Raw genomic sequence first — 60,948 nt, forward strand, 5'->3', positions numbered from 1 at the left:
GTTCCTGAACATCTCTGTCTCCTGGGGAAACCAGCGGGAAGAACATCTCAGAGCTTTTGCTGACTTAAGGGCTGCAGGGAATTTGACCAACATGGCCCTTGCTAAAACCCTAGGCCTACCCATTATCTCTTTGGACAATCCTATGCCTGTCGGCTATTGATAGGCGGTCCTTGGAACCAGCAGCAGTCTCCCAGCAGACACAGACCATCCCGCTGTGGATCAGGCAGCATTCAAAACAAGTTTCTTTGTTCCTTATAAATGCTCCCGAACTGCAGCTTGAGCTGGGTTTCCTCTGGTTGCAGCGTCGCAACCCCTGTATCAACTGGTTATCTCAGTCTGTGGCAGCCTGAGGACCCCAGTGCCAAGGAGGTGTGTCTTTAGCCCTCCAACCAAGCTCATCGAACATTTGATTGCGCCAGTGATCTCCTCTCTGGAACTAGTTCTCCCCAAGGCAATCTGTTCCCTTGGTCAGGCCCAGAGAAGAAGGCCATGGAGGAGTATAGTCAGGAGGTTTCATACAGCCCTACACATCATTACTAGACTAATGGGGACTACCCCCTACCCCCATGAAAACCACCTCTGGGGTGCTGCAGCAGTTGTCTATTTGTATTAAGCTGGACCAGCACAGCGCATGCAACCTTATCTGGTTTAGACAGGGTGATGAATGGAACATGCATTTCATCGCTCCATCAAGCCAGTATGAGTACCTTGTAATGCCTTTAATCTTGATGAATGACCCAGCATTACAACAATGAGATCCTCAGGGAAGCCCTTGAGTGCTGTGTGTTTGTGTACTTGGATGATATCCTTATCTTCAGTTGCACAGGTCGGAAGGATTCTCCAGCTGCTCTTGGAAAAACAACTTCATATTCAATTGCAGAATCTCTTTTCTATGCACGATCGGTAGCTTTCTTGGGTTTCATTGTTTCAGAGGGCCAGGCCAAGACCGAGGTGGTTCAGTTAGGACCCAGGTCCTTCAGTGGGGGTATGCCTCGCCATTCGCATAACCATTGAATGGTTACACGCACCAGAGTTCCTGGTGGTTTTGGTGGCTTCGCTTGGAACAGCAAGTGTCTGCCAACTCTGTGCCCGCAACAAGAAGCCTTGGGTGAGAACGATAGGTTTGCTGCCTCTTTCTTCACATCTGTGTTCCCATCTCTCAATGAACTTTGCTACAGGGTTGCCTGCATTCCAAGGCAGCTCTATGTTAATGGTGGTAGTTGACCGGTTCACCCAGGCCTGCAAATTTATTGCACTCCCCTCTCCTCAGCTAAGGAAAGTGCAAGACTACTCCTCCACCATGTAGTTTAGATCCATGGGTTACCATTGGACACAGTGTCTGACCGGCTTCCCCTGACAGTCAGGACCCCAAAGAAACCCTGCACTATCTGGCCTCATCCAACTACTCCTCCTGGTCTTAGCACCTTATCTGGGCAGAGTATGCCCACAATACTCTATGGCACTCCTCCTTAGGTATGTCTCCCCTTGAGTGTCACTTTGGCTATGCTCCTCCTATGTTCCCTGACCAGGAGGCAGGTGTGGGAGTCCCTTTACTGGTACATTTTGTACAACACTGCCGCAGAGTGTGCCGCAGAGAGCCCAGAAAGCTCTATAGGCTGGCCCTGTGGTCCAGAAACATGGAGTGACTTGAGGAGGCAGACCCACATTTAGGCCAGGAAAGAGGTTCTGGCTCTCCACCAAAGACCTCCCACTATAAGTGGAGGCCCGGAAGCTTGGCCCATTTGAGATGCTTCCTACTGGCTGCTTCTTCTGTGTTCCATGCGCATTAACCTCACATTTCATGTATGAAGCCTGTGCTCTGCAGCACCCTTGCCCCAGCTCCTCCAGTCCTCCCATCCCATCATTGGATCACCTGCCTACACAGTTTGACAGCCCCTCCCTGTAAATGGAGTCATTTGGGACTGCATTAATGTCACCTTTCTATCCACAAAACCTCAGGTAGCCCTGACAGTACAACAAATTGCTCTCCTACACCGCCACCATCATAAAACGTATTGCACGTTTTAAAAACACCATGAGTAGAACATCAAAACCATTACTGTAGAAGAGCAACACGGAGTATAAAACAGAAAATCATACTTGAATGTGTCTAATGTCCATGTACAACTGTTAGCATAACACTGTGAATCCCACAAGGGTGCTAATAGAAACTAGCATTACTGCAGAGGTGAAAGAATCAGATAAAAAGGCTTCTCATGAAGCATTTTAAACATTTCTGCATTAAACACTGCGATGAAATGACATACTACAGTGTCTCTACAGTGTCTTCAAACATGTCTCAGCCAATCAGATTTTTGAACTGAACTACCTGCCCCAACAAGCGCTGACTGCAGACTATGAAAGTTGAATGTCACAGGCTGAATAAATTAGCCACAATGGAACACAACTCTAGGGGGCGTTTCACTCTATGTAGTGCACCATAAAGCTATTGACATGGAATAAAAGATTGTCTGAGTGAATTTTTTTTTGGTGATATTGTTCAGTAATTCGTTAACAGCCAGGAAAACAAGGTGAATGCTCAAAATGAAACAATACATCCCTTACAACTTGCAGCACAACAAATTATTATTATTATTATTATCATTATTATTATTATTATTATTACTTCATGAATTGTGTAATTCCTACCTGAACAGGTGAGTCCAACAGCTTTGCCATGTGTGCAGTTCTGCTCCTCTCTGTCTGAGGTGCTACAGGTAAGGAGACGGTTCTCTGTGCCTTTACACTGGAACTCTTTGTTCCCAAACGGGTGTTTACCTTCTCCATAGAGTGCCCCCTGTAGAGTTAGTGGAGGTCCACAGTCCAGCTCTCTACAGACTACCTCTGCATCCTGCAAGTCAAAGCTAGCCTCACATACTGTGGTCCAGGACTGATGGGCCTTCACCTCAAGTCTCCCAGAGCAGCGTCCAGCTCCATCCACAAGCCTCACAGAGTCTGAGAACATACAGATTAGTACTGAGTAAACCTGCCGTGCCTTATGCAAGTTCTGTTTCATTTAATCCTTATTGATGCCGCCCACTCCAAGAGTAGAAAGACATTTAATTAGACAAAAGCCAAACTGGACTCACTTTAAATGACTGACATTTCAATGAAAATAATTCACCAATATTGTTGGCAAAGCTGATTCAAAAAATATAAACATTTAAATTACAAGCAATTTTTTCGGGTCTGTTTGCAAACAGTGATTTCTGTCTGTCTCCTCGAGTTAATTACACCTTTGAGTTAATAACACAACAGATTCCTGCTGGAAACGTTACTTCTTTTTTTCCATTTGCTGAATTACCTGAACACACAGATACTGCATAACGGAAGGATCCAGAAACTCCCATAAAGCTGCATTCCCTCAGCGCAGACTCAGATCCTTTACAGTCAACAAAAAAAACATGTTCCTCTCTCTCAGACTCTCTCTGTGTAGCTGTAACAGCAGAGCCACAGTCCAGCTGATGGAGTGGGGAGGAGGGATGTGTGACTTTCGATCTCTCAAACACAAAAAAAAAGCCACCCAGAACTCCTGCCAAAGCTTCTCAGAGTTCCCCCTCCTCTGTCTCCAGCTCAGTTTGGGGTGTGGTTCAAACTAGTAAATCTACATGTGCTATAATAAAAGGTTTATGAGTACAGTCTTTAGATTACAACTAGCAATCTTAATTAACATCTTTACAACGTTGTAAAGAATGTAATATGTCATGTGCTCGAGAGCACAAGAGAGTTATAGCTTGCTGTTTCTAGCATATGCACTTATAGTCTGTTTCTAAGCTATCCAGAAAGTAACGTGGATCTAAACAATGATATGCTATCATTAAATTATCTACTACACTGTATAGAGTGTTATCTAGAAAAGACAGACTGAGCCTCAATGTTTTTAGTCGATCTCTGCACTACACCTGCCCCAATATCTAATCTTCAGTGTTGTGTGTGGGAGTGGGTTGAAGCACACATGAAAAGAAATCTTGCAAATAAATGAACAGCCTAAATAAAGTAGAACAATCACTAAATCATATAAACAATATAAAAGGATAACAGTAAAGCAATTAAAATGAAGTCATTCTAAAGAGTTGCGAAGCAACTTATCACGTGAACAACACGCAAATTCTCATAACTTGGGTCTGATTCATACATACTGCACCTGCATGGCTCGAGTGATGCGGAAATTTTTCATTTCAGCACCCAAGATAAGTGGTCGGCGCTTTCAGCAGGACTGCTCGTGTGAAGCAGCAGAGCGTCCCAGACGCCGCACTGAAGCAGCGCTGTGTTTAGAGAATAGACCAGGAGCTGATTTTTTCTGTGCGCCATGCGTGGCCCGCAGCAAAATACACTGAAGTAAGCCATGAAAATCAATGGAAAGTTAAACAGAAAACTGTATAAAACAACAAAAAAACTATTTAATTTAATTTAATTCAATTCAAGACAAAATGCGAGTTAAACATTCTGTGCAGCAAACAGATTTCCCAGTTGGTCTACCAGGCTTGAAATACTTGCCTAATCACAAGTCAGAATGCTGTCGAGAATAAACCAGTGCAATACCATGCAATTTTATGAATTATTGTAATGAAGACTCTCCAGATGGGTTTGAATCCATGATTCCCGTTTACTCAGAACACAGTATCAAAAGTCACAAAAACCAGAATCGGAGTTAGAGACAGTCCAAAAAGTAAATTTAAAACAGAATAGATCACAACACAGCAAAGGTACCAAAGGGAGTTCAAAAAACAGAGTCAAAGAGTTCAGAAAAGGGTCCAGACAATCCAAAAACTCCAACAGATGAGAACAAGCAAGGCTTGGTACACCGATGAACTGGCAATACTTCACAGAGATCCAGTGTGAGTGAAGGTCCTTATAAAGGGAGGTTAATGAGCTGCAGGTGAGATAGGTCAAGGTGTCACTAGGAAGCAAGTCAATACTCAGGTGAGGCTGACCTCTGGTGACTAAGGCGGGTATTGCACCTGACAATTATATTTTTGTTTTGGAGAAAAGAAGCGTTTTTCCCGCTCCCCATGGCCAACAATGATGGGGTATTTAAACTTTTTTTTTTCCATTTCATTTTCTCGCAGTCGTCTTCAGGCCTGTTTTCCCTTTTTTTCCTCATTGAGTTAAATTCCTGTTCGAGGAGTGGACTTGGCAGATTCGAAACGCTGTTGCTGAAAAGGAGTGACATCAGTGCTGAGAGACTGCATATCTGAAATTGGGTGTGTTCACAAAGCTGCACTTGGAACTTGTGTGCTGATCAACAGCAGCTGTACAGTATCCTTCAGTGACTCCCATAAGAAATAATCATTTAAGAGTATTTCTTTTTACAACCGTTGTTATCACTGTTTGAATTTTCATGGGTGTATGAAAAGTGAGATTTTAAAATTTTCATCTCAAAGGATTTTTCCTTTTAATGCCTTCTAAAGCCGTGTTCCTGATCCTATTCGTGTATTTGATACTGTTTACAATATACTACATAAGTGGCTGACAGTGACAATGACATTATACCTGAACCACATGCTAGTAGTTTAGAGAAGCAAGTGCACTTATCGAGGCAAGAAGTGAGATTGTTAAGGTACTGTTCAAGTATGTCCTTACACATGTAAACAGAAATTCTTAAGCAGTGGATTCATGACCCTAAGCCCCATTCTCAGTGCAGTTTTGTTACGTGGACTGTCCCATTGAGCACATCCACACCCAGGTTGACTACACACAATTGGACCAACCCTAGTATGGGTCCACTTATATAAAGGGCAGCCATTTGCTCAGACAAGCACTTGTAAACCTGAAGTCCACGGCAGTGCCCGTCATTCCAAAGCCCAGACTAGCCATGTATCTGGTGGCGCTAGTCACAGACTTGAGCTCAGCTTGCATAACGTGCCCTATATTGGAGCGAAGTCAAATGTTACTTGCTGCACAGACAACTACTGAGAACAGATGAATCAGACAGTATGCAGCCTCCTGTTCAGGGTCACCTACTGTCTGATTCAGCTGTTCTCAGTAATACATCATGAGTTCTGACTTCACTGTTACAGAAGTCTAAACTTGAACTTCCGATGTTTATTACTGACCACTGGGTAGCAGTTCTCCAGTGGTCAGTGGTCAGATGCACAAGTCACACACATGCTATGTGAATTTGCCAAACTCAGAAATCCCCCACCTGAACCAGAGCAGGTTAAGATTATTTGTAAACAAGCTTTGGAGAATTGTACTGTTGCTCTTATGCCATACCTATTTTGTTTGTTGCAGACCTTCTGCTTCATGCTCACCAGCTGCATGCAGAAAATCATGGCTCTAATAGGCCCCAAGTTTCTTTCCCAGAAGCCAGCTAAAACTGTGTCCTGTTATGGGTTCTCTTTTCCTGGTTTCACAGCCCGTACTTGCCCACAGTGCACTTCAGTAGCCTCTCAGGGGGGACAAGGGCAACGCTGATGGTGGAACAATCCATATCGAAATAAACTCAAAACACTAAAATGTCTTACAGTATATATATATGACCATATTGACAAAATGTATTTTAAAATGCATTTATTTTAAAATATATGAGGATATGTTACACATAGATATGTACTATAGAAAAACAAATGTATGTAAATGTATTTATAAAACACACTTGAAAGTGTGAAAATGGCCAAAATACACTTCACTGTTTGGAATATGTTTTGAAATGAATTTGTATTCCAATGTCTTAATTTTAATTATTAGCAAATTAACCTTTAATATGGCAGAATCAAGTGTTGTAGGTACTGATACACTCTGAAAATGCAGTTTGATGATTTGATAGCTTTCTATTTACATTTTTTTTATCTATTACAGTTTGACTCAGCACTGTCTTACCACATAGGGACACAGTTAATGCAAAGTACAGTGCAAACACAGAAGTCAATACCATTCCTTCAATTCATGTATATTTAAGTATATCTTTAACCTTTATTAAAATTACGTACAATTGAAAAATAGAATAACAAATACAAATGAATGCATTTTAAACATATATTTAAGAAGTACATTTTTTGGCCATTTTCATATATTGCAAAAATATATATGATAAATATATTTGGAATATATTTTTTCCGTATGTGTTCATTGAGTATTTTATTTTGATTGGTAGAACAGAAATGTGCTGTGTTTCCCCAAAGATATTTGAATAAGTCATGTACTGATCTGGAAGTGAATTATTTTATTCTTGTTTGTGTAAAATTCTACAGTTTTACTAGTTATGAATCTAATTTTTGCGAACATTCATCTGAATGATTTTAATGCTGAAGTGAACTAACATTAATTAACAGTTCTGAAACATGAAAAAATGGCAAACTCTCATGAGTGGTAAAGTTTAATATTCGTAATTTAGTACTTTTTAAATGATGGGTGCAAAATGTTAATATGTGTAAATCATTATCTGTAACTAAGAAAATCTGCTCCAACTCAGTTTTCATGTAAGATCATCTCTTTTTAAACTCTTAGAACATGTTGATTTCTGTGAACTGCTGAAACAGCTGAGAGCTGATTAGTGGTGACTATAAATCACCATCGTCAAAGTCCAAGCATGACACACCAATGTGAAACCATAGGAACAACTACAGGCAAATTAGCAGATAAAACACAAATGATGGGCAGGCAGAGTTTTAGAATGGCTTCTATTTGTATTCATTGATGAAGATCACTGCCAGACTGATCTTCTGACTTTTATAAGATAAGAAACAGATTTTTAACAATTAAGGCAAAATCCCAGGAGAGCAGTACAGAGATTAACTATATTTCATTTGTTGAACTCAATGAATTGGATCATTCAGGGATTCTTTATTTCCCTGTGAGCTTTGAATCTCAAAAATGTTCTTTTTCCTGTGAAAACCACTCGTTTTCCCTAGGAAGCAATGCCTTGATTTCTGAACTCAGATGTAGAGTTTCAGTTTGTAAGTTTATATTTTGGTCAAGAGATGGACTTTTAAAAGACACCCATACAATGACAGATGGCAGGACATTGTTTTCTCCAAAGCCACAAATAAACTTTAACAATGTCAGCTTTGGATTGGTCTGTGTGGTAAACCTGTGTGGTTTCCTCTGTTTAGGTGTCATTTCATGTTAATTATGGACAAGACTGGCAATACAGAGAACATCTACATAATATACACAAATATACCAGACATAAATTCAGAATATTACACACAGAAAACAAAAACAGTCCCACTTGAGCAGTAAGTGGGTATATGAATGTAGTATGAAAGTGAGAGCTTCTATTGTAAGTTAAAGCACTGCTGCCTGAGTCCTACCTGGACTGGAGTCCTACCTGCAGTGGATGAGTAGATGAGTGTCAGTATCACAGCAGTTAGTGCAGCTGCTGAAGGTTGGAGCTCCATCATCTACAGTCCAGTGTCTCTGCACATCTGTATGAGACCACTGTGTCCACTTGACTGAGTCAGAGTGTTTGAGCACTTTGTTTTTTTGTGGTTTTTTGGGTTTGCTTTCTCTGCTGTCTGCCGTAGCCCCTCCCAGCTGAGGCGTTAGCTCTACTTGATTGGCCTAAGAAGGAAAAGGGTCAGTGGAAGTTGCAGCTCTGACTCTAATGATGCACTCGAGTGTCGGAAACTGGAAAATACCAAGGCCCAAGCCCATTTCTTATTTTTACCCCTACCCATGGTTCTCGAGTGTCATATTGGAACTGAGTTATAAGGGAGTAGTAGTGCAAATCTTCCTCTACAAAATAAGACAACCGTCAAATAAGAACATTACTTCATGAACAGGCTACTGGTGGTGCTCTGTAGCAAGACTGCAACAAACTACTTTTTTGATAGTCAAATAATTTTTGGATAATTGAAATGAATAATCAACTGTTTAGATTATGAATCACTCAGTTACCAAATAGCACAAATGTAGCTTGTAAATTTAGCTTGAGATTGTCTTATGCATTTGCTAACTAACCATGAAGACAATAAAGATGAATGTTTTATTTAAAAATTCATTTTTTAATTAACTTTCCTGCTAATACATAAGACAAATAAAACAACATCTTTTTCCTGCCAAATATAAAACCAAGGATGTGCAAAGTAGCAGTAATAAAATGTAACAAAATTAAATCAGTTTTCCATTAATCACACCAACAGGTCGTTTGTGCCTCACCAACCACACCGCCTCTACACACAAACATCACAGAAATGATAAACATCACACAAACATGAGTGTGGATCACTGCATTCCCTCTGTTATATAATCCTATCCCACTTTCTGAGTGCAATATTCTTGAAATAGTATAATTTTGGACAGCACCTTTCTTAAACCACCGCTCTGTTGATGGCACTAAACACACTCCAGCAGCCATGTTGATGGCCCAAACTGGCGGCGCCATTGACACCTATGTATGTATATCTATGAGCAACACTATCTCCAGCCATAAACATGATTTGCGTTAAAATTTGGCCAGCAGTGGTGAACATTTGTGGCAAAATTGTTCTTTCTGATCAGTTAAATTTGAACGATTTTGTTTAAACGTTCCATTTCAATGGTAACCCTTCGTCATGCTCCCCTGTGTGTTCCCGGAGAACTACCCCCTGAAACTGTTTGTGAGTGGAGGCAAACGTTAGTGGAGAACTCAAGGTAAACAGAAAACTGTTTGCAAACGTTCTCCTATGTCCGTCGAATTTGGATGCACCTGTAGCCTCGACGTTAAAATGCAATAAACAATACTTTAAATCTGTAATAAACAATACTTTAAAACTGAAAATGTCATTCGGAGTGTCAACAGGGTCGTTGTGAATAATAGTTACTTGCATTTCAAAACAGAGGACGTTACAGCTCAGCTCATAGCAGGAAGTTGAACGGCTTTTAACGTCAACATTAGCTAAACAACTTGCTAGCACAACTATCTTACCGAGATTACACCAATTTACAAGCCTTTTGTTGCCATTAACCCCACTTTTTTGGAACGTGTTGTTGGCATCAAATTCAAAATGAGCATATTTTTTTCAAAAAAACAAAATTTCTCAGTTTCAACATTTGATATGTTGGGTTTGAAGTATTTTCAATTAAATACAGGGGTTGATTGATTTGCATATCATTTGCATTTTGTTTTTACCTTCATTTTTCATAGCGTCCCAACTTTTTTTGGAAATGGGGTTGTAAGTTCAGAATGTCTGACCAGAATTTCTCTGTGTGCCTGCAGAACCAAAATATATGAAGGGTGTCTTGAATTCTTTGCATAAAGCTTTTAGTGAATAGATTCTATGAATTAGCCTGTAAGACACTTCTCTCACTTTATTGGTAAAGAAATACTGTACAGGCCAAAGGCCACACTCCAGGATATATTTCCTCCAGGATATATTTTCAACAAACCTGTTCTGATACGAGACAACGTCTGGGATTGTAACAGTGTTCCTCTGAAACAAGTTCCTGATTGCCTTGTTGCTCTTACAAAGGCTGTGAGAAGCATATTCATCCTATGCGCTCGTGTGTTCTTGTGTTCTTGTGTTCTTGCTTGATGTCATCGTCCACTGTCCAACTTGCATTACAATATTCAAGGGGTGTCTCTCATTACCAAGAATATGAAGAATGTTCTTGACAAGTTACCTGGCATGGAATATAAAACGCTTTTGTACATTACCAGTGACAACACAGAACATGATATGAGGGCCTTTTTTTTTGTTTTTTTTTTTTTGCTAGAATAAAGCCAAACTACAGTCAGCTTTGACTTTGATGACAGCAGTGTGCTGTTTAAATGTTCAGGAACCAACAGCAAGATACACTGTGATTAAAAGCCTGGATTTCAACTGTGATAAATGAGTCATTGCTGAGCTGACCGCTGATCCAGAGAAAAGCCAGGCTAAGGAGAAAGACGAAGGAGAGATATCCACTATGGTGCCACTTATCTTCAGCTGTGGTGTTGTGAAAACCACAGCCACTTAATTATTTTCCTTTTGACTCTTAATTTTAAGGTGTTTAAAATATTAGTAAGGGGCTAACAGACTGAAATTACAGGAGTGAACACAAAAGGAACAACCCAAAAAAACATAAATCAACAAACTTACTATGAGCAGAAAATAATTTACTAAATAAATTGGTGTACACATTATATTTTCATAAAATGAAGTCCTCTCAACGTTTCTCCAAAGTCAATCTCCAAGTGCCCATCCTCAGATGCCAACATAACTCTATCAAGTTCATCATCAAACTTGATCATAAAATGATTTACTTCCTATCGATGGTGTGAACTATAATGCTAAAAATACACCTTTCAGCTTGGCCATTGCTGACTTAGCTAAAACTACCAAAGCTGGGTATTAAGGTTACTGATAGTCTAAACGGAGCCTGGTCCTAACCAAATGTCAGAACAAACTTTCATACATACATACATCATCTAAACCGCTTATCCTTCTGGGTCGCGGTGGGGTGCTGGAGCCTATCCCAGCCGTCATTGGGCGGAAGGCAGGATACACCCTGGACAGGCCGCCAGTCCATCGCAGGGCAGACAGACAGACATACACATTCACACACACACACATTCACACCTAGGGGCAATTTAGCATGTCCAATCAGCCTGACTGCATGTCTTTGGACTGTGGGAGGAAACCCACGCAGACACGGGGAGAACATGCAAACTCCACACAGAAATGACCCTGGTCGCCCGGCCGGGAATCGAACCCAGGCCGTTTTTGCTGTGAGGCGACAGCGCTACCCACTACGCCACCGTGCCACTCCACAAACTTTCATATTAGGTATTATTTGTATTAAATGAGCAGATTAGATTTTTCTCATCTCGTCTAAAGCAGAGTTTAGTCCACCATCTCCTTTAAAAGGAGAACTTATAAGTGCTCAGCTGTGGGTCAGTATTGCTGGCATTCGTGATGGTGCCGCAGTGAATGATGGGACTTTCAGATTGTTCTCGTTGGTGAGTCTTGAAGTAAATCTTGGCGTATCAAGGTGCACCAACCAGGTGCAGAGATGGACTCCAGTGCAGAGCAGTTGGCCGGGATGGTCAGATGAAACCCAGTAAAACCCAGTGCCAGCGCCTCCCTCGGAAACTGAGAGAGTCCTTGAATCTCATGTCAGCCATGTCTGTTTTGTCCTAAGATGTGGAGAACAGTCAAGGGTGAAAAGTGTGAATTTCATTTACAGCCTGTGGACTTTCTTGGTTATGCCGTGAGTTTTAATGGGGTTTTGATGAATGACAATAAGATTGACGCAGTGTTGAATTGACCCAAACCCACACTCCTCAAGGAGTTACAATGCTTTTTAGATTTGCTAACTTTTATCGGCATCTCGTTCACAGTTTTAGTAATGTAGCAGCCCACCCTTTTGAAGGGCAGTCCTTGAATAGAGGGGGCTAATCATCCATTCACCATTCTAACTAAGCACAAGAACCTCAAATATCTTTGTTCTGCTAAGCAACACTAGAACTAAGCTGACCACCATCAAGGAGAGACTACCTCTTTCTTACCAACCCAGAGACCGGGTATGGCTCTCCGCCAGGGACTGAGGTGAGCAAGAAATTGAATCCCAAGTATATTGGCTCATTTAGAATTCTTGGGAAAATTAATGATGTCACATAAAAACTTGATTTACCCCCTCATTATCGTGTGTCCCACTTTTTCATGTCTCCCGTCTCAAACCTGTTGTTTCAGACAAGGCTTCGCCTGATGACACCCCTTCCCCACCAAAGGTGGTGGATGGAGCCCCAGCCTATGCTGTTCAGCAGTTGCTGGACTCCCGGAGACGTGGAGGTCAACTTCAATACCTGGTGGACCGGGAGGGGTACGGGCCAGAGGAACCAGTGTTGGGTGTCAGCGTGTGATGTCCTGGACCCAGGATTGATCGCGGACTTCCATACCCAACATCCAGACAAGCCTGCTCCACACCCCAGAGGTCGTCCTAGGAGGACCAGTTCCTATTTTGTTCGTTGTCGTGGGAGGATCCCTTCAGTCCAGCACCTGTTCCTGTCCAGTCAATGTTCCCCTTCACCTGAATACTAATCTGTCCCACTTGTTCTGCTTGTTACATGATTTAGAGTACTTAGTATATAAGCTCAGGCTTTTAGGTTAGAACTAAAAAAGAGCAAGGTAGTACTTCTTTCCCAGGAGCTACCGTGCGTTCTCTTTTGTTTTTGCCTTTTGTGTATTATGTTAGACTGTGGTCAACTGTATAACTCCTATATACTTATTCTGTGTATCAGAATAGTCATTCTGTCTCTAAGCCCTGATCCTGTCTAGTTTGTTCTCTATAATGACTCCACAAGTGAACAGTTGGGACTGTATTTTTGGACCTTTGACTTTGACTTGCCTTCGCCCCTTGGATCTTTTTTGCAAGTTTCTGTGATATTTGTCTTTTTGCCTTTTTGGATTGTTTTGGGTTTGACCTGTGCCTGTCTTTCTTAGCTTGGATCACATTTCAAATGGTAAAGCCTATATTTCTAACTACATCCACAAGCATCCTATCAGTTGTGTCACGTTACACTTAACAACCAAACATTTTTTTTTTTATTGTTTATTAAAAGTAGATATACCTTGAATATCTGGACAATTCAACATATTTAAGAAAGCAATTCCACTATAATAAGAAACAAAAATGGAGAAATAAACCATCCTTGATGTATCCCCTGTTGATCAGAAATCTTTTGGAAGTGCTGGGGTACAGAATAACAATACTATTAATGTGTTTATGAAACATTTGATTGATAGAAAAGCAAGTATTCTCAAAGCATTGAAAATAAACTGATGCTCAGTCATTTCAAAGGCTTTATAGAAATCCCAAAATAATAATTAGTGCCTCAGATTGAATATGTTCAGAATAATCTAAAAGGTCCAAAATCAGTCTAATATTGCAGCTTACACTGACGCTGCCCACAGGACACTGTTGGCTGGATATTTTTGGTTGGTGGACTATTCTCAGTCCAGCAGTGACACTGAGGTGTTTAAAAACTCCAGCAGCACTGCTGTGTCTGATCCACTCAGACCAGCGCAACACACACTGACACACCACCACCACGTCAGTGTTACTGCAATGCTGAGAATGATCCACCACTCAAATAGTACCCGCTCTGTGAGGGTCCATGGGGGTCCCGACCACTGAAGAACAGGGTAAAAGGGGGCTAACAAAGTATGCAGAGAAACAGATGGACTACAGTCTGTAACTGTAGAACTACAAAGTGCACCTATATAGTAAGTGGAGCTGATAAAATGGACAATGAGCGTAGAAACAAGGAGGTGGTCATAATGTTATGCCTGTTCAGCGTATACTGGCCACTAATCCTGTCTGAAATTCATTTATAATCTCATTCAGGCCTTTTTTTTAACAATTGGCATATATAAGAGATAAAATCTTAGAATTCACATTAAATTAAGTTATGGGACACCAATTGTTTAATAATGGATGATGTTTCTTAGGTTTAGGTAGTAATGTTATAATTTCTTGTTTCATAGAAGGAGCTGTTTGGTAACACTTTCTATGAATGTCACCTTTGTAAGCATCTATAAACACATTTATAACATGTTATAATGTATTCATAAGGCATTATAAACATGGTTATAAATATTTATAAAAAAATACACAGAATTACACTTTATAGCCATGTTTATAATGCCTTATGAATACATTATAACATGTTATAAATGTGTTTATAGATGCTTACAAAGGCACTTACTATGTAGGTGCACTTTGTAGTTCACTATTACAGACTGTAGTCCATCTGTTTCTCTGCATACTTTGTTAGCCCCCTTTTATGAATTGTTAATATAATGCATTATAAATAGTGTTAATAACATGTTATACTGTCAGTGTCAAAGAAGTTAGTCCCAGCTTGGAGAGTCTAAAGTAAAGACAAATACCAAGCTAACGGTGGTGAACATTACCTTTCCCACATTGGGTAAAACACTGATGGCAGCACTAGTTTAAACTCTGACATTTGAAGCCTGTAATGTGCTTTATTATGTATGTTTTAGTGTTTCAGTAAATCCTTCAGTAAATACTTCAACTTGAAGCCTCACTCTTAACACTGGAGGAGGCTTTAGTACAGTACGCTTCACTTTACTTAGAGCAGACAAATACAGCTTATGAGCTCTTATAATTTGTTATGATCAGTACTTTTTGTACTGTTTGTATTATGTTAACAATTCATAATGCATAATAAACATGGCTATAACATATAATGCATTTTTATAAATATTTATAGCTATGTTTATAATGTCTTATGAATGCATTATAACATGTTATGAATGTGTTTGTAGATGCTTACAAAGGTGACATTCATAGAAAGTGTTACCAGCTGTTTCTTTGTCTTCTGTGCATTCAAATTACTAAAATAAAACAAAGAAAAAAATTACTTGGATTTCAATAACAACAATAACGTGGATGCACCAACCATAAGGTCATATTAATATCCCAAAGGATTTGTTAACTCTTTGTCCATCATAAAGCCTCTAAAAAAGCTACAACTATGACTATGTTGTCCTGGATTGTAAAATCATGTGTTAAGTTCAATAATATGCCAAAATCAACCAGTATCTGATGCAGGATTATTGTTTTTCTTTACAGTTTTGCTCCTTCAGTGAAGGCATCTGCTCCTCTGAAGTATACTGTCTTCCTCTCTTCACGTGCAGCTTTCACCCACAGCCACAGCTGTTTTCTCGCCTGCTTCTCCTCTGCAGAAGGATTTTTAGTAAGGCGGATTCTCCTTTGGTCTGAGATTGCAGGACCTCTGGTAGCTTTCCACACTTCATCCCTGGAGGAATACATTGAGAACTGAATGATGACAGGGAAGGCTCACTGCCATCTCAAGGTTTGCCTATTCTGTGAATTGAGTCAATGGAAAATTGCAGGTTGGGAGCGTCGTCTGGAAGGAGGGATTTTAGAATGTTGAACACCATGGTCCTGAGATTTCCTTTCCAGATTCCTTGAGGTTTGTCACTTGTAGATTCCATCACCTGCTCTACCTTTCAGCTTGCTCGCATCTGCTCTGAGGAAAACTGATCCTCTCCTCATTTTGTGAGCTCTTTTTCTCAGTGGCCATCACTCTCTTTCCTAGTCCACCATTTTAGAGACATTCACTTTTACAATAGCATTGTTCGCAATCTTTAACTGCCCAAGTTAGGTTATACTGGCATCTGAGACACATTGAGGATGGTCACTTGGAGGTTGACTTTGGAGAAACACTGAGAGGAGTTAATAAAAAATAAACAAAATGTTTTATGCTAATATATTTATCAAATCATTTTCTGCACATTGTAATTGTCTTGTGATGTATGTTTTTTGGGTTGTTCCCTGTGTATTCAGTCTTGTAATATCACTGCGTTAGCCCCTTACTAATATTTTAAACACTTTAAAATTAAGAGTTAAAAGGAAAGAATGAAATATTAGTTTGTTTCTTTCACAGCAAAGAGCCACAGCTGAAGATAAGTGGCACTACAGTGAGTAGCCTCCCCCTTATCTTTCTCCTCAACCTGGCTCTCCTCCTCTGGATCAGCGATCAGCTTAGCAATGATGCCTGTAGCACTTTTTCTCCCTCTATTTCTCCTGCTTTTATTCAGATTGTCCCATACCCATGTCCTTATTCATGTCCTTCTGTTCTGCAAGATAACTTGTCAAGAGAGTTGACTATTGAGTTGTCTGTTCTCTGGTTGTTGGTATCGAGAAACACCCAAGATCTCTGCAGAACAGAACAAATGGGCATATTTCAACTGTCCTATCATCATGGTGTGGGTGTTTTTCAACCATCCAATCACAGTTTGTCATGCAGTAAGCAGTGTGGCCATTTCTCACCCAGTGATAATCATGTAGGTATTTTTAAATTGTTTAAACTAATATTTCTTTATTTCTCCATTTAATTTATACATAAAATGGAGTCTTGTGCTGTTGCTGCAGTTCTGAAGTCGATCTTGCAATTTTTCTTTCACATACAAAGAAATTGTCTGAATGATGTTTGAATGGGGTGAACATCTGTACTGTCACGCATCTTCCAGCTTTGAAGTTCTTAGTGCTCAGCACACTGATCCACTCCTGGACTCCAACCCCCAGGATTCCCTGGGAGATTATGTGACCATCACCTCACCAGCGTCCTCTAATCACCAACCAGTCACAAGGTCCTCATCACCTGAAATTTTACTGGACTCACCTGAACTGCTGTGTAAATGATAACTAAGTTACAGAGGACTTACTGTAATACAGTAAGGAGGTTTATTGGTTTCAGTGGGCAGGTGTCCACTGTAGTTACAGGGGTTACCCAGAAAGAGCAAGGCCAAATGTGCTGTCTTACACTCCAGCCATGAATGGCTGTAATATCAACAGGGATCAAGCTCACGATCTCCTGATGGAAGAGCCAATGCTTAGACAGTTGCACCACTCATGAGCCCAATTTAATTAAAGATTGAATTATTTAAAACAACATTTAATAAAAAATCAATCAATAAATAAGCGGTCTTAGTTTGTTTTGCAATTTACTTAACTACTGTGTTGAAGTGCAATGGCAGTCAAATAGAAGATATAATGACTAAAGATGTTTTACTGTTATAATGTTGTTTAAAACACTGCATTCTTTATCTCCACCAGAGGGGGTGCTGAAGAGACAGCAGTGATTTCACATGTCAAATACAAGTAGTCCAATAACAAGAACTAAAGTTAACCTGGTAGGTTTATAAGAAAATAAAGATGCAGTATGATTCCTTTCAAAACAGTGAAGTAGAAACCTAAGAAATACACAAAAATGGAAATATTTTTCATTGCCAAGTTGAGATCACAATCACAACAAGAATAGCCTTTACATTATTAATCGAGTTAAGAAAAATGAACGTCAATCTAAAGCAATTACTGAAATTTAATTAAGTAATTAACTTTCAAGAGGAGATGATAAAAAATGATAATTATGTTGTTACAAGAGTTACGTCACACTAACTACAATCACACTTTCATTTTTTAAGAGATTATGCTTGCATTACATTGTAAAACTGGAACTAAACACCAGTTACTTTTTACCTGCCTACATGGTTTACACTTAAGCTCTTTGTGGACATTGTAGAACAATTATAAACCACATTAAGATAATTATACTGAGAAATAATACTTAGGAGAACAAAGCTAGAAAAATAAAAAAATAAACACTAAACCCCTGCAGCAAAAATATTTTAAAAACATATTTCTGCAAATGTTAATGCACAGTCACAGACACCTACTCTTCATATGATCTTGGGCAGTCTTGCATACATAGCATGTTTAAGATCTATCCATTTCAGTAATGTCGAAGTCAGTGGACTGTGAGGGTCATTGTAAAAACTTCAGCTTGCATTTTAAGTAGATTGTGGTGGATTTTGACATATGTTTTGGATCACTGTCCTGTCAGACACTTTCGAACTTTAGTTTCCTGACTAAATGTGTCACATTTCTGATATTTAGTGGAATCTGTTCTTTCGTCTATCCATGCAAGGTTTCCTGTGACACTGGCTGCCCTACAACAACAAAGCATAATAGGTACTCCTAATACATCTATAATAGGCCTTCATACTTGACAGCTTTAACAGGCACGGTTTAGAATCAAGGCGTTCTTTTCATCAAATGCTTCTCTGTTTTCTCTCCAAACATAACTTTGGTGTTTGTGGCCAAAAAGTTCAATTTTTAATTTATCATTCCACAATTATGATTCCAAACACTTATAGCTTATCTAGATGTTGTTTTGCATACTTCAGATGTTAACTGTTATGATGAGGTTGCAGGTGGTGTTTCTTTCAAATGACTCATCTATGCAGATTGTGTTTATAAAAGCAACGCAGAACTACTACCTCTGTGTCAGCTAAACTTTCAGTTCCTTTGCTATCATATGGGGGTTTTGCTTTGCCTTTCTGGTCAGCATACAAGCAGTTCCATCTGAGAGTTTTCTTGGTCTTTTAGATCTTGCCTTGTTAATTAAGTCTGAGACTTCACAACTAGAATAGTGTCCAAACCTTTGCACATAGAACAATTGATAATGTTGTACACTGTGTAATGTAGATGTATGAGCTATAAGTCACTTATGCCATGTGCAAAGTCCAAGTGAAGTTTTCAAAGCTCCTAAGTCTCCAGTGTTCTTGCTCTGGTATTTTACAGCTGAAAGAGAAGCAGATTGTCTCTTTTGCACATCACACTCTCAGTAACTCTCTGACTATGAGTCTAATTCCTCTCCTGCTTCTCATCTACCACCTGCTCTAAGTCTATGGGCAGCTTCTCTCCAGCTTCTCTCTTCTCATTCTGCTGCTCTTCAGGTCTGGACTGCACAGAGACCATGTTCTGGACTGCTGCTCCTGCTGCCCCCTGCTGACCTGTAGACACCAATGGACCCCAATAAAGACCAGAACACTCTTAATCAGTGATTTACACTCTGTACTGGAGTCTAAGAGTATTGCACAGATTAGTGTTTTTGGGATCATTTCACTTGAACCCTGCTACATAACACTGATGTAACTATGCTATAAACAATTCAAGTGTTCTGTAGTTTTCATTTATTTATGACAACTGTTATGACTAAATAAAAAATCCCTAAAAAATCAGCAGATGTCAAAACAAGTGCTTCATAAGCAATTTGCCAATTTGATAAATATGTCATGATTAAACTCTGTAATGAGAAGAAAATAACCTGTAATGAGAAATTATGTGCCCGGCGATGGACTGGCGACCCGTCCAGGGTGTATCCTGCCTTCCGTGACCCAGAAGGATAAGCGGTTTAGATGATGGATGGATGGATGGATGGAGAAATTATGTAAGCAAGTTGTTGCAATGGATTATTTTGCCAGTGCTGAAATCTCGAACTAAATCAACACATGCAATAGTGTTATTATTGTTATTGACGCTTTGAAATATTACCGCCGTATTTAGGCAAACAAGTTGTTGTAATGTTATATTATTAGAACCATTAAAGGCAGAATAAGCAGGATTTGTGAGTTGTTGATTGAACACACCATTCAAAGTTGGCCAAGAAAGAGAGAGCAGGGGTGTTCGAGTGAGCTAGAGAGTGAATGAAGAGAGGGAGAGGCATTAGCAAGAACAAGGCAGTGAATCAGAGCAATAAACCTTAATGTGTAAGGTAGTCTGACAAGTCAAACATTCATATTGTTTGTAGAAATAATGGGTGTTGTGTTCTTTCAGTCAAAGAAGAAAATAAGCATGCATATTGTTACCAGAGTAAAGTTCTAAAGTCAGGGTCTGTCTTGGTATGGGTTATGTTAGTGGCCATGGCATTGTTAACTTGTACCTGTGTTACGGCACCATTAATGCTAAAAATATATACACATATTGGATTCGTCTAGACAGTGTCTTTTTCAAGGACATCCAGGCTAATTTCAACTTGACAATGGCAAGTCACAATTCCCAGAACCCCTCACTGCCTCACATGACTCAGGACTCCGACAGCCTCGTCTGTGAGCATCTGTCTCCGTCTTGCCACTGTTACAGTCAAACGCTTTTTTTTTCCAGTGCTCCCCCGCAAACCGAGAGCTCACATTCTCCCCGCTGAGATGGTGCAGGCGGCGAGGCACAGAAAGCCAAAGAGGGGCAAGAGAGGGGGGCTACTAGCTAAGCTACAAGCTAATCCCTGTAAACCAGCCATCCCTAAGTCATTTTCTCACCAACACCCGGTCGCTTAACAACAAAATGGACGAGTTGCGACTGAGGATCACTTCAAACCCCCTCCTGAAAGGAGCATCCAAAAAACTGATTTGGACCCTGGCCACTGAGGCGGCCTTTCAGAATCTTAAGACAACCACATCAGCCCTATTTCTAAAACACCCTGATCCTTACAGGCCATTTGTGGTAGAGGTAGATGCTTCTGAGACTGGAGTAGGTGCTGTGCTGTCTCAACGCCGTGGTACACCTGAGAATTTGTTAGCATTTTATTCACACAAGCTCTCGCCAGCAGAATGTAACTATGGCATCAGTGACCGTGGATTTTTAGCAGTGAAACTAGCCCTTGAGGAATGGCGTCATTGGCTGGAGGGTGCAGCTCATCCTTTCCTGGTCCTTACTGATCATAAGAATTTAGAATATCTCCACACTGCTAACGCCTTAACACCAGACAAGGCTGTTGGTCACTATTTTTTTCTCATTTTCAATTTAGCATTTTTTACCATCCTGGATCCAGAAACTCTAAGGCAGACGCTCTATCCCGTATCCACCAAGAGGTCACACCCAAGCCAGAGCCCATTTTGCCATCCTCTGTTTGTTGGGCGATTGATGAGGAGATCTCACAAGCATTAGAACACCTCACTGTTCCTGACAGCTGTCCCTCAGAGAAACTTTACCTTCTGACCCAATTCCATGATCGTTTGATCATGTGGGCACATTCTTCCCCAAGCTCAGGTCATCCTGGGGAGTTTAGAATGCAGCGATTGCTGTGTAATTGTTGTTGGTGGGAGACATTAAGGCAGAATGTTCTGTTTGTGTCATCCTGTTCCATATGCACCCAAAGTAAAACCCTAAAACTCTACCTGCCGGCAAGCTCGTGCCACTCCCGGTTCCTGAACATCCCTGGTCCCACATCGTCATAGACTTTTTTACTGACCTACCACCTTCAGAAGTGTATTCCACCATTCTCACCATAATCAATCTTTTTTCTCAAAGTATTAAGTGTTCCCCTTTAAATCCCTGCCTTCTGCTTTCGACACACAGTGGTTCTGTACACTCACATATTTTGTAACTTTGGAATCCCTGAGGACATTGTTTCAGACCCAATTTCTCAAGTTCCCAATTTCACATCATGAGTGTGGTCCGGTTTCTGCAAACATCTTGGTATATATGTTAATCTGACCACTGGATACCTTCCACAATCAAATAGACAATGCGAAAGGGTAAACCAAGAGTTAGGGAAATTCTTTTTGTATCAGCAACCTAAAGGACTGGTCTAAATTTCTCATTCCCAGAACCCCTCGCTGCCTCACATGACTCAGAACTCCAACAGACCAACCTATCAATGATCATCCTCACCGAACTCCTAAACACACACACCTGTTTCTCATTTCACGTCTTTGTTGGTTTACTATACAAGCCCAGGCTTTAGTTTAGATCATTGCAAAATATCATCTTAGCATGAGCATACTGAGCGTTCTTTCCTTGCCTGTTTATCGACTTCCACATATGACCTGTTTTTCTGTTCTGACCTTGATTTTTGCCTTGCCCTTTTGTCTTGTTTTGGATCTCTGGTTTTTGACTTTTTGCTCTGGCTTTTCGACTGTGATTTTGGATCATCCCATTGTTATTAAGGATCTTAACTGTAGCCTTGTCTGCGAGTGTCTGTTTCCAAGTGTACATCTTGGTATAAATGTTAGTCTGACCTCTGGATACCATCCACAATTGAATGGACAATGCAAGAGTTAGGGAAAAGCAAGAGTTAGGGAAATTCTAAAAGGCTTTTCTTATTAAATTAAACTAAATTTCTCATCTGGGCCGAGATCACTCAAAATTCTTTAATCTGTTCCGCTACTCAACTCTCCCCATTTCAGTGTGAGCCTTTGATGACTGGATCCCAGACGCAGCGAGGAGGTCTCAGAACAGACAAGTTGTAACATCGAGGAGGTTCTCCAGTGTGCCAAGGAGCAAGCTGACAAGCGCCGTGGGGAGATCCTCTCCTATCAGCCTCAGGTTTGGAGAGGGTAGTCGTAAATTGCGTCATAAAAAAAAAGTACATTGGTCCGTTCCAAGTTATCAAAAGAATTAAGTTACATATAGACTCAATCTACCTGATCAATTCTGTATTTCACCCTCATTTTATGGTTGCTCCTCAAGCTGGTGATCCCTGGGCCTTTGGATGAGGCGCTGCCAGATGGAGAGCCACCCGAGCCGCTGGTGGTAGAGGGCACAACAGTCTACGCCGTGTGTCAGGTGCTGGACTCTCCGGGACATGGTGGAACCCTGTAGTACCTCATAGAGTGTGAGGGATACAGACCAGAGAAGAGGAGCTGGGTACCAGCAAAAGACATTCTGCTGGTGGCAGACTTCCACACTAGGCATCCGGAAAGGCCAGCTCCACGTCCTAGAGGATGCCCCAGGAGTTTCTCCAGTTCCTGTCCAGTTCGTTCCAGTGGCCCGGTTCCTGTCCAGCACCAGGAGGCCTCCGGGGTTTCACCTTCTGATGCCTCCAGTCAGGTAGGTGGTGGTTGTCACGGCCACCCTCATTCCTCAGCCATAGTTCCACAACCATCCCAGTACCAAAGACAAGTATAGTGAGCTGCCTTAATGACTATCGCCCAATTGCTTTAACCCCAGCATCACTAAATGCTTTGAAACACTCATCCTTTTAATTCTATGGCAAGATAATGATCTCAATCACACTACTGAAAAAACATCAAGACATACTTATCAAACAAAGAAGCTGCCTCACACTGACCACCCCAGAACCCAGTCCTCAACATTACTGAAGGTGTTTGGTAGTACTTGGATCAGGAGAAGAAGAAAATGCAACCAACTATGAAGGATGAACTTTAGAGGTGTGGGATAATATCTCTGTAGATTTCTTTGGAAATCTTAAAGTGAGTCTTCTGAAAAAAAAATGGGAGCTGTAATAAAGGTGTGGACACACTAAATACTGAAAAAAGGATCTTTTGTATTTGAGGCTTCTGTGTGTTTTTCTGCTAAATGTGTGTTTTCTGTCCTGACTCTGAAAAAGTTATAACTTGTGACCATTTTTACTGGAAATAAATGAATTATATGATGGTCTCTGGCTTTTACACAGTATTGCATGAGTCTATGTTTCAAGTCTTTTTTTAATTTTGACTGCATCTATGGCTCGTTCATGCCCGGTATCAACATCCACCTAGAGACATGAAGGTGTTACGTCTGGCAATTCAATGCACCTTGAATGTGTTTGTTTTCAGACACAGTGGCCCTTGTTCATCAAAGTTGTGTAAAAAAGAACAGAATTGGCTACAGAATTGATTCCTCTGCATCTGACTTATGAAACATTTGTACGATGTGTAAAAGTGGAGATTTGAGTGCATCTGATTAAGCAGCTTCAGCGCTTGAAATCAAACACCAGCCTACCTCATTTGCATATTTACATTTACATTTTTTTTTAAACATCTCTTTGTCTTTTTTAAAAAAGATTAAAATAAAATGGATAACATGGACAATCAGGTGCAGAGTAATCAATTTTGTAGGGCCGCTAAGGGCCACTCATTTCTTAAAATGAGTATGAGTTGCTGGAAGTGGGTGTATGTATTATTATTAAAGTACAACCCCATTTCCAAAAAAGTTGGGACGCCGTGTGGAATGTATATAAAAATAGAATGCAATGATATGCAAATCATGTAAACCCTATTTTTAAAGGGAAATTCTACAAATGTTATTGTTTTTTGAAAAATATGCCCATTTTGAATTTGATACCAACAACACATTCCAAAAATGTTGGGACAGGGGCATGTTTAGCACTGTACCACTGTGTTTCATCACCTCTTCTTTTAACAACACTCTGTAAATGTTTGGGAACTGAGGAGACACTGCTGTAGTTTTGAAAGTGATATGTTTTCCCATTCCTTCAGCTGCTCAACAGTTCAGCGTCTCCTTTGTCGTGTTTTTAATTTCATAGTATGCAAAATGTTGTCATTGGTGACAGGTCTGGACTTCCGGCAGGCGAGTTTAACACCCGGACTCTTTTATTATGGAGCAATGCTGTTGTAATACATGCAGAATGTGGTTTGGCATCGTCTTGCTGAAATAATCAAGGGCTTCCCTGAAAAAGACGTCATCTGGATGGCAACATATGTTGCCAAAACATGTATATATCATTCAGCGTTAATGGTGCCTTCACAGATGTGCGTGTCACCCATGCCTTGCGCAATAATGCACCCCGGTAACATCATGAATGCTGGCTTTTGAACTGTATGCTGTTAACAAGCTGAGTGGTCTTTCTCTCGGAGGACACAGTGTCCATGATTTTCTGAAAGAATTTCAAATGTTGATTCGTCGGACCACAAGACAAATTTTCCACTTCACCTTAGACCATTTTAAATGAGCCCAGGCCCAGATAAGGTGGCAGCATTTCTGGATCCTGTTCACGTATAGTTTCTTCTTTGTGTTTTAGAGTTTTAACTTGCATTTGTGGATGCAGCAACAAACTTTGTGAATATTTTATAACTTTCCTTTTCTGTTTGCCTTTTAATTATTTTAAAACACTCTTCTGACTGCCAAAAGCTCCAGAGGAGCCCTCTTTAGGTCTAGTGGTCACTGATGAATTTGCAAATTGTGAGACTGGACAAAGAAAAAGACAGAAGTCTTTATCAGCCAGCAAAAATAAATCGCAATCTTTAGAATTTTATTTTTTGAATATTTAGGACAATTGTGCTAAGTCAAGTGTACGTTTTAAGATCAATAAATAATGTCATCAGATGAATTAACAGAAGCTCAAACTGTCTGAGCTCTACATCCTACCTCACAACACAATTTAAGTATTTTAATTATAATAAAACAGGTAACAATCAACCAGTTAACAGAAATTAACACAAATATTTAGTTAAAGGTAAACTTAGCCAGTTGTAAATTGTTTTTGTTGGCTCAAAAAATTAAAAGTGTGTTTGAACAGTGCATTAAAATATACTGGAAAAGTATTCACTTTAAGATTAGCATAAAATATAAAGTTAAACTTGAATGAATCTTAGAGAGAGGATAGACAATATTCACATTCTACCCTTTCATATCAGTGCATATGCTTCAATCAGTACTTTAGGAAATGATTTCACATATTCAAAAAAAAAATGTTCCTGAAACTGCAAATTCATCTGACGCAAACTCTGGCCAGACACTAGACATTTGTCTCAAGGCCGTTCCATGTAGCAAGGACCTTCAAACAGTTTTTAAGACTTGATGTTTTCTTTCAAAGTAAATTCCTAAGTTGGCCTTGTCATGTTGCATCCCACTGATGGAACAAAACTACAAAGCACGAGTAGAAATATAATCAAGATCAAATATCATTCATATTAGCGCATACAGATATTTCTTGACATAAGACACTTTTAAACTGCTTTCAAGATTTTTACATTCACTAATAATTACTAAACTACTGTCACACATTATTTGAACCCTACCTACATAAAGACTTCATAACAAATGCTAAATCACTGAATAACACATTTGTAAAGCAGTAATTAAGTATTTATGAACAGCGTATGACAATCACAAGATGACATGAGAAGTTATACGAAGTTAATTACATTGTACTGACATAAGTGGCCTTAAACTAAGCTAAGTGTTTGTTGTCCCACTAATTACATGTTTTTGAAGCATATGAAAATGATCACTCAAAGGCCTCCAAATCTCCCATAGAACTGATATATGGTGCTCTTATCTAAGCACTAAATAGAAGTTCCATTACTAGGGAATGAAACTTCTTAACTGTGTTCATGAAATGAAACAAATAACCATCACTTTCAAGCCCTCTTTAGGTCTAGTGGTCACTGATGAATTTGCAAATTGTGAGACTGGACAAAGAAAAAGACAGAAGTCTTTATCAGCCAACAAAAATAAATCACAATCTTTAGAATTTTATTTTTTTAATATTTAGGACAATTGTGCTAAGTCAAGTGTACGTTTGAAGATCAATAAATAATGTCATCAGATGAATAAACAGAAGCTCAAACTGTCTGAGCTCTACATCCTACCTCACAACACAATTTAAGTATTTTAATTATAATAAAACAGGTAAACAATCAACCAGTTAAACAGAAATAAACACAAGTATATACTTAAAGGTAAGGTCCTTCGTGTGAATGCAATGTCATTTATTTAAAAAAATCTTGTCATCTTGTGATTACTGATTAGCTGTAGCTGTTCAAGAATTGTTTGTGAATATGTTATTCAATGATTATGAATGTGTTATGAAGTCCTTATGTAGGCAGCTTTGAAATAAAGTGTTTGAGCAAGTGCTAACTACCTGCTATAAATTACTTTTAATGTACTGAGATCCCCATTTTTTCATGCCCATCTTGACTGGATGTCAGCACTGTTATGATGTGGCATCCCTAAAGAAACTAATGATGAGGAATGCATCTTAATGTGATGCACATCACTCTGGATCTCACATGTGCTAAAACTCCTCAAACCCAGCCTAGTGAAAAGCATAGAGGCAAAATCCTGCAAGAAACAAGACATGGTTTGTCTCACTACCATCTAGATCAAGAGGACACTGATGCATTGAAAATCATGCTCTGAATTTCCTAAGTTACTCTGACCCCATTAATATAAGTAGTGCCTAAGTATATGGAGTTCTTATTGTAATTGCTTCCAGGCAGTCATAGCTTCTGCAGGCCCCCTTGTGAACGATCTCCAGGTACATCTTTTTCTTTCTCCTTTTCCTTCTTTTTCTTGAATAGGTTCTTGAGCTTGGAGGATTTCTTACATTTGTCTCCACTGCGGGATTCTGGCGGTGAAGCATTTTCAGAACGAGAACACTTGCTGCCAGAGCCCTCATTACTCGCAAGGCTTTGGGAGGAGGTGGACATTGAGGGCAGTGAGCCAGCATGACTGAGCTCTGCAGGGCCAGGTGCATTTAGAGGGTTCTTATAAGACTTCTCTAGAATGCCATCATATACTAAATGGCTAAGTGGCTCTTGAGGTGGAGCCCAGAGCATCAGGGAGCTTACAGTCAGGTCAGGCTGGCTTAAGGAGCCTGGCTCTGGAACCACAAACTCTTCTCTGGATACCTTGCGTCTGGCAGCTTCCAAAGGCATCTCCAAGATACCTCTCTGGATTTTATCTGTGGTTGTGTCTGCAGTATTGTCCAACCTCATATCCTGGAAGAATCGTCGTCTCTCTGGGCCAACATCACGCTCTTCTCTAGAAAGCTTCCAAGTGGTATCTCCCCTTCTCTCTCTTAAGGACATTCCTCTCCTGCTCTCCAGTGACTTGTCCAATTTCCCACGCATCTTGTTCCGAGAAGCACTATCCACAGAAGCACCTCTAAAGAGTTGTCCAGTGTCAGAGTCCTCCCTGGGTAACTTGTTCTCTCTAAATAGCTTCATTTGCACATCCACTGAGATATCAAACTCATCTCTTGAGAGTTTTCTAGATGCACCTTCCAACGACATGTCCTTTGATAGATTTCCTGCTAGAGATTCCCTTGAAAGATCAGTGTTCTCACTATGAATCATCTTTGGAGTAGTGTCCATTTCAGCACTGACATCTGGACCTGCATTTCCACTTCGGACATCAATATCACGTTCATCTCCTGGCACCATTCTGGAGAGATTATCTACTGAGAGATCCTTCCTCTCCCTAAACATCATGCATCTTTGACTTGCCAGACTTAGGTCAGTTTCATCCTTGTGTCTCATTCCAGAATACAGTTCCACTAAAGATTCTGACTTGTCTCGGGCTGATGGTCTTGAAGAAGAATCAGTGTTATCAATTTGAAAACTCTTTGAAATCTTCCTAGAATCAGGTTCTTCTGTACCCATAGAACTTGTCAGAGCTACTGTAGGTGCTTCCAGCTCCTCTCTGAATGTCTTTGTGACTGGGGTTTCATCAAGTACTTCATGGAAAACTTTTCTAGGGCTGATCCTCAGAGAGTCCCCAAGTTCCTCTCGTGATGTCTTGCGTGACGGAGTTTCCTCCTGTTCCTCAAAAGAGACCTTACGCGCGATGCGACCAGAGAAACGGTCCATGTCTTTGCGGTATAGTCTTCGGGTAGTATCCAAGTCAGTGCCTGTAGAGATTCTGCCAATGGTGGATCCAATAGTGTCAGTGTCTGAAGATGTCTCCAGGCACTCCCTATTATACACATGGAGACAAAAGAGAGAACTACTGTAAAAGCCCATTCAAAAATGGCAATATATTAAAATTATGATTTCAGTGTTTTAAATACCTTCATTACATACTTTATGTAATGAAAGTATTCAGTTAAATTTACAGGCTTTCATAATACCTCGACAATTGCACAGTCTCTCTACCTCTGTGTTCAACTCAAAACCTCTAGTTAGGGCTGGAAGTCGACCCCAAAAACCTTTCGGATTCCAAGCAATCCAAAACGTTTTGACTCAATTCCACACAGTGATGTTGACATGTTCATCTCAATAATGTAAAAATAAGTGATGGAGAAACATTTCACTTTGTTGGTTGTAATCAACATGTTCTTTTTCTCATAATGTATCAATTTCTGTTCACAAGAGCCCTTCCAGGAATTTCCCTGGAATTGTACTAGATCTTGTTCAGGTAAATTCCCATATCAGTCTTTCTGGCTATTTGACTCTGGCTTGTGGCCATACTTAACCACTTCCTGTCTAATTACTGTAATATTACCATGTAAAAGTGCTCATGTGAAGAAAGTTTTTGTGCGAAATTGACTCTTGGAATGGACCTGATCGTTTCCAATGAAGTTGTAATGGGAGTCAACTCCAGAATTTCTGGAACAGAACAGCCCTACCACTGCTGTCACTGCAAACAACTGCAGCTATCAATGAAGAACACTGTTGACTATCCAATAAAATCATAATTTACTGTTTCATAAGAGTTGGGAAGATGATGTGTTCCCCTTCCTCCTCTCCGTATCGTGGAATCGGGCCCCGGATCGGGATCAGCAGGTCAGGATCAGGTGACAGAATCACAGGCTGCTGGACGATATGGCTGGTTCGACGGGAACGGACCAGCGCTCGAGGGGACAGCTTGATTGGAGTAACAGTGACTTCAGACAAAACATATATAAGTTAGTCTACAACTGAAATACAGTGACCACAATCGCAAAAAACTTAACAAACGCACCAGGAATCTGCGGCATGACGGGGGGCATGCTTTCCTCCATGTCATCCACGCCTGCAGGTATCTGGTAGGAGGACATGGCGGCTCTAGGCAGGAGCATCCAGTTAGGATCTGGGTACAGGGTAGCCGTGAGGCTCGGCAGTCCAGCATTCTTCATGATAGGAAATTCGCACAACCACTCGATCTGCTGCCACCTGTGCAGGCGCTCCTGCAAACATGCTGTCACCTCCGCCAGTGCATTCCTGTTATCAGTTACATTAAGAATGTTAAAGGTGTTTTGAACTGCTTTCATTTATTGAGCTTGGACTTCAACAAGCCACTTGCAAGTTTCTATCTATTGCACTTTATTTTTTAATGTCTATTTGCACCATTTAATAGTTAATGTCTCAGCAATACCACCAGTATTGTATATTTATTGCTCTCTGCATGACCTGTCACTGTATAATTATTTCCAATGTTTCATTATATTTAATTATTATATCATTATGTTTAAAAAAAAAACTTTCTTTCTTCCTCACATTTTTGTCCTTTATGCAAAAAAAAACTTGTTTCATCATGTTACACCAACTTCGACCAGCAGGGGGCACCTGTTTTTTTTCTCGCTCTTAATTTTTTGAGGACCAGGTGAAAAAAATTTTACTAGGGAGCTAAATGGCTAACAATTAGCATGCTTTATCAGCTTTGTCCAGTTCTGTTCAACAGACTGCTAAACCAAAGGCAACAGAGGCAATCAAATTGTTCAGTGGTTCTTTTTTATGAATATTAATTATAACAGATCTGGAAGAAATCATTAACTTGTTAAGTCTGACAGTAGGAGATCATGTATGAGAGGTACATTATTTCCCAGCCCTTTTGGTGTACTATAGCTATAACTCTAACTGCTTTCTTGTGGTCAAAGTCAGTATGGCTTGCTAATTGTTAGTCAGTTAGCACCCCAGAAAAAAAATGCTGCCCCCTACTGGTCAAAGCTGGTGTAACATACTAAGTGTTGGCCACTTAGCATGTTACATCAGCCAAAGAGTTGTCGAAAAAAAAATTGTGAGGGAGAAAAAAAGATATTTTTTAAGGTTTTTGATGGCTGAACTTGTGCAAATAATGCTTAAAAAATATATTTTCGGCCATTTCTGGTATGTAAAACTTCAGCTAATAATAGTCAACTATCAGTTTTAGCTAGTCATCAGATCTCTGTGATAAACACCCCACTACGTTTGCTCTTCACTAAATGTTTAGCTAACAGGAACTATCCAAATCACAACAGACTTTAAAGCTTGCTGACACGTCCTATGAATTTTGCCCAATTTAACCTGGTTTAGTTGTTTGTTAAGCCTGTCTATTCTCTCCTTATGTGACAATATCATGAGCATGGTGGTCATGATTTTGTGGGCCAGTTAGTGAGGCTATGACCTACTGAACAAGACCAAGACTTCACTAGCTCATATTAGCAAATGGAAATTGAAAAAAAAATTAAAGGCCAGTATCAAAACTACACTTTAGGTGTGTTAATAGCCAATCGTTCTATCAAAAAACCATGACGTTCGAAAATGAAAAGGACGCTGTACAGACTTTCGTCCTGTCGGGACCCCAATTTGCCCTTGTGATGGCCAGGATCCATAATTTTCTGCAGTGTTTGGCGAAGGGATGTGGTCCTCTCAGGATATTAAACATTCTCCAACCATCTTTTCTGCGGTTGCCCCCTAGTTTCACACGCATTTCTGTCATGACGTGGCACAGATACCCTATGTCAGCCTCATATCAGTGTCTGGAGATACCCCTCCTCGCCTCCAGAGGCCACTGTTGCCTCAATATTAGTTATTCCCTGTGTTGATCTGTTTGAACTTGATTGTTGGCCTATTTAAGCATGTTTTTTGGGGGGAATATTCCCTATTCTGAGCTTTTTCCCTTTGTTTTCTGTCTTTGTTTGATTTTCTCTTTTTTGGGGAAAATTACTTTCTTGAACACAAAAAAACAGGCGCATTCTCTCCTCCTTACTTGGCCTCTAAGATCTTGTGGTCCACCTGATCCAAAGAGGAACTGTGTACGACATGGAGGGTGCCCAGAACAGAGCTCCTCTTCTTCTTGATCTTCTCAGCCTTGAGACGCAATCACATGTAAACACAAGCACAAAGACAGATTTGCTTTGATTAAAATGCCAAATAAGCAGAACATGCTTAGTAAAACCTTTTAAACCTTTTGATAGTATCAACATTACACAATTATCATGGCCGTTCTCCATCTGGAGTGAGAATTCAGGTGGACACATTTTTAAAAAAAAATTATTTTTTTCATTCCAAAATGAAATAATCTTAATATGTCCATTAACATCTCCTATTATAATACATGCACCAAGGAGAGCTTAATTCCAAACATATTTTACAGTCACTGGTGTTGTATGAATATGGTGTAACACCAGTGACGGTGACTCCACTGACATTCTGATTAGAACTGAGGATTTTGTATATCTGCTGACTCGTTGTTGATCAGGTGACATTGTGCAACTATTAAAATCAGTAATAAAAATAATAAATGATATTATTTTGACAAAAATATAATTACCCAGCCATTAAAGCACAAAACACCGGTGACACAGAAGTTTTGTGCTGCCTGATAAACAAAATTATTAATAAATTAATGAAATATAGTGAGTAGGTGTGGATTTGCCTTCTCATCATTTGAGACGCTTCCTCTCTGATGAGCCTCGACCCAAAGAAACAGTTTAATAGAGTTGAAAATACTGTGTTAAAATGTAAAATAAGAGTCCTGATAACACCAGTGACCAAAATATCTGTGACAAATGAATTTTTAAAATAAAATACATATTTTTTTTAGATGTAGTTTAACGTTAATAATATAAAAAGTAAACATGAATCTGGTTTATATAAATTTCTAAGTTAAACCTCTGAAAAGTATTGTTTTATATTAAAAATGGCTTGAAAACTGGTTTTGTGATGAGCTGTTTTACAGATGCAGAGCGACTATGGAACAGGATAAAAAAAAGAAAATTCTGAGAATCATAAGGGAAAATTATTATTTAATATTAGGTCAACTGTGTAAACGTACATGCCAACTTTTGGAGCTCTGCCTGATATTTTAAGCATCTTTTTAAGCCCTGTAACCTTTGTGACATGGTTTCCCCTCCAAATGAAGAATGACCCATTATCTGTCTACACAAATGTGATTTGTGTTAATAATATTGTTTGCTTTGGTGTTTTAATGTTGACATTCATAAAGCATTCGATTATGAAAATATGATAAATCGCTGTACTAAGATCTGCAATTCTGGAGTGGCGCTGGTAGAGATGGCATATCAGTATCGATGGGATATTCGTATCAGCCCAATATCAACATGTGATGATGTCATCTTGAGGTCCTAGCACTGTGTGGGCGCTATGGCCTCTCTTCCCCCCAACTTGTCAGACCATATTTGTTCCCCTGACTGGAGATGACCCCCACTATCCCAGTCCAGCCTTACAGCCATGAGAATAAAGACTGTTCAGTGGTCCCACCATGGATGAGACCAATTACCGATAAATGCTAAGGCTGAAGCATCGCTAAATGCAAGGCAGGAAGAAAAATAACCCTAAATGCTAAAACCCGGCAGGTTGGTACCTCGTCCTTGGCGGTGGCCAGCTGCTGTTCAGCACTCTGCTTCTTCACGTTGTAATACTGCACTTCCACCTCATGGGAGAGCTGCAGCCACAGCTGTAGAGACTCCGGCACAGACCAGCTGGCCTGCATGTCCTGCTCGGCCTTCTTCAGCGCTCCACGAACCTGAGCCAACCCACACCAGACACTCATTAGACAGATGATACCTGTCTCACCCTTCATCACCACAGTCTATCTCCATACTTAGGATTTAAACAGATACAATGAAGACATGAATTCTTAGGTATTGTTCATATACACATATGTAAACATGAACATCTGCAACAATTCAATGGTATCAACCCTTAGAAATCTAGAGTTATTGTTGTTTTTCTACAACCCCATTTCCAAAAAAGTTGGGACGCTGTGCAAAATGTAAATGAAACTTCATCAAATCATTTAAACCCTATTTTTATTATATAGTAGAACCATATCAAATGCTAAAACTGAGAAATTTTATTGTTCTTTGACAAATATATGCACATTATGAATTTAAAGCTAGCAACACGTTTCAAAAAAGTTGGTTTCATCACCTCTTCTTTTAACAACACTCTGTAAGGCTTATTCCCATTCCACCCCTCGCCCCGACCACTCAGCCCTTAGCCCTCTGTTTTGCGCGTTCACGTCTAGGGGTAGGGTGTCCCAATTGTTGTTGAGATAGAGGGGTGGGGTCAAGTGTTAGGGCTACATGACTCTCCAAACAGAGGTTTTTAAGAGACTCCAAACAGAGTGAGACGGCAAGATGGCTGAACAAGAGACCAAAGAAACCCACAAATGTGAGAATTTTCTCTGTTAAAAATTATGATAATCATTGTTTTATCTTAGTTTAATGTCGTTTCAATGTATTTTGGTTGTTTTCTTCACAACAAGCATAAAAAAATTGCTAATAGCATGCTAATGTCTCATAGCTAGCTTGCTAACTTTCCTGTTCCACCTTAAATGATGGCAGTTCAGACACCTCAAGTGCCAGAATGTAACTGCTGCACCATTTAAGGTGGAACGGGAAAATTCGAACAAGAAGCTGGTGAATATCTGACTTCAGCTTCATATCACTGAAGAATTAGTGGTGGGCGATAATAAATAATTGCCCCCCTCTTTGAAGGCATATGATGCCCTAAAATGAACTAAAGCAGTGAGGAGCTGAACTTTACCCTCCTGTGCTGTCACTGCAGACTGGCAGGGTCGCCTACAGAGCAGCGCTAGTAGCTGTTAATGCTTTTTTATTTTTTTTAATTTGAGGGTCCCATTTCACACGGCAAGATTTCAACCACTACCCGCTTGTAACTCAGTTCCAAGGGGTTAGGGTGACACTCGAAAACAAGGGGTAGGGGTAAAAAGAAGAAATGGGATTGGGCCTTAGTGTTTGGGAACTGAGGAGACACTGCTGTAGTTTTGAAAGTGAAATGTTTTCCATTCTTGTTTGATACAGGATTTCGACTGCTCAACAATTCGGGGTCTCCTTTGTCGTATTTTTCGTTTCATAATGTTACAGTGGCTTTCAGAGGTGTTTCTGAGCTCATGCACTGATTTCCACTGCAGAATCATGTCTGTTTTAACGTGTTGCCGTCTGAGGGCCCAAAGATCTTGGCAGACCAATACTGGCTTTCAGTCTTGTTCCTTGCATACAGATTATCTAAATCTTTTACTGATGTTCTGTACTGTAGATGATGAAATTCCCAAGTTCTTTGTTATTTTACATTGGGAAACATTTGAATTGTTGCACTATTTGCCCACAAAGTCTTTCACAGAGTGATGAACCCTCCTCATCTTTACTTCTGAGAGACTCAGCCACTCTGAGATGCTCTTCTTCTACCCAGTCATGTTACTGACCTGTTGCCAAAAAACCACCAGGTGTTTTTTTAGCATTACACAACTTTACCAGCCTTTTGTTGCCCCGTCCCAACTTTTTTGGAACATGTTGCTGCCATCAAATTCAAAATGGGTGACATATTTTTCAAAAAGCAATAAAATTTCTCAGTTTCCACATTTGATATGTTGTCTTTGTACTATTTTCAAATAAATATAGGGTTTAAATGATTTGCACATCATTGCATTTTGTTTTTATTTACATTTTGCACAGCATCCCAACATTTTTGGAAATGGGGTTGTATATTGCCACTGTTCAAAAGCTTGAAATAATTTTGCCATATATATGTAAACAAATTTGTAAACAGCTGTAAATATTAAGATATATTTAATAAAGGACAGAGCTGTAGATGATTCAATCATAATCAGTATTGAGAATGACCTTATAATTAATTAATATCTAAAATACATCATAGTCAAAAAATGGTGACCAAATTTTGCTAGTCAAATTACTATACAATGTTTGCTTTTTATTATGTCATAAAGTTTTTATTAAATAACATGAACGTATATAAGAAGTGACTCAAAACGTTTTCAGTTTGTATTCAATTTTACATTACATAATTATTACAATAGAAGTACAATGTAATAACATAATAAATTTATTTGTATCCACAGATTTTAATTATGTGACTTTGTGGCAAAAAATGGGCCAAAAATAACAATAGGATGGCAAAATAAGACTGTACACACAACAGTAACTGTACTTCAAACTCAAATCATAATAAAATATTTCCTCTTCTTTTCACACAAACACAAATGTGGGATAAATTGAGAGTTTAGGTTCAACCTTTTCCACACAGTTTTTCACTGAACCATTAAATATTTTTAAGCTAAAATTACAGCATTTTCAATTGCTGGCAGTTTCTAGAGGTTAAACAGCTGCAAATAACCTTAGACTATTAGAGGTAACTAGAATATCTAAAACAAAAAGAGTTTTTAGATGTGCTCTAATTTTAATTTCAAAATTTAAAGTGGAGACTGAATTTTCAAGTTTCAAGTTTTCGTCTTATCTAAAATTCGGCATTCTAACTCCATACTGTTGGCAGAAGTCCTTTGCTTGTTTCAGTGAGCTGTGAGCAGGGAAAAAATATGAAATTACAAAACAATAACTGAGGTTTGTAAAGACAACACCCACGCTGACCTGTTCGAGTTCCTCCTCGGCATAGCGGAGGCGGCTTAGTTCGCTGACGGCTCCTTTCCGGAGGGCATGGAGCCGGTTCGCTTCCTCCTTAGCTCCCTCAATCTCGTCCTTCATCTTCGCCTCCAAGAACTGCTTCTCCACGGCTACGGTGCGCTTCTCCTCCTGAGCTTGCTCCAGCCTGAGCAGCACCGCAAACAGACACGACGGTGTTGAAAGTAAGGTCCAGTTTTTATGTCCCTGATTCTGATCTGAGTGCTTTATTATTGAGTATCAGCCAATAATGAGTCTCATCTGATATTTGTATTTTGGTTGATCACACAGCCGTACAGTGCACAAATCACAGTTGGTGGTTTGGTGTGAAGCGCTCCGTTCTGGAGAAACTTTCAGAGTTGTTCACAGTGGTGGTGATAGGAACCAGACGTCCACCTCTAAAAGCTCCCTCACAGAAAGCTACTACATGAAATTGCTATGAATTCTCAGTCTGATGTCTAAGGCATTGTTTTACGATGGTTTGAGAGGACTTTGGCCTTAAACTTCATTCGTGGTCGTGGGATACAAGTAAACCATCATCAACATTCCATAAAAAGCTCAGAAGACACTGTAGGTTCACTGCTGGTTTTTGAGAGTAAATAAAATGTCTATATTTGTGTTGCAGTCACGATGACCCCTGGTTCCCATCACCACCACTGAGATGAATTATGCTTAATTAAGTCATGCTTTAATATAGTCACATTTTTAGTATATTCATAGTGTGTCACACTCTGAATGGACATGATTTGTTTTAATCATTCTTTAATGTAGTTATGTTGTAACTGAAGTTTGAGGGGAGGAGCATGGCTGAAACCCCTCCTTCTTTCAAACCAACACCCTATAGATTCACATCCTCACCTTTTGTTCCCGTGACGAAGTGTTCGCAATCCCCACCGCCACCCCATCTCCTCCCCATTCCTCAGTCCTGCATCAGTCCTACTACAGCTATGAGGGGGATCTGGCCTTCTAGCTACAGGCAGAAGCTGCTCAGAACTCCAGCCCAAGTTCTCAGAGTTCTCCCCCTCCCTCAATCATTCTCCCTCATACTACCACCACATGTTGAAGGCATGGTCTGAACTCACAAACAGCATATGTAACACTGACTTATAATCCAAACTGACTGCCTGATCTACTGAGTTTACCAATGAGTTACTTGTCCCTCAACCCTCCTTGGACTCCATCTCCCAGAACCTTCTGGGGGATCACGTGACTCCTGACCCTTCTGCATCGCTCACAGTCTCCTGAATACTGATTCGTTTCACCTGTTGCTTATAGTTAGTGTTAGTATAAAGCCCAGGGCTTTTAGAGATACTCATTGCGACGTAGCTCTTCTTTTCACAGAGCTTCTGAGTGTTTCATTCCGTTGTTGTGTATTTCTGGTTCAGACTGTTTCCCCTGTTTTTCGACTCTGCCTGTTTGCGTGACCCTTTCGGGCTGTTTGCCGATTGTTATGTTTGTCTTTTTGTATTTTGTGTCTTTTTTAGGATTTGACCTGTGCCTTGACTGTGTATTGACTACGAATCTGGATCTCGATTCAAACTGTAAAGCCTCTCTTTCCCTTTTTACCCACGAGCGTCTGACTCATTCTGTCACGTTACATTACTTCAAAAAGCTGCATTAAAATCACTTCATTTTTAATTTGTCTATGTGAAATAATACATTTTTAGTGCTTAGTTTAGTATTTTCAGTTGCTCTTACATGCAAAGATGGATTTCAGTGCCCTGTTACCATTAGCCGCCAACAGACAAAATATTTTCACGGGGCACTTCAAGGGGTTTATATAGCTGATAATGAGACATTCAAATATGCCTAGTTATTTTAAATCAGATTGGGATGTTCCTGATCAAAAATGCAGTGGTTCAGAGTCATTCAGAGTGGTTTGGTGTGAAATGGTTGATTGTAGAGACTCAGATTTCTTTACAGCGGTGGTGACAGAAACCAGGGGCCGTCACGACTACAACACAAATACAGCCGTTTTATTAACCATCCAAAACCACCAGTGAACCTACACGAGTCTTCTGAGTTTTATATGGGATATTGATGATGGCAAAATAGTGGAAAATCTAAAATAATACGTTTTCTTTGGGGACTATTTTGCCTCACAATGCCCTGCATATTATGTATCCCTCCACCATGAATAGATTTGAAGGCCAAAATCTTCTTAAAACAATCGTAAAACAGTGTCTCAGACATCAGGCCGCGTAATTCTAACCATTTGAAGCAACAGCTTTCTGCGAGGGAGCTTTTAGAGGTGGACGTCTGGTTCCTATCACCACCACTATGAACAATTATGACTCGGTAAGTTTCTCTAGAACGGAACATTTCACACCAAACCACTCCGAACGACTCTGTTTACATCTTAACCACTCATTTATGCAGAAATGAAATAGGTGGAAATCCCTCCACGATGTTCAGTGAACTCTGAGATACTTCATAGTGTAAGGATGGAGAAAGAGAGATATTCCTCACTGTTCCTGCAGGTCTCTCAGGCTCTGCTCCGCTCTCTGAAGGCTCTCCAGATCCTTCATCATCTTGGAGATGTGCTCTTTGGACGCTTTGTTCTGCGCCTGGGCAAACAGGCAGCCCCCAACCCCCATCACCACGGAAACAATCAGCAGAAGGTCCTTCATCCAGTTGTGTGGTGGCCCTGGACGACAAACAGATGAGGAAGCATAAGGTTTCTAAGCTTTGCAAATATCTCTTTATGCTGACCATTGGTTCTCAGCTACAATACTGGAGGTCAACACGTTTCACATTTGACCTGATATAAGGGAACTCCTTATACAGTTTCCCCATTACCGCAAGCAAATAGACTTGCATATCGTCGCTGTCCAATGAAAACGATGTATCTCCATATCTCGATTTTTATTTTTCTACATCATTTCATCACACCAGCTGTCCTTTATGTTGTGTGAAAATTTCATGATGAATGGACCAATAGAAATGCTCTAAAATCACTTGGAATAAAATCTCTTTACATTAACTTACATTGAAAGGTTAGAGTGTTTTTGTCCTCTCCTGTAAAGTCACTATTTTGGAGATACTTGTTTTCCTTTGGATGATGATTTGGATGATATGTGGTTTCTACACTGCTATCTACAACACGGATTCCAAAAAAGTTGGGACGCTGTGTATCTTTTGGTTCAGCCTGCTATGCCACTCATGTTGAACAAAACAAAACAGAACAATGAAGCGGTGATGATGCAGATAAGTAAAAATTGCAAAAAATGGAGATACATATTTTTTATTGGACAGCGACGATATACAGGTGGTGCTGTAGACCTTGCTGTGTCCACTTACTAAAAACATTATCTAGCTTTCATATGGTGATGCCTTAAAGGGGAGCCAACATGCTTTTCTGTTTTTCTTTCCTTTCTTTTAGTGTGATGTAGCTTTTTGTGCATGTAACAGTCTGTAGAGTTACAAAGCCCAAAGTACATGGCAGAGGGAGAAACTCTAATAACTCCAATAGAAACCACTTTTCTCAGCTGCCTGGAATGTTGGAATTCCAATCCTTTTCCCTTGTTACAACATGATGCAATCTTGTAACACGATCCTTACTGCAGCCTACCAGCAAGCTCGACACACCCTCACACTACACCCAGCAACTACTGGCGGCCATGAAGGGTTTGTCCAGTTTTGTAGCCGTGTGGAGAAGACGCTGACCTGACTTTCAGGACCGGATTCTGGATCAAACTGATTCAGCAGAACTGACACTGTTGGAAAAATAGCCCCAGCAGTGTTTACAGCTGCTCAGGAGAATAGGGTCTGTCTGCAGACCGCAAAACAGGGGCGGAACCACTTTGGCTTTCTTTTTTTACCAATCAGAACAAAATGGGTGAGATGACTAATCAGAGCATCAGTCAAAAATCAGACTCGTCGAAAGACACAGGAGCTCTATTGGAGTGTTTTAGACAGAGGGTGAATTGAGAAAAATGTGTTTTTGGAAGATTGAAGCATGTAATGCATACATGGAATGCTGGCATTGCTGATTGGATGAACAAACAAACAAACAGGCCACAGGCAGGCAGACAGATGAGCTTGTTTAGTAGCTCATTTATCCCTATTGTTTAGCTTTCTCTTTGACTTAAAAACTGACCGTGAGAAAAACACAGCTTTCATTAAAGCTGTGTGAGCAGAACAAGTTACATCAGCCTAATGATTGGTAAGGGCAGTGCTTATGAAAGCATGACCCAAGATTAGGAACGCCCAGTTTAAATCGAAACAGGAGAATTTTGAAGGAGATCTATTAGCAATGGAAAGTTATTCATAGGAGAAATTTTGTACATGTATACACACTTTTATGTATATATTAGGAGCCAACAAAAGCAAGATTAACTCAATTAGAGAGAAATCATAGATTTAGAATCCCTGGGGCTTTGAACTCATAATCACACTCTCATTTTAAAAAATTGACTCTTTCAATACCATCCTTTGGAAAGTTCTTAAGGGAATCCTTAAAATCCTTTGATATAAAAAATTTGAACATAAGCTAATGAGAGATTTCTATGTGTAAAATATTAAATATGGTCATATGATTCTAAAAGGCAGTGTTATATTAAACATCCAGAAAAGTTTGCATGAAATAAACAAGAAATATAATAAAACACAGCTTAAAAAACGCAGATCTGAGAACTGCCTGGTTGTGGCCTCAAATTCCAGTGAAGACCCTTTGACATCCTTTTGTCAGGCCTGCTAGGGTCTGTCTGCAGACTGCTAGACAGGGGCAGAACATGTAGGAGTGGAACAACTCTGGCTTTTGACCAATCAGAACAAAAGGGGTGAGGTGACCAATCGGAGCACACTGAACTCATCAAGACCCAGGGGTTAATGAGAGATTACTACAGAGACAGCTTGAAGTGAAGATCTGCAGTTAGCATAATACTAATTGGTGGAATATAAGCTATATTATGTGTTAGCCACCTTAGCCTTGCAGCCAGTGCTAGAAGCAAACTTGAGACACCAAACATGTCTTGACTGATCTACTACACTCTAGGTTGGAGTAAAATTTGGCGTAAAATTTTGGCCAAATTATTCGTTTTGCTTATGAACCATTCGGTGATTAGAATTGAACTATATGTGTCCAGGGTTAAGTACTGAAAAGAGGGATTGCTGGTCAGTTGGCTCAGAGATTCAGTTGGCTCGACAGGTTGTCAAAGTAGTGCCTTAAATATGACGAGCTATATTTACCAATGACATTAAAATAGCCAAGGTTCTTAGAGGCCAAGCTGGCTGCTCTTACCTTCAGTCGTGTCACTGAAGGCTGATCTTCTACTGCTTTACGTTCTATAAACATGTACCCAAAGAGAACGCCTAGGGTTCCTTCAAAACAGCTGGATTGTAGAAAGAACCAATTGGCTTGATGTTTTTGAGAAATTTAGGAGCTGAAATTAGATTCCAACAAAATTTTCTACTAACAATTAATTAATTAATTTTTTCAGGTTCCTATATCTCTTATTTTAATAACGTGGGCAAGTTAACTTAAATGGTCAGGGTCTGCAGCCGGTTGTAGACTTCTATTACTTCTATAACCTCCTCATTCTGAATGTCCAGTGTACTTAATATTTTTATTCCAGGTATTGTAGCTCTACAGAAGCAGGTATATCACCACAATCACTCCTGTGTGTTTGTACAGAACTCAGTCTTCCTATTGCTTGATCATTTTATAGAATGTTTTCTTTTGTCTATAACAAAAACAAATACGGCAGCTGGCGGGCTATAACACTCACCGCCTCCAAAACCAAATGAAACACTGATCAATTGTAATGTCCAGTAATCTGGACAGTTGGACTCAGTGTAGTAAACCATGCTTTGATTACACAATGCAGTCATTCAGGATTTATGTTTATTTTGTTAAAGGAAGAATCCTATGTTTATTTAGGAGTGACAGCAGATGATATTCTATGAATTTGGGGCTAATTTCAATGGATTTCACTGCCCAGTATACTGGACACTAGAATTAGGCACATTAAATCTGCAAGTTTTTGAAAGATAAACATATATATCATCGGCATTACAAACAACAAACTGAACATTATTTCTGTCTACGATGTTGGGCCAGTGTATAAAATGTATATAATATGTGTAATATTACACCAATCAGGCATAACATTATGACCACCTCCTTGTTTCTATGCTCATTGTCCATCTTATCAGCCAACCGCACAGATGAGCTATCGTCTCTGACTTTACATCTACAAGGTGGACTGACAAGGTAGGAGTGTCTAATAGAGTGGACAGTGAGTGGACACAGTGTTTAAAAACTCCAGAAGCACTGCTGTGTCTGATCCACTCAGACCAGCACAACACACACTAACACACCACCACCACGTCAGTGTTACTGCAGTGCTGAGAATGATCCACCACTCAAATAGTCCCTGCTCTGAGAGGGTCCATGGGGGTCCTGACCACTGAAGAACAGGGTAAAAGGGGGCTAACAAAGTATGCAGAGAAACAGATGGACTACAGTCTGTAACTGTAGAACTACAAAGTGCACCTATATAGTAAGTGGAGCTGATAAAATGGACAATGAGCGTAGAAACAAGGAGGTGGTCATAATGTTACGTCTGACTGGTGTATTTCATAACAAATCATAATTTGTTTTTAAATTGTCCAGTATTGAGACTGAGGAGGATACTTTAACCCTTACATGGCCAGTTTTATTATACACTTCTATAATCTAAGAATAGTTCAACCAGTTTGCACTGAAGTCTCTGTAGGTACTGAATAATAGCCCTTAGTATGTAAGAAGTCTGGTATTTTAAGGGGTTAAGAATAACTCAGCCATAACTAGCTGCATGTCAGCATTTTGAGCTTTTAACCAAAGATCTCTTGATGGAACAGCTCTTGAATTGGGCTGGTTTTTGTTGGTACGTACTGGTGGGCGGTCCAAACAGCACAACATCCAAAGCCTTGAGCTTCAGCTTGTGCTTGTGCTGCTGGTCCTGGATCTTCAGGTAGGTGCTCATAAACGACGGCTCGTTGGACGCAATCCTGGGTGCGAGAGAAATTGACCTGATGAGCTTAGTCATTCTGCACATTTTGATGGTCAGAAGAAGCTGTCAGTGCAAAGAAGAGGGTGAAAGTAGAGTATGTAGACTTTTCTGTGATTCATGTTTATAAGTCATTTAGAGAAGTATTTGGACACTTTAATGAACTTTAATGAAGTTCTTTAGGTTATTTCATAAAATGTTTAACAAACTGACATTTATTTTAGAGAAAAACACTTTTAGCACATCGCACTGATGGTGGGATTCCTTGTGTGGAGAGAGCCTGGAGAAGAACCCCAACCAGGCTGCACTAAGGCTACTGTAAAACAGTCAAAAGTGGAATGAGCTTGTGTTCATTGATGGGATCATGAGCTCAAAAGTGTACAAAGATATTTTGGAGGCAAAAATGCAGACGTTTGCAAATTATCATCAAAATTATTATCTTATCAACACAATGCGTTATCCCAAAACATTAAACACAACATGGCACTACTGTCCAAATACTTTTGGGGGACAGGGTGCAAAGTAAATAGCATTTCTTTTCCTCATACATTTGCATTTGAGAAAAGACTGGGGACATAGGGACATATTACATGCATAAGCACTGAATAATGTACTAATAAAGCATTATTGTATTGACAATTTAATTTCAATTTATATTACTGTTACACAGCATCACTCACAGCTAATTCGTAGTCACGAATTTCATATATGAGTTCTAAGTAAGATTTAGCTACATACAGTGATTTTATAACACATGCATAAGCACTGAATAACATATTTGTAAAGCAAAACTTGAATATCTATAAACTGCTCATGCCTGTAATCGTAAAATGACTCGTGATGTTTTATGATGTAAATGACTTTGTATGATCTATTGACTATTATAATGTAGATGCCTGGTTAAAAACGCCATTTATTAGTTCTATGAATACAAACCCAATTTCAAAAATATTGGGACAGTATGTGAAAGGCTAATTAAAACAGAAAGCTGTGATTTATAAATCTACCATAAATCTACTTTGATCTCTATCAAAAACAGTACAAAGACAAGATATTACATGTTTTATCAATTTTGGAAATATAAGCTAATTCAGAAAATAATGCCTGTGACACGTTCCAAAGAAGTGTTTTAAAACTAGAAATGCTGCGAAATGTTCAGAAAACAGTTTAAAAGAGCTGATGTTATCATGCTTGGGTACAAAAGGAGCATCCAGGAAAGGCCGGGTCGTTTATGAGCAAGGATGGGTTGAGACTTCTTCACCAAAAAGGCATCAGCAAAAAAATCCAACAGTTTAAAACTTGCATTTCTCAGACAGGGACGGCATGGATTTTGGATATTTCACCCTCAAAGGTGCAAAACATGATCAAAAGATTCAGGGAATCTGTAGAAATCTCTACGCATAAAGGAACAGGCCAAAAGCCACGACTGAATGCTCGTGACCTTCGACCCCTCAGACAGCACTGCAGTAAAAACCAACATGTTTCTGTGATGGATATCACCACACACGCTCTGGAAGTTAATGTTCAGAAACGCCGCCGACTTCTCTGGGCTGAAGCTCATCTGAAATAGACTAATGCAAAGTGGAAACATGTATTGTGGCCTGCTGAGTTGACCTTTTAGATCATTTATGGAAATAGTGGATGTTGTGTTTTCCTGGCCAAAGAACAAAAGGACCAGCGTAAAGTTCCTCCTGTACCGACTTTTTTGGAATGTGTTACAGGCAAATTTGGAATGAGCGCATATTCACAAAAACAATTAATTCATGCGGTAAAACATCAAATATTCTGTTTTTGCTCTGTTTTCAATTTAATATAGGTCAAACAGAATCTACTAATCACTGCTTTCTGTTTTTATAAACATTTCACACACTGTCCCAACTCTTTTGGAATTGTGTTTGTATATTTCTTCTCGGGTTACAAAAAGTGCAAAAGTACAATTCTATTAAAAAGACTAGCTTCACATCTGAACAACTAACAGTGCATTCTAAAGTAGCGAGAATGATTCACCAAAAAAAGCACAATATCTATGTATTCATTTGTACTTATATCTATTGTACTAAAGTAGAAATACTAACAGGGAATTTTAACTTTTACTGGAGTACCAACAGCATTTTACTTGGGTACAAAAGTCTTGCATCTTCATACATATGAAAAAAAACTGATTAGTTCGAAGGCAACAAAATAAAAATGTATACATGGTGTTATTGACTAAGCCTCTGACTTATACATTCCATTACTTGGCAATGATGCTTCATAACAGTGTTAAAAATGGTAGAAATGTTTGTTACTTAAGTTTAAGGCCCCTTATGTCAATACAATGTCATTTCTTTCATAAAACATCTTGCTAGTAGTGATATGAGCTGATTATTTTCAGGTATTGCCATTGAACACATACATACTACCTACATAGGTACTTCCTAACACATACATGATACAAGTACTTGTTATGAAGTGCCTATGTAGGTAGCCTTTAAGTTGTAATCCAAATTACTGTCAAAAAGGTATTTCTTTTAAAATTGTAACAGTATTAATTAAGCAAGGTGGCTGATGGTAGAACAAGTGTCAAAGAATTCAGTGACGAATTCTAAACACCACTACGTGAGGTATCGACTCAAAGCAAGTCACAATGATCAGTTTAGGGTTAATCACACTGTGATTCATCTGGATTAAGAGTATTTTCTCACCTCTCCTGAAATCATTTCCTGGGTGCGCCCCTGACATCACCTGACCAATACAGATTTTGCAGATGCAGGCTTCTGATTGGTTTATCTCACCTGGGCAGGGTGTTTCCATTGACGCGGAGCTCTTTGAAGCTTTTCTCGTACTGCGGCAGCTCCACAAACTCCCGCAGCCAGCAGAGCACATCCTCCTGAGTCCAGTTATGGACTGAGAGAGAGAGAGATTCCCTATTATTCCTTACTTTTTTTGTTATCCATCCTCTAGTCTATTATCAGGGAGTAGTTTCTGACCACAGAGCTGCTCTTGGCTGGACATTTTAAGGTAATGGACAATGCTTAACCTCTAAATGTACGCCTATGTAGTGGACTATAATAGGGGTGTTACTAATAAGTTACACAGTGAATGGATGTACAATGTAGGTGTTTCTAATAAAGTGGCCAGTGAGAGGAAGTACAAGATAGGTGTTTCTAATAAAGTGGCCAATGAGAGGAAGTACAAGGTAGGTGTTTCCAATAAAGTGGCCAGTGAGAGGAAGTACAAGATAGGTGTTTCTAATAAAAAGGCCAGTGAGAGGAAGTACAAGGTAGATGTTTCTAATAAAGTGGCCAGTGAGAGGAAGTACAAGGTAGGTGTTTCTAATAAAGTGGCCTCAATAAAGTGGCCAGTCAGAGGAAGTACAAGGTAGGTGTTTCTAATAAAGTGGCCAGTGAGAGGAAGTACAAGGTAGGTGTTTCTAATAAAGTGGCCAGTGAGAGGAAGTACAAGGTAGGTGTTTCCAATAAAGTGGCCAGTGAGAGGAAGTACAAGGTAGGTGTTTCTAATAAAGTGGCCAGGGAGTGGAGGTACAAAGTGTTTCTGATAAAGTGGCCATGACATCCAGTTTTCCATGATATAGGCCTCTTGCACAACACAAACATGTACCTTCTGAGGACTTCCAGCCTCTCCACAGCTCCTCCACCGTGATGTGCTGGTCTTCTTGATGCAGTTTACTGTGCTTATTGGTCTGCTGCTGTTGCTGCATGTCCTCTATAATGAACTACGGGCACAGGGGAGAGTACAACACACACATCACTACAAATTCTACAACAAAAACAGCTACAGTGCCCTCCACAAACATTGGCACCCCTGGTAAACATGAGCAAAACAGGCTGTAACGAACATTCTTTATTGCTGATCCTTCTGATCGTTCATTCATAATATTAACAAAAGTCTAACCTTTTTGTAGTAAAATGATTGGAAAAAAACAATCTTTTCAATAAGTAAATATTTTTTTCTCAAATCTGTGTGCCACAATTATTGCCACCCCTTCATTTAATACTCTGTGACCACTCTAAGTCTTCTCCTATAATGCTTAGTGAGACTGGAGAACACATGACAAAGGATGTAAGACCATTCCTCCACACAGAACCTCTCCAGATCCTTCAGATTCACACTGTGGACTCTCTTCTTCAGCTCATCTCACAGGCAAAACCTTCATTCTGTGATCAGCGAACCATTTTTGTGTTGATTTTTAGGTGTGTTTTGGATCATTGTCCTGCTGGAAGATCCAAAATATGGCCCAGTTTATTTCTGCTGGCACTTGATGGAGTCTGTGATATCATGTATCCAAATAAACAGCCCATGGCCTTTGGAAGAAAAACAGCCCCACAGTATCACAGACCTACCACCATACTTCACACTGGGGATGAGATACTTTTCTGCATATCTATCTTTGTGTCCACTCCAAACTCACATCTGGTGTTTGTTGCCTCTATTTTGGTCTCATCTGACCACAGAACACAGTCCCACTGAAACGTTCCGATAAAGTCTGACAAACTGTAGGTGTTTGAGTTTACTGGTCCTTGATAGCAGAAGCCTTCTTCTTGCAACCCCTCCAAAAACACTTGTGGTTGTATAGGCGGTGGTTGATTGTGGTTTGGGAGACGTTGTGACCCCAAGACCTAACTAATGTCTGCAGTTCCCCACCTGGAGATTCTTTGTCCAACTGAACAATCCTCCTCACTGTGTGTGGGGTCAGTACAGATATATGTCCTCTTCTTGGCAGATTCTGAACATCTCCAGTTGTTTTTAAACTTCTTAATTCTTGCCCTGATAGTGAAAAATGGGCTATTTTCAACTGTTAAGCCACTTTCTCATAGCCATTTCCTGATTTGTGCAGCTGTACATTGTTGCTGTTTTCTCTGGTCTTTCTGAAAGTGATGAGTGACTGAGGGAATTTGTCCTGTGTTTCATCTTATATATATTCCCCAGTGAATTAGGAAGTCATGGCTGACCATTTAAGTGTTCTTTATCACTCAGGTGAACTTTAAATCATAAATATGAATGGGAATATACTTCATTTCACTCTTAAGAATTTCTAGACGAAAACAATTGTGGCGCACACAGATTTAAGAAAAACATTTATAGATCAGATTTATATTTTTCTTACAGTCATTATACCTTAAATAAAGGTAAGATTTTTCCTAACATTTTGAATGAAAGATCAAAAGGGATTAGTAATTAAGAATGTTTTATAGCTAATTTTGCTCATGATTACCAGGGATGCCAATATTTGTGGAGGGCACTGTATTATGTCTAAAAGTATCCAGACAGTCCTTCTAATGAGTGAATTCTGCCCCGTTCTGCCTGTATAATCTCTATAGAAAAGCACTGACCAATAGAATGAGCCTAAGGTCACCATGCCCAATGCCAAGCATGGGCTAGAGGGGTATAAAGACCGCCAGCCTTGGGCTGTGAAGCAGTTAAACTCTTTTACTTAAGAAAAGTAAACCAATTGTATGTGTGAATTTCTTGCACTGTTCCACTTTCACACACATTTAAATAAACAGCCAGAGATTTCACTATTTGAGTACAAATGCCTGAGGAAATGATGGGTCTTTTGCATGTTTTTCAGACAAAGATGGTGTTTGTGTGTTTGCGAGAGTGAATCAGTTTCACAGTGAGTCAGAAAAACAGAGATAGAGCATGACTGACTGGCTGTGAAAGACTGTGGACACTCGTGTGTCTTGGAATGTGTCCTGTAACAGGACCCTCCATGTGATGGCCTCCGGCATGTCCTTCATCTCAGCCCCCCTCACCTGTTGCTATAGTGACCAGTGCGAGAAACCCAATCCCACCCAGATACACAGCGTCTGCTTTCATGCTGACCAAGAACCAGCTCCGTTGGTCACTATCCACGTCCACTAATGGGAACACGAGGCTTTTAGAGCAACGGTGAAGACATCAGAACTATGAAACAACACGAAGGAGGTGACCAAAAACAAGTCCAAAATCAGTGATGAAGTGGTCTAGATTCTTCAGCATGTCCTCTTTGCCCTGGTGCAGCTTTTCACACTCTTGATTGTTCTCTCAAGCAGCTTCACGAGGACCCACCTGAGATCTTCATGCTTAATGGCTGTCTAGAGTTTGACTTAATTAACTTAAACTAAATTTAACTTAAAATCCTAAATCTCGTCGGTAATCACTCAAATTATGGCACCTCACCAGGTAAAACTTATCCAGCTCCAGCAGGACTTTAGAAACTAATTTTAAGCATTTCAACATTATATCCAAATGTTTGTAAAGCCCCTATTGGAGCTGGATTAACAGCTCCAATAGGGCTAGTTTTAGCAGAGGAGCTCCAGTAATGTAAACTGTGTATGATTTGACTGGCTGATACGTACAGGATCTGTGTAATTTCCCCAAATTACCCCAAATATGGATGTTCACATCAATAGTTGCTGGCAAAATGAAGCCCAAAATGTGACACTGGATGCAAACTTAAAGTGAAACTTAGAAAATGCCGCCCAACAAGACAGAAAATACACTGCCTTGTGAGAGAAACTTTCGAGATATTCAAGATATATTTTCCTTCTCTTTGGAATTCAGCCATCAGCAAAACTGTCGCAGCGCTTTACCCTAGTTTTGTTAACATCACTGTGACATTGATTTGAACAGGACTACTGTTACTGGGGGAGCTCTGGGTTCAGTCAGTTACAGAAGGCAATTCACTCTGGAACTATTACTCTGCAGACTTGGAGAAAAACTACAGATACTGCAGATTTGGATTAAAATTTCATTGGTAATTACTCAAATTGCAGCACCTCTCCAGATAAAAGTAATCCAGGTCCAACGGGGTTTAAGATTATGAAAAACTTACATTCAAATCAAATGGGTCCAAACTTTTGACTGCGCTCTTCAAGTTTGTTGGTAATGTGTGCAGTTCAAGCTCTTGTTGGACACTACACTGCTACTACATGCTTTACACCAGGGGTCTCAAACTCAAATAACATGGAGACCACAAGACAGGTGACCTTCTCCAAGGGGGGCCGGTTGAAATTCCTAGAAAGTGCCATATTTTTTTTCAAATACTCAGTTTAACTATATAATATATACACTCATTTCATAATAACAATTAAGCAACAGAACATGAGAGGGAGTGTGTTATCACAAGATAACATCACGGCTGTGATAACATACAACCTCAAGTGTTCTATTGCTTTTATACAACAGTTAAATAAATGAAGTAATAAATTAATAAACTGGGCCGTGAACGCGGAGTTTAACATGTTTTAATGTTCGCCGTTCCTTCACCAAATTATAGTTCCTTAACAACAGCTTGTTGCTACGTCAGAGTAACGAGCTCCGCCCACTCGCTGCACAGCCGGCAGTTCGTTCTCCAGCTCCTTACACTAAATTCCCAAACTGTCATCACCACTGAGCAGCTTTTCATTCGGTAGCTGTGACAGAAGAACAGCTAAACAACCTGGAATCAGCCAGAAATGAACCCAATACCATTCGCCAAACGTGTAGTCTGATCTTCAGAGTCTGACCAAATCGGACTGAGCCATGAAACTGCCGCAATATCAGGTTTAGCTCAGTTTTGTCAGTTTTTGCCAGATCAGTATTAATGTTGTTTTGTTCCAGCCAGTCTGTAAAGCATCTTACAGCCCATTTAGTTTGGCGAATGGTGTTGGGTTCATTTCTGGCTGATTCCAGGTTGTTTAGCTGTTCTTCTGTCACAGCTGCCGACTGAAAAGCTGCTCAGTGGTGATGACAGTTTGGGAATTTAGTGTCGTCTCATCTTCAGAGTCTGACCAAATCAGCTGTCGGTCAAATGTGATCTTAAAAGTGTCCATTTTCTGTTCGTGGCAAAGTAAGACGTAAAAATGTTCAAGCGTCTCTTACAGCTGTCAAAGTCGTTGCTTAGCAACGCCGTCTCAGCGGAGTGATAGTGTTTGTGAAAAACCTGTGATGTTATGGCGAAATAACAGCATAGTTAGAACGCTTCTCAACCAATCAGCTCACATGGCCAAACTAACTGTTGTATAAAAGACGATAGGCAATATTTACGTGCCATGCACTTCAGCACTCGGGCTCCACCCCTGTGAGTTCGTGTGGTCTACCGCTTCGTGGCTGAGCTGTTGTTTCTTGGCACTTCCATTTCACAATAACAGAACTTACAGTTGTCCAGGGCAGCACCAGCAGGGCAGCCACTTCACACACTGACTTACCCTCCTATGACAGTGCCATGTTTAAAGTCACTGAGCTCTTCAGCACAGGCCACTCTACTGCCAGTGTTCGTCTATGGAGACTGCAAGGCTATGTAGTATCTCTCTCTCTCCTTTGGTTACCTCCACACTCTCCTCCACCTCGATCCCTCCGTCCTGGTCATCGTCCATCTCGCGGTGGATGTGGCGCAGAGCCTCCAGGCTGAAGCGGTCCGCCTCCGTCACACACGGAGGAGTCACCTGCAGGCACGCATCTGGGGTCAAAGGTCACACACAGGGGTCATTGATCTGCCAAGGTTGTAGCACATTCTAAAGCAATTTGGCCGATCCCTCCACCGCAGCCACGACCATCCTACCTCAAATGTAGTGGATCAGCTAGGACATGTTTGGTGTCTTAAGTTTGGGTCTTTAGTGTTGCACTGGAGCTACGAGGCTAATGTAGCTAACAAGTAATGGAAGATATTAGTCACAGAATTAGCATTGTGCTAACTGCAGGCCTAACTCATCACATATTCAACTCAAACCTTGTTCAGTATCTCTAATAGACTTGATGATGTGGTTTCTGATGCTCTATGACACACTTTTATCTATAAACATGGGCTAAACATCTGTATTTAGCTATGCTAACAAACTTTAGTCATGTTTATATATAATGGTCATACAGTGTCAGAAACCACATCATCTTTTAATAATCTTTTAAAAGTCTATCAATGATTACTGAGCACCTCCAGCTCATGATTTAGGCATGCAGTTAGCACAATGCTAACTGAGGGGGTATAATTTCCCCTTAGTTTTTAGTTCTACTAGCCTCATAGCTTTGGACAAGGAAAGCACAGCACCAAACTATTGCTTTAAAGCTTTAAACATCAATGTGTTGAAAAACGTAAAATCAAGGTTCCTCAAGGGTTCATTAGTAAACATAACGGTTATGTACAGAACCAAGACAACCCAAAGAATCAGCTGAATGCTTAAATGCTTCTTCTTCATAACGCAGAACCTGTTTTCTTTAAAGCCGTGGTCCTCAGGGGCCCCCAAAATGTGGATCATCTAGGGTCCCTTTTAGACCCTTTTAAAATTAGTTAAAGAACCTTCTAAAAACAAAGAGCCTTTTTAATGATCTGTACGGGACCCTTTTCGCTAACCCCCTTAAAGAAGTTTTTAAAGGGTTCCGTAGTAAAGGCAGTGGCTACGAACAGAACCACGACAACTCAAAGAACCATTTGAAACCATTTTAAGCCCATTTGAATGGCTGTTTGGCTGGTTTTCTCCATGAAGGAGAACCCGTTATATATGGTTCTATAACAAACTAAAATGATTCTGTTCTTTTATAAAACCTTCATAAAACTGTGTTGATACTGTACCGAAGCCTCTTTGCTATAGAACCTTTTAAAACAGGTTCTGCTATTGTTTCAAGCCACAGAAGCTTTTTTAGAGCAGTATAGGACCCCTCTGCTAGCAATCTATATGTACTCCCTTAACAAAGGGGGGTTCTTCAAGGGTTCTTCTGTAAATTCAATAGTTACATATAGAACTATGACAATTCAAAGCAGTGTAGGATCAATTTTAATGATTCTTTGCATGGTTTAGTGGTTCTTCTTCATTATGGAGAACTTGCTGTACATTGTTCTTTGAATAATATCTTACAAATGGTTCTATATAGCATCAAAAAAAGGGTTCCGCTATTGTAACAAAGCTTCATGAAAACACTTTTTGGTGCCTTTTGCTAACATTATGCAATTTCCTAGGCAGTTTAGTGTTATTCTTGCTAGTGTTGGAGAATCTTGCCTATTGTAGCTTGACTCGGTTCCTTCTTTATCCCAGCGGGCTGCGGCTCATCACTGGAGTAGTCGCATCTCACTGGTCCAAAGAGTGCCAGCAAAACCGTGGCACAAAAGACCAGCATGGTGAGTCCCGGGTGAGTCTGTGAGCCAGAAAACATTTGTTCATGTTAGGAACATCCTAGTCCTATCGGAAAGACTTTGAGGCATATTTTATTGGACCAGTATCAGAGATCTTGATCTTAAGCCTGATCTGCACTCCGTTTACACCTCTGTTGTAGAAGTTAGGAGTGTGCACATTTATTTGGGTACTCAATTAGTCATTCCAAATACTGTTGGGTCACTATTCAGATATTCATCACATTCTATCACAATGAGAAACGGTACGTTAAAGAGAAAAAAAAGCAACAGCATTTGATGAAAGAAACACCGTGCCAACGGTCAAGCATGGGGGATAGATCTATTATGCTTTGGGGTTGTGCGGCAGCCAATGGCTCAGGAAACACTGCATGTGTAGATGGAGGAATGGGTTCCACTAAATGTCAACAAATTCTGGAAGCAAACGTGACACAGCCAGTCAAAAAAAAAACAAAAGCTGAAAAGAGGCTTCTACAGCAGGACAATGATCCAAAACATACCTTAAAATTCACCATGAACTACTTCAAGACATGCAAGCTGAAGCTTTTAGCATAACCTTCACAGTCACCTGAATTAAACGTCATTGAAAATCTGTGGGTGGATCTTAAACATGCTGTGCATGCAAAAATGTTGCAGAACTAGAAGCGTTCTGTAAGGACGAGTGGGTAAAAATTCCAAAAACAAGAATATAAAGACTCCTAGCTGACTACAGAAAGTGTTTGCAAGCTCTACCATGTAACAGAGCACCATTACTATTTTTTGAATTAATGACATACAAAGTAACTGTTCATTAACATTTGAAGAAAATTATTTTTTAAATACTTAGCCACAAAGGTTTTGTTAATAATAATATATATATTTTTTTTATTTATGTATCACTTTTCATGCCGATGGCAGCTCAAAGTGCTTTACAGACAGGTGATAAAACATAGTTACACAAGAAATCACTAGTATTTATTTAGAATCAGAAGAAAATGAAACATCAAATCAAAAATTGTTCACTTCTTTTAACTTCAAATACTAACAAAATTGTCATTTGGCTGGGGTGCCCAAATTTTTGCATACAACTGTAAATTTCTGCAGTGAGGAACTGTTGTAAAGTAGTTGTGAAGATGATCAAATGCCTTTGTAAAAACAAAAATTTGAGTCCAGGTGGCTTTTCAACAGCAAGAACAAGAAATAGCTGTTTTGAATTTTAGAACAGCTCAAAATTTGACAGTAGCAAATTTAACACTTATTTAACTTCAACATTTATTTACCACATTATCTTTATGTTTGAATGAATGTACTAAGTTTAACGTACGTGAAGTGCGTAGCATACTGCTGTATTATTTACAAAAAGACTTTTAAAAGAGAAAAATCTACTCGTTAATTTTTTTAATTTGGTTACTGTAGTGGTTTTTGCATCTGGGCTAAAAACATTTTTTGCATTTGCTTTTAATTAAAATACAGTTTCATGAACCCATTTTAAGTGTTCCTTGATTGTTTTATTATATCTTAATTTCATTCTGGTGTATACATTTTTTATAAGGATTTTTGCTGCAGTTTATAGCACCTTTCAATTCTGCATTGCTGATTTATACTAAAGCTACTTTGTGATACTTTTCAAGTACTGCTTGGTGAAAAGCTATAATTGGAGGTTGGTGGGGGAGGGAGGGGGTGCTGTTAGCACCCAAAAGGTTCAGGAAAATATATAAAGTACAATTTGGCAAAAATAGATTTTTTTTTTTATTCCTCAACTAAAATTGTTTTCCCAGAGAAAAGAAGTCTGATCTTGTTGAGTTATTGTAAAATTATGTATAATTCTGTTACTTGTAAACTGAATTTTAAAGTAAATGCAAACAATTATTTATTTGAGAGCAGGAAAAATAGAAAATAGAAAAAAGTAATCCATAAAAAACAAAAAAATGTGAACTTGAAAAATCTTGAGAACGCCAGGAATTTCAGATTACTCACCAAAACGTACTTCCAAAACAAAATTTCAATTTTAAAATGTTGCTCCAAAATGGGTTTAAAAAATCATTTTCTGAGTGAACGCAAAGTAATCCATCATGCACTGTACCCAAGTTCCACAGAAAAGAGCTTTTAAAAGTTGCGAACAGAAGAAATTTTGGTTTCCTCACCTAAAAATTTTTTTCCAGAACAAAATGTGTAACTGTCCAGTCCTGTTTGTTAACAAAATAACACAAAAAATTACATCTAAGTGATCTAAACAGAAAAACTAATCCACTGAAAATCGAATCGTTTCCAAAAAAATTCTGTTTTGGCAAAATAATCTTTGAATTCTTTACCAAAAATAATCTTCCAGAGCAAAATGTGTTATTGTGGACTTAAAAAATGGTCTAACGTAATCCGTCAAGCATTCAAATCAGACTGCATCTTCAAAAAAAAAAAAACAAAATTATTTGACGTAACTTTTGGCAAAGTAGAAAAAGCAGTTTCAGAATTGGGTGAAAATGTACATCCAGAGCAAAATTCTTTAAATCTCCACTCTCGCTGAAATGCTATGAAATGTTGGTAACTGGCTGATAACAGAAGTCCAGTATTCCCGCTGTCTGACTGTTGTCCAGTGAGGGGTGAAGTAAACACTTCCAGGCTTTGCTCAGTAGTTTGCAGTGAAAAGTGAATTCCCTTCAGATCTCTGTGCCTGATCTCCAGCGTCCGTCTGCTTCCTCATGACTGTGAGTGTAAACTGCAGTGGACGCTGAGTGTATGTGTGAACAAGGGCTAAAGATAACCGCGCCGGCCCCTCGGCGTCCGCAGGGACCCAAGTAAAGAAGACTGTAGTGCTCTGGAAGGCTTTCTCGTTAAAGCAGAGCTGTTTTAAACCTGTTAGAATAAATCACCCAGCAATGACCAGCTGCATGCCTAAGACACACACACTCATGTTTTTATGCAATGTCAGGACTCAAGGTCCCCATATTTATTACACACATGCAAATACCTGTAGTAATAATACGTCTCCTATGTATCATATATTTAAGTGTCTATATATATATATATATATATATATATATATATACACACATGTATGTATCTCAGCACCTCATCTGACCTACAAACACCACAGGTCTGAGTGCCTGACCTTTGACCCTCTGAGCACAATGAACTGACAGGTGTTCATCTTTGATGTTGCCGATGGAGTGTTTGTTTATTCTGACCGTCAGCTGTCTAGAGAGCACCGACACTCAGCACCAGCTGACCGGAGGCTCCGCCCACCTCACTCTCAGCCAATCAGCACTCAGAGACAGTCCGCACCTCCTGTCCTGTTTCTCTTACTCTGATGTTCTGTTTCTCTCTAAAATGTTGTTTAAAGGGTTACAGTGATGAAAGTTTGGGGGCGGGACAATATTTAACCCTAACTATGGGAAAGCCGTTATATTAAATAAATAAAAAAATGTTTTAATAAAATTAATCTTTATTCTTCCATTTTACCCCACAATGCCTTTAGTATTTAACTGAAATGAAGAACACAATTACTATTGTTTTGCTACACATTTCATTTACCTCGATCAGGCATAACATTGTGTCCTTGTTTCTACGCTCATTGTCCATTTTATCTGCTCCACTTACTATATAGGTGCACTTTGTAGTTCTACAGTTACAGACTGTAGTCCATCTGTTTCTCTGCGTACTTTGTTAGCCCCCTTTTAATGCATTTTAAAAAATACCTGCTACAGAGCATCAAACCACAAGTTGTCAATCATGGAATATCCACTAAAATATGTAATTTAATCCATTTGTATTCTATTTTTTCACAGTTACCTCAGAATAAAGTCGGTCACACCAGTGACTTCAGCTAAAAGCTTCATATGAAATCATGAGCTAAATGAGAAAATCTCTGATAACTGTAAAGACACAGTGGACTCACTATGAGCTTTTCTTCATAGATCCTCAGACAACAGGTAAAAGGAAGTCGAGTGATGTCATCAGTGTGACTTTTATTTCAAAATAAGAGATTTTTTGTTATGCAGTAACACCAGAGACACGACTCCTGTGGAACTTTCATTATATATTTAATAATATTTATTTGGAATTTGTTTTCTTTGTCATTTAATTCATATATTTCATATTCATGTATAGATTATTGCAGTTGAATTTCTGAAAAACATGTTTTTTTCTTCAAAATATGGCCTCAGCCTTTACACACGACTGTGGGGACGAGCTCTTCTGTGGTGTTTTGAATTCTATATAACTGATTTAAAAACCAATATTGCTGAATTGAAGCTCAAGAAGGTGTAATTGCTGATATAACTTTATTTTAAAATGTAAATAAATTGTAATCCTAACATGTTTTTCAAGTGTGATATATCTGTAAACGCTAGGGACACAAAAATGGACGTTTCTGTAGAATGACCCATACGTTACATATGAAATTTGCTTGTTATAGTGTTTTTAAACATGCATAGCACCCACCAGTGGCTGACAGCTGTTAAACTTCAAAGGTTAGTAGAGTCTCCTTACCTGGAGATACATATTGAGTTTTGTGATGATTAGCCAAGCCTGTAAAATTCCTGCTGAAATCTGATTGGCCGATGGCAGCCATGCTTTCTTCCACATGATGGTGGGCTCACTGAACCTGAGCCAAGGCAGCGAACAGCAGCAGAATGCACAATTTCACTCAGTCTTCTGTTGCGTAACATTTTGTTGCATGTTATAGCGCCCACTAGCAATCCAGCTGCAGCACAACTGAAACCCTGTGTTTGACTCCTCCAGGGTACATGCCTGCAAAGTTTCGTAATGAGTGGTCAAGGTGGTTTTTAGTTAAAGCTGTATGTGTGTGATTTTACCAACATAAGCTCCACCACTATTTTGGGGGGTGCCTGGACACTACACAGTGATACTCTTCCAAAAAATGTTTGATCGTTATTAAAGTTTAGTGTTTTAGGATTCCTTTGACATGGTTTGGTAGCTCTAGGTGTGGTTTTCTAGTTTTTGGAGGGGTTTTCTAGTTTTCGGTGCAGTTTGGTAGCTCTTGGTGTGGTTTTCTAGTTTTTGGTGCGGTTTTCTAGTTTTTGGTGCGGTTTGGTAGCTCTTGGTGGGGTTTTCTAGTTTTCGGTGCAGTTTGGTAGCTCTTGGTGTGGTTTTCTAGTTTTTGGTGTGGTTTAGTAGCTCTTGGTATGGTTTTCTTCTTTTTGACACAGTTTGGTCATTCTTGGTGTAGTTTTCTAGTTTTTGGTGTGGTTTGGTAGCTCTTGGTGAGGTTTTCTAGTTTTTGGTGCAGTTTGGTAGTTCTTGGTATGGTTTTCTTCTTTTTGACACAGTTTGGTCATTCTTGGTGTAGTTTTCTAGTTTTTGGTGTGGTTTGGTAGCTCTTGGTGTGGTTTTCTAGTTTTTGGTGCAGTTTGGTAGTTCTTGGTATGGTTTTCTTCTTTTTGACACAGTTTGGTCATTCTTGGTGTAGTTTTCTAGTTTTTGGTGGCATTTTGTAGTTTTTGTGAGGTTCGATAGTATTTGGTGAGGTTTTTTCAGTTTTTGGTGCGGTCTGGTACTCCTTGGTATGGTATGCTAGTTTTTGTGTGGTGACAGATATTTTGAATCAGTTTTCAAATAGATTAGACATTGTAATTAATAACTAAATAGGTATTATTGGCTAACAGAGAATATTAATTCTCTCACAAAAGGTCGGCCTTAGTCTGTCTGCATAGGAGATTCTAGACACTGGAAAGCACCTGGGTTCACAGACAGGCCTGTGTGTACCTACTGACCCAGTGAAGAGAGGGGCAAGTTGTCCTTGAAAAGTAAGCAGACTGGTAAAAACCAGTTGAAACCAGTTTTTAGGAGTGAGCACAACATGCAATGACCAAATTGATGGACAAAGAGATGCACCTATTAGAGAATAAGCTAATAACAAAATCTGAGAAGTAAGGTGGGCGGATATCGAATCAGCCCAGATAAATGGTATATGAACTGCTGGATCACTGTTTGCTCAGTTGAGTCTCTCTGTGCCACAAGCCTTTTTCCCCTCTTCCCAACTCAGCGTCTGAAGACTCTTTCCTTTTTGACATGTTTTGAAACTTAGACCTAAAACAGTTATCAGTGAAAGTGTTTAGCCAGTATTAAAATATTTCTTTTTATTCATAATATTATGTTGGAGGCCTGAGGTTGAAGGGGATAGTCTTTGGTCCCGACAGTGGTTTGGCAGTTCTTGATATAGTTTGGTAGTTCCTGGTATGCTTTAGCAGTTTTTGGTGTCAGTTTTTTAGTTTTCGTGTACCCTGGTAGTTTTGTGTATTATGCTAGATTTTGGTGTAGTTTGGCACTTCTTGGTGTGGTCTGCTAGTTCTTCATACCCAAATTTCATCATGTTATCAAGCTAACCATGAATGAAATTGAATAGTCGCCAATTAGCATAACTCAAATGGCTATCTGCTGACTACTAGCTTTCCATTCATCATTAGGAACACTGGCATGGAAGCTAACAATGCATGGAAGCAGGTAGTCACAAATTAGCATGGGTCTAGAAGTTCTCGGTGTAGTACACTAGTTTTGGGTATGGTTTGGCAGTTCTTGGTGTGCTCTGCTAGTTCTTTGTACAGTTTGCTAGTTTTTGCTGTAGATTTAATAAAAAAACACATTTACAGCCTATAAATTGCTTCTTGTTAAAAAAAGGCTAATGCTTACCCACGTGAAGCTAAAAGCTGCTGTTACGGTTGCTGTGCTTTCTCTTTTTTGTTTTTAATAAGTAATGTACTCACAGCAAAACTCTTAAGCCTTGGTTCATGTTTAGGCACACGACTGAAGGTTTTGTGCAGATTTGTGCAGACAAGGGACAAGACTGCACATAAAATCGGACAAATCTGCCAAAAAAATCCAACCTCTCAAAATCAAGAGGGTGGAGCTACATGGTTCTTGATGCTTTTTTGCAGAGCTTACGTTTTGTAGCCAGGGGGAAAAGGAACTTTGTCTCTATGACATAAGGTTCAGGAGATATGGCCCAAAATGTTTAGCACTTCGCTACAGCGCCACCATCAGGCCAATAAGGCCGAGCTCACTCGCTCACCCAAGTCGGGAAAGACAACTACATATTGATCGTGTTTCGTGTCTGTACGAATTACAGCTTGGTCTGCATGATAACTTAGCAGAAAAAAAAATATAAGACGACAAATCATAATTACAATATAAGTTCATAATAATATATCTAATCATCATCTTACAATCACAAATGTACGGACTCAACCTTTGGAATCTGCATCTCTTTTTATTCATGTGGTAAATTCCTAAAAATTCCCACTGGCCCGTACGGGGATCGAACCCGCGACCTTGGCGTTATTAGCACCACGCTCTAACCAACTGAGCTAACCGGCCATGCTGCCTGCCTTTAACATATCAGCAATAGACTACAGGGCTAACAGTTTCTGCTGAGCTTGTTGCATGAATAACTGGCTCTAAATGTAGGTATTGTGATATAAACTCAGTCTGTTCTACAGTTTCTCATTAGGCTGAATGAATAACTGCTCTAAATGTAGGTATTGTGATATAAACTCAGTCTGTTCTACAGTTTCTCATTAGGCTGAATGAATAACTGG

The 60,948-nt window shown here is 39.6% G+C and overlaps 2 protein-coding genes and 1 non-coding gene across 7 annotated transcripts in view; all 3 read right to left on the reverse strand.

Annotated features, from left to right (window-relative positions):
- The window catches only part of LOC118816988 (scavenger receptor cysteine-rich type 1 protein M130-like), a 14,559-nt gene extending 6,158 nt beyond the window's left edge, over nucleotides 1–8,401 (reverse strand). The window contains exons 1-3 of one of the 3 annotated variants that reach the window (XM_036583620.1): nucleotides 8,273–8,401; nucleotides 2,650–2,955; nucleotides 1–1,900 (exon numbers count right to left, since the gene is read on the reverse strand). The exon at nucleotides 1–1,900 is cut by the window's left edge and continues 733 nt beyond it. In XM_036583620.1, coding sequence (XP_036439513.1) covers nucleotides 1,878–1,900; nucleotides 2,650–2,955; nucleotides 8,273–8,345 — 402 coding nt within the window. In that variant the 5' untranslated portion in view covers nucleotides 8,346–8,401 and the 3' untranslated portion in view covers nucleotides 1–1,877. Of the gene's footprint in view, nucleotides 1,901–2,649; nucleotides 2,956–3,304; nucleotides 4,398–8,272 lie in introns of those variants that run through there. The other 2 variants (XM_036583618.1, XM_036583619.1) reach the window with 2 other exon arrangements.
- Nucleotides 8,402–25,207: 16,806 nt separating this feature from the next.
- Nucleotides 25,208–56,119, reverse strand: stim2a (tromal interaction molecule 2a). 3 transcript variants are annotated; one of them, XM_036583573.1, is made up of 14 exons: nucleotides 55,711–56,119; nucleotides 55,543–55,584; nucleotides 53,289–53,424; nucleotides 51,627–51,757; nucleotides 46,936–47,050; nucleotides 46,110–46,221; nucleotides 43,221–43,336; nucleotides 38,813–38,990; nucleotides 36,314–36,491; nucleotides 33,268–33,429; nucleotides 31,651–31,751; nucleotides 29,665–29,903; nucleotides 29,404–29,587; nucleotides 27,201–28,677 (listed from the first exon to the last, which is right to left on the reverse strand). In XM_036583573.1, exons 3-14 carry the CDS (start codon nucleotides 53,404–53,406, stop codon nucleotides 27,201–27,203), a joined length of 3,111 nt encoding a protein of 1,036 aa, XP_036439466.1. In that variant the 5' UTR covers nucleotides 53,407–53,424; nucleotides 55,543–55,584; nucleotides 55,711–56,119. The 3 variants fall into 3 exon arrangements, with proteins under 3 accessions (XP_036439465.1, XP_036439466.1, XP_036439467.1); XM_036583572.1 differs by having other exon boundaries at nucleotides 25,208–28,677; nucleotides 55,543–56,119; XM_036583574.1 differs by lacking the exons at nucleotides 55,543–55,584; nucleotides 55,711–56,119 and adding an exon at nucleotides 55,376–55,491.
- A 4,534-nt stretch (nucleotides 56,120–60,653) lies between these two features.
- trnai-aau lies at nucleotides 60,654–60,727 on the reverse strand. The gene has a single exon. It is a non-coding gene; the product is annotated as a tRNA-Ile (tRNA).
- Between the last annotated feature and the right edge of the window lie 221 nt (nucleotides 60,728–60,948).

This window comes from Colossoma macropomum, unplaced genomic scaffold (genome assembly GCF_904425465.1).
Source record: "Colossoma macropomum unplaced genomic scaffold, Colossoma_macropomum, whole genome shotgun sequence".
Lineage (NCBI taxonomy): Eukaryota > Metazoa > Chordata > Actinopteri > Characiformes > Serrasalmidae > Colossoma > Colossoma macropomum.

Bases quoted from the DNA above. Each gene is read 5' to 3' on its own strand.
- stim2a (XM_036583572.1), bottom strand. From the start codon at position 53,406: ATGCTGGTCTTTTGTGCCACGGTTTTGCTGGCACTCTTTGGACCAGTG. The intron at 51,758-53,288 runs GCAAGATTCTCC...CTTTGACCCCAG, and splicing joins ACCGAGTCAAGCTACAATAG to ATGCGTGCCTGCAGGTGACT. The intron at 33,430-36,313 runs GTCAGCGTGGGT...GGGTTGGCTCAG, and splicing joins CCGAGGAGGAACTCGAACAG to GTTCGTGGAGCGCTGAAGAA.